Source organism: Melospiza melodia, unplaced genomic scaffold, assembly GCF_035770615.1.
Source record: "Melospiza melodia melodia isolate bMelMel2 unplaced genomic scaffold, bMelMel2.pri scaffold_18, whole genome shotgun sequence".
Lineage (NCBI taxonomy): Eukaryota > Metazoa > Chordata > Aves > Passeriformes > Passerellidae > Melospiza > Melospiza melodia.
In genome coordinates this window covers 10,422,897-10,494,275 of record NW_026948525.1, presented here as the reverse complement: position 1 = coordinate 10,494,275, position 71,379 = coordinate 10,422,897, and the positions used below count along the sequence as shown (strand labels likewise).

The 71,379-nt window shown below is 46.5% G+C and overlaps 2 protein-coding genes and 1 pseudogene across 2 annotated transcripts in view; all 3 read left to right on the top strand.

Annotated features, from left to right (window-relative positions):
• Positions 1–34,637: 34,637 nt before the first annotated feature.
• Positions 34,638–41,277, top strand: LOC134433368 (olfactory receptor 14J1-like). Its single transcript, XM_063182223.1, has 3 exons — positions 34,638–35,539; positions 40,832–40,907; positions 41,260–41,277. Exons 1-3 carry the CDS (start codon positions 34,638–34,640, stop codon positions 41,275–41,277), a joined length of 996 nt encoding a protein of 331 aa, XP_063038293.1.
• Positions 41,278–42,196: 919 nt separating this feature from the next.
• Positions 42,197–64,497, top strand: LOC134433367 (synaptonemal complex protein 1-like; annotated as a pseudogene).
• Positions 64,498–66,331: 1,834 nt separating this feature from the next.
• LOC134433464 (zinc finger protein 239-like) overlaps positions 66,332–71,379 on the top strand; it is a 5,190-nt gene continuing 142 nt past the window's right edge. The window contains exons 1-3 of the mRNA XM_063182320.1: positions 66,332–66,455; positions 69,823–69,898; positions 70,084–71,379. The exon at positions 70,084–71,379 is cut by the window's right edge and continues 142 nt beyond it. Of these exons, the coding sequence (XP_063038390.1) occupies positions 69,850–69,898; positions 70,084–71,198 (1,164 nt within the window). The 5' untranslated portion in view covers positions 66,332–66,455; positions 69,823–69,849 and the 3' untranslated portion in view covers positions 71,199–71,379. The remainder of the gene's footprint in view (positions 66,456–69,822; positions 69,899–70,083) is intronic.

The following is a 71,379-nucleotide window of genomic DNA, read 5'->3' as shown; positions in this document are numbered from 1 at the left end:
CGAAGGTCGTAACAGAGATGCATGCGCAATGGGGTATAGAATGTAAACTTAGGGATTTAACTCTCGCATTGATGAGATTAATTAAACTTGGGGCTATTGAAAGCCCCGTGGACGTCCTACATTCGGATGTGTGGGATAATTGTACAAAAGCCCTGGCGGAGGACACTATGTCCTTGGGCTCAGGGAAAGCCCTAAAATCGTGGGGCAGAGTTGTCCAGGCTCTGCAAAAAGCTCGACAAGAGCAAGAAACCTGGAAAGCCGCGCGAGCTTGTTTATTAGCTGTGCCCCAGTTGGGGGTGGGCATGGCGACACAAACCGCGGAGGTGCCTGACCCGGGCGGGCGTGTGGAGCCGCGAACGCCGGATCCCCCTCAGGGAGCGGACTCACCATCGGAGGGGGGGGAGCACACGCGGGTGTTCTGGCAGGGGCTTGCGGAGGAGGCGCGGAACACAGCCAGAATGTCGGACCCCATAGGGACCGATAGAAACGCCTCCCCACCATATGCGTTTGAAAATGGCACCGGACCGCATGGTCGGGGTGGAAAGGAGGAGGCGGGGGGCGGAAACGCAGTCAGCCTGCTGAACAACGCATGCGTGGGCAAGCGGGGAGACGGGGTGGCCCCCGCGGAGGCGCGTAAGACCAATCAGAGCGCTTTATTCAAATTAAGTCCTTGTAGGGCAAGGACCTCCCCCAGCCGGAGGCGGGGGGACCCCAGGGGGAGGGAACGGCCCGACCCCCGAAAGAAGGGGTGGGGTCGGAGCCCGAGGAAAAGGCAGAGCAGCCTGGAAGAGTTTCAACTTCCGGCTCGGACTGAGACTCGAGCTCGGAGCCCGAGACAGGGTCGGAGGTTTCCGACTCAGATTCTAGCTCTAACAGAGAGAGAGCAGCGGCATCTAAGGTCACTAGCCACAGCGCTCCTGCATGGGTGAAGGCGTTACCAGAGAAAAACGGAACCCCGCTTACAAACTGGCGGAAAATAAAAATGGCTTGCGTGGAATGGGCTCCGTCTGCCACCCTGGTGTTCCCGGTTCGGGTGGGGGGGGCAGGCGGAAACCAAAGGATTTATTCACCGGTCAATCTGAAAGATGTGCAGGCAATTGTTAAAGCGATTGCAGATAAGGGAATTAATTCTGCCATGGTTTGCACACTCATTGACGGCCTTTTTGGTGGGGACGATATGCTTCCCTTTGATATTAAGCAGACGTGTAGAATGATATTTGACAGTGCGGGGATGATCGTTTTTAAACAAGAATGGGAGGACAATTGCATCAAACAGCTAGCCTTGGTAACAGGGGCAGACCACCCACTGCACGGCTCCAGCATACAGAGGCTAATGGGCACAGACCCCACTATGATCACCCCCCAGCAACAGGCTGAGGGCTTGCGTGCCCATGAGGTTATGACAACAACCCGTGCTGCCCTAGAAGCCATCCGTGACGCTTCTAAAGTGGTAGCCAAACCATCCCCGTGGTCTCTCATAAAACAGGGTGAGAGTGAGAGCTTCACTCAGTTTGTGGACAAACTTCAGGCCGCATTAGATTCCTCTGCGTTACCCTCAGAGGCGAAGGGTCCCGTGCTGGCAGAGTGCCTACGCCAGCAATGCAATTCAGCCACCAAAGACATTTTAAGGTCACTGCCACAGGGGTCCAATATAGCTGCCATGATCGGACACGTTGCAAAGGAGGAACATCTAGTTCCCATTCAAGCAGCAGTTCACACCGCAATAACCAGTGTGATGGCGTGCCTTAAGTGCGGCCAGGCAGGCCACTTGGCAGTAAACTGCCCCCAGCCAAGGCGCCCATCAGCAGATGCTCCACCACAACAAGGGGGAGGTAGGGGGCCGTGCTGGGTGTGTGGAAGGAAGGGGCATTTAGCTAAGGAATGCAGATCCAGGTTTCAGGGAAACGGGAGAGGGAGGGGGCAGCCGGGCCGTGTTCAGCCCCCTCCCACCTGGAATATGCAGCGGCCCAGCTACAGCAACCCCCAGTGGGGCAGGGGATCCTCATACCCTATGCCCCCACAGGGAGCAGTCACCTTTGCATCCCCTCCAGCAATACAATGGCAGAGTTGCGCAGCACCGCCCTCAATACCTTCGCACCCCCCACGGCCACAAGCTGCGCCGGTGTCGCAGGAACAGCAGGGGACACCCCAGAGCGGGATCCCTGGGTGGCCTTGGTCATGAAAATAGGGAAGGAACCCCTGATGGTATGGGGGACATGCCGCCTTTACGGCAGCCAGGATCCCCACGTCATAGGGTTTCAGTTCTGGGCGGACACAGGATCAGACTGCACGATTTTTCCCCAAGCGCATTGGCCCGGGCATTGGCAAATCAAAGAAGTCCCCCCAGTGAACGGAGTTGGGGGGCAGTCCCAGGCATGGAAAAGCACCCAGCTGGTGGCTATAACACTTCACACGAAAGAGGGACCAGAACACACAGTAGCAATCTACCCCTACATTTTGCAAAATTCTCCACCCCTGTTAGGAAGGGACGTCCTTTCCATGCTCGGATTTCGGATTACAAATTTATCCTGAGGGCCACTGCCGTACACCCTCCGCTGCCAATCAAATTGACAGTCATCAGACCCCGTATGGGTCGAGCAGTGGCCCCTGACAGAGCCTCGAATGGCAGCCTTGCTGGAACTGGTCGACCACGAACTGCAAAAGGGTCACATAGAACCCTCCACCAGCCCATGGAACACCCCTGTATTCGTGATCCCCAAGAGGTCCGGACAAGGCTATCGTCTAGTCCACGACCTGAGAGAAGTGAACAAGACGATCCGACCCCTGGGTCCAGTCCAGACACTGCTACCCGCGAACTCAGCCATCCCCACAGGCCAGCCGTGCGCAGTACTGGATATCAAGGATTGCTTCTTTTCAATACCCCTGCACCCTGAGGACAGGGAACGATTCGCCTTTTCCGTGGCGTTTCGGAACGGCGAGCGGCCCAACCTTCGCTTCCAATGGAGAGTGCTTCCCCAAGGCCTGGTTGACAGCCCGACCATATGCCAAATCACCGTAGACAAAGCACTGACGCCAGTCAGACACTCCAATCCCACCGCAACCATCATCCAGTACATGGACGACATCCTGGTTGCAGCACCATCGACAAGCCAAGTGGATGACCTGGTGTCCACAATCACAGAGACCCTTCAGGCCAACAGCTTCGAGATCACGAGCGCAAAGATCAAGAGAGGACCCTGCGTGACCTTCCTGGGAGTAGGAATCACAAGCTCCTATGTGATACCCCCCGAGATGAAGATCAGCCGAGAAGTCGAGACGCTCCACGACGTGCAACGCCTGGTGGGATCGCTGCAGTGGCTTCGCAACATCATCCTGATTCCTCCCGAGGTCATGGACCCTCTGTACGACCTCCTGAAAGGGAAGAACCCCTGGGAACCCAAGGAGCTGACGCCGCAAGCAACGAGCTCCCTCGACTTCATCGAAAACCAGATGTCCACTGGCAAGCTTGCCAGGTGGAACCCAGCCATGCCACTGGACCTGTACGTCCACTTTACACCGAAGGGGGGAGTGGGAGCACTGGCTCAAGGACTCGCTGAAAAGGCCCGACCGATCCAATGTGTGGTCCTCGGAAGACCTGCTCGTGCATTTTCCCCAGGAATCGAATGCATCGCCAGCCTCATCATGAAAGGCAGGAGACTCGCCTTGAAACACCTAGGAACAGAGCCGACAAGCACCCACCTTCCGTTTCGCAAGCAGCCGACCTCGGAGTCAGCCACAATATTGGAGTACCTGGCCCTTGCTCTCTCCGGCTTCGGAGGAGAAATCTCCTACTCCTCCAAGCCACCCTGGACTAAGCTGCTGACCGTAGTCGACATGGACATGCCACCGAAGGTCAAGGACAGACCGCAGCCAGGACCAACGGTCCTCACAGACGCTTCCTCCACGACCTCAACCGCAGTAGCAGTGTGGCAGGCAGGAGAGCAATGGCACTGCGTCAAAGCGTGTGACCCCACACTGTCGGTGCAACAACTGGAGGCAGCAGCAGTGGTTTTGGCGTGCGGACTCTTCCAAGACGAACACCTCAACATCGTAACGGACTCTATATTCGTGGCAAGGCAGAGCCTTGCCATGGCAGGACCAGGAGTATCAACATCAGTAGCAGCCCTAATGCTGGAAGAAGCGCTTTCCTCACGACAGGGCACCGTGTCAGTCATCCACATCAACAGCCATGACCCAGTCAAGGGTTACTTTCAGATCGGCAACAACAAAGCGGACGCCGCAGCAAAAGGCGTTTGGACCTTGCAAAGAGCTCGTCAACTGCACGAATCGCTCCACATCGGAGTCAAAGCACTGGCAAAGGGATGTGAAATCTCAACGGCGGACGCGAAACATGTGGTAGCCACCTGCCCTTACTGCCAGAAGTCACCCCTTTGGACCTACGGGGTCAACCCAAGAGGTCTCAAGCCCTCAGAAATCTGGCAGTCGGACTTCACCTGGTGCGAACTGATGAAGCCCCGAGCATGGCTTGCAGTGACAGTGGACACTTATAGCGGGACGATCATAGCCACACAGCACCCCAAAACCAACTCCAAAAACACAATTCAGCACTGGCTGACAGCCATGGCTTGGCTTGGTATCCCCAGGCAGATCAAAATGGACAACGGCTCCAATTTCACCTCCAAACAAGTACAGGAATTCGCTGTGAAATGGGACATCACGTTAGTGCAAGGCATCCCACACAACAGTACCGGGCAGGCCATAGTTGAGAGAGCAAACCAGACCCTGAAAACCAAGATAGAAGTGTTGGCAAAAGCAGAGGGCTTTGCCAATGCCATTCCCCCAGGAGATCAGGCACGTATGCTGGCAACTGCTTTGCTGGCACTGAACCAATTCCCTAGGGGAGATGAAACAAACAGTCCCGTTCAAAAACACTGAGCCACTTGAACGCTAGAAGAGGGCCCACAGGTGGTAATCAGAAACGAGTCAGGTGAGTGGGAACGGGGTTGGAGGCTGATGCTCACAGGGAGAGGGTACGCGGCTGTCAAAAAGGACGGCAAAATCAGGTGGTGTCCACTTAAGTCAATTAAACCAGACCTTCATAGCGAGCAGAATGAGACTGACGAGAATTGCGAGTCTTTGTTTACAGGACCTGCTCGTGGGACGTCCTCGTGACGCGTACATCCCAGTTCCAGATGAAAGTGACAGACCGCCAAGCCGTCAGGCAGCACCTGAGAGACCCGCACGGGTGAGACCCAAGCACCAAGGGTGTTTCTGTGTGATTTTGCTGTTGGGGCTTGTCGCCAGAGGGCAAGCCAGCCCAGATCACTACCCCCATCAGCCCTTCAGGTGGGTCATGTGACACCTTAGTAGAGGCAAAGCACTCAGAGAAATCACCACACCGAACACTCCATCCTTCGTGCTCCGCATCACCAACCTGTTTCCAGGACAGCCAAGGGTAAACCCCTATTAACTACATGTCACACATTCGTACCTATCCAACTGGTGCCCAGCTTCAAACCCTGGGAAAAGCTACTGCAATCACCCAGGGTGGGGATATTGTGGGCACTGGGGCTGCGAAACCATAGTTACAGATGCCGGACCGTCGGGGCCTGGGTGGGATCCACAAGAGCCAGACAAATTCTTACAATTCACCTGGGCATCCATCGGCTGCAAAATACCCATCTTCTTTCGCGAAAACCCCCATCGAAACCAACATAAAATCCCTAGATTTCGGGCATGCACTGATTACAACATGACGGTCTTGCAGCCAGATCACCCTAGCTGGGCCACAGGCAGAACGTGGACAGTGGTCCTTCAAGGGTCAAAAGAGAGGGTGAACGTGCAAATTATCAGGCTCCAGCCGTCAGCACCCCGAGCAGTCGGACCCAACAAAGCGATTAAAAGCGTGCCGAAAGGGAGAAACATAACCTACACCAAAACCCTACCCACAGAGGTCAGCAATGTCCCGACTGGTCAAGCAGAAACCTTTCAGATGAGTCGCTTAACCGGGTCAGACGCAGACCCAATCCTTCATATGTTAGAAGCTACCTTTGTATCCCTGAACGAATCCAACCCTAACCTAACTGAATCCTGCTGGCTTTGTTACGATGTCAAACCCCCCTTTTACGAAGGAGTCGCTTTAAACACTCCCTTCAGTTATTCCTCAGCCGACGCCCCTCACCAGTGCAGATGGGATACCCCTCGCAAAGGAATCACCCTGAGTCAAGTCACAGGCCGAGGCAGATGCTTTGGCAATGCAGCCCTAGCTAGGCGGAAAGGCAACGTCTGCACCAAAATTGTCAAGCGTAACAGGAAAAACAATAACTGGACAGTCCCATCCGCATCGGGGATGTGGGTTTGCCAGCGATCCGGAGTGAGTCCTTGTGTGTTCCTTCCCAAATTCAATGACTCTAACGACTTCTGTGTCCAAGTTCTGATTGTTCCTAGGGTCCTGTACCACTCAGATGAAGAAATGTACCATCTTCTTGAGGGACCCAGCCGGATCCACAAAAGAGAAATAATAACAGGTCCATTGGCGATGCTGCTTCTAACAGTCACCTTCGGACCATGCCTGCTGAACAAGCTCGTCTCGTTCATTCAGAGCCGCCTGGAACGGGCCAACATCCTGTTCATAGGGCAACGACAATTGCTGTGAATTCAACCAGGGAATTCAACCAAAGAACACTGCCAGTCACAAGATTTTCCAAACTTGTCTGGCAAAAGCTTTCTTAGGTTTCCCAAAACCCCTTTCCCTTGTCAAGCTACAACCTTATACCTCATTTTAATACCTATGTACATGACTACCTCATTCATTTGTGAAAAGGGGGGGGAGATGTGGTAGTCAGGGAGAGGCACTGCAGAAGATTGCCGCGATATCACGGACAGCCAGGACCCTTTGTTCCTCTAAGATAAAAGATTACCCTAGGAATGTGGCCCCACTAACAGTAGGAATGTTGCCCCACTAACATTAATGCCAGTAACTTTCCATCCCTTACCCAGTAGTTTTCCATTCCCTACTAACCATAGATAAGAAAGACAAACCCCTTTTGATGTAGACTATAAGACCCCAGAAGAAGAAGTAATAAAAGCCTTTTGACCGTCCACCACATTGGTGTCTGCGTATGTCATTGGCCCGAACAGCCCTAGAGAGAGGGCTGTCGAGCTGTACCTCAGAACCAGGTCGCCTGCCTTGATCTAGAAGGCAACACCCAATAAATGGTTTGTATCCCAGCTTAGGATCTTTGCCTTTTGTGCTTTCCATGGGAGGCAGGAGGGCAGCGAGGACAGCACGGTTTTAGCGGGGGCAGGAAATTGGGGTATCCCATTCCTGAACCCCGGCCCATGGAAACCGAGCATCCCAGCTGGTCCCAGCCCTGGTGGCCATGGCAACAGCCTTGGGAGCGGGTCCCTGGCTGGGGCTGTGGGAACCTCTTCCCTCTGGTGCCCAGGGACAGGAGTGGAGGGAACGGCTGCAGCTGAGTCGGGGCAGGCTCCGGTTGGGTGTCAGGAAAAGGTTTTTGCCCAGAGGCTGCTGGGGCCCTGCCCAGGCTCCCCAGGGAAGGGTCCCAGCTCCAGGGCTCTCTGAGCTCCAGTAGCGTTTGGCCAGCGCTGCCAGGCCCAGGCTGGCATTGTTGGGGTGTCCTGTGCAGGGCCAGCAGTTGGACTGGAGGATCCTGATGGGTCCCTCCCAGCTCAGCCAATTCTGTGGTTCTGGGATCCCATGAGCCTGGGGATGGGGCTGCCAATGGTTGCCATGGCAACGGGCTGTGGCTGCAGGCCTGAGCTGGTGTCCATGGCAACCACCCCTGGCATGGGGTCTCCATGGAGCTGCCAAGGGACTGAGCATAGCAACAGGGGGCTGGTGATGGTTGCCATGGAAGCTGACCATAGCAACAGGGGGCTGGTGATGGTTGCCATGGAAACTGACCATAGCAACAGGGGGCTGCTGATGGTTGCCTGCTTAAGATCAGATTTGTCACAGGCCCTCTGAGGGGTTCCATAGGGACTTTCCAGGAGTCTCCAGGCTCTTCCAGAGCTGGAATGTCACAGGCACAGACAGGGGCTCCATGGAGACCTCCCAGGGCTTTCTGGGGATGGTAAAGAGCCCTGTGGTCAGAGGCAGTCACAGCCATGGTGACATCCCATGGGACTTTGGGCTGCAAAGGCACCAATCTGTCACAGGCACTCACGGGGGCTCCATGGTGACATCCCAGGAGTCTCCAGGCTGCCAAAGAGCCAGGATGTCCCAGACACTCACAGGGTTCCTGTCATGGGCACAGTGGGAACTTCAGGCAAAACCTTTATTTCTTTATTGGAGAAACTCCTGCTGAGACATGAGATGGAGAAATTACATCCTGCAGGCACCATGGATCCTCAAACCCCTGCAGGGCCCCTAGACTTCTAAAATTCCTTCAAAGAGAGGAGACTGGGAGCAGTTGGATCCAATCCCAGCCCCAGACTTTTTCAAAGGTGTTAAAGATTAGACACGTGGAATTGAACTTTAATGCAATTTTCCCCCCAGGATTAAAGATTGAATATCAGATAAATTTATATAAATACAGCTCTGATTTATTCTGATCATGATTAGACAGAATGGTTCATTCCCACCACAAAGTAAATGAAAAAAGGGAGTTATTGTTGCAGTCTGAGGTGGTCTGCACACAACCTTCCCCGAGAGTTTCTTGTGACAATGGGTAGGAACCATGAGAGCACCAGTACATAGACACAGACACAGACAAACACACACACACACACACACAAACACACAGACACACAGACACACACACAGACACACACACAGACACACAGAGAGAAATGCTGAACGTGTCCAGGGGCCAAAGACAAAGACAAAGGAGAGTCCAGGGTACAAATACAGGGAAAGAGGGTGCAGAGTAGAGCACCGGGGATCCAATGCTCTGAGGGCTCAGGGGCGGTACACATGGAAGGGATCAATAGTAAATACCAGTGTGGATGGGCAGGGTTACACACTAGTGGGAAAACTGGGAAGGGAGAACTCACCAGAACATGAACATATAAGAGTTAAATGGGTAGAGAAGGCCAAGGGAGAGTACAGAACTGGGACAAATTAACACAGTGCTGCAGAACACCATGGGGAAGCCTCTTTCCTCATCCTGAGCTGTGAGGAAGGCCCAGAGCCTACAGTGTGTCTCTCCAGGGCATTTCTGCTGGCTTTTCCCTGGTAGGCTAACAGGTTTCCACAGTTGTGCAGTGTCACAATGATCTCCTTGGTTCTGCAGCCGTGCTGTGGCTGCTGTAACAATGGACCTGTGATACCATGAGGCTCCATAGTGTCACCAGGATCCCTTTGGTTCCACAAGGCCCTGCTGGGACATGATGGACCCTTGGTTCCATGAGGGGCCTGGGCTCCCACAGCCCCTCACAGGGCCTTAAGGCATCTCCGAGTTCCCCATTGCCCCTCATGGCTTCTCAAGGCCCTTCATGGCCCCTCATGACGGATGGCTCCTCACAGCCCCTCACAGCCCCTCTCAGCCTCAGGCCTGGGGCTCCACCCAAGGCAGGAGAACAAGTTGGGCCCTACTTGTTCTGCTTTCATTTCAGTCCCTTCACAGCCGCGAGTGCAGAAAGGCTGAAATGGAGCCTTTCCCCAGCGTTTCCCTCAGGGTTAACTGCGGGCTGAAGCTCTGTGCTGGCGCTGGCCCCAGCACCACCATCCCTGCAGCCGCCAGGCCTTTGCTGTCCCCCGTGTCTGTTCCCTGTCCCCGAGTCCCGCCCGGCTCTGGCAGCAGCAGCAGCCGCAGCGCAGGGGGCGCCGGCCCGGCCCAGCTGGGGCTCCCGGCCAGGAGCAGCAGCAGCGCCGGCCCCTTCCCGCCTGCTCCTGCCTCGGCTCCCAAGGGCTTTTTCCAGCTCAATTCTGGAGCAGAGCAGGCAGCACCCACACACAGCCCTGACTGCTCAGGGCCCGCCTGTGCTGCCCTGAGCCAGCCCTCAGAGGAAGAAAGGATCGGATTCCAGCGCTGTTTACAGCTCTATTTGACTCACCCTGAGGTGACAGGAGGAGGCTGCTGGTGCCTTTGCCTTGGGAATTGTAGATCATGGCTGCTCTTGGCCCTCTTCTGCTTGCCACCTGAATTTTATCCATAAAAATGCAAGTGCCTCTTTCAGTTGGTGCTACCCACGGTGCTTTCATGACAGTGAAGTCAGTATTTTTGTCACAGGCATAAAGATCAGCAGATACTGGAATGCCCACCAGCCCCTGAACACTAAGATGAGGGGAATTAAAGCCACACAGGCCACATTTGCAGCACTCAAACACAGCCCTGTTGCTGGCGTTGTTGAAATAGAATAAGCTGACAGAGGCTGTCCCAGAATTTGCCTCCGCAATGTGGAATTAAATCAAAAAATCCACCAGGAGAAACAGAAACCAGAACTTCTTGACTTGCTTCATTGCTCCTTCCCAGCAGCAGGAAATGCAGATGCCCAGAGGTGTTTTGCACTGCTGCTCCCCCCAGTTTGAGCCCAGGCTCTGCCCAGTCCCAGCGGGAACCTGAGCCCAGCCCAGGGAGCTCAGCGCATGCGGGGCCAGGCCCAGAGCCCCGGGCACGGCCGCCCATTGCGGGGCAGCGGCGCAGACAGAATGTCCTGCGGCCCAAACCTCCTGCTTCTGCCACACAGCGCCAGCCTTCTCCCCCTCCTCCTCCTCTCCCAGCGCGGCACAAATTCCAGCTCAGAGGAGGCTTCCCCAGAGAGGGCTCCAGCTCCTGTTCCAGCCTGAGTGTCCCTGCAGAGGAACAGGGCATCTTTCAGCCACTTCCACAAGCTCACGCTTCTCATTTTATAGGGAATCTGGGATGCAAATGGTCTTGCTAAGAAAGCCAAAAGACGAGGGAATGGATTAGTAATTATTAGAAAAATTTACCCTTCTTCCAGGCAAGGTTCACCCGGTCATTCCCTGCATTTCTCCTTTTCAGATTGTTTCAGTCAGCTACTCTGAGAGGTCCATCTTGTTCTGGTGCTTATCATTAACTGATTGTGCTCTTGATTTATGCACCAAGGCACCAGATGTGGAATCATCCACACTGAATTCAGAAACAAACTCCCCCTGTCAGAGCATTTTCACATTCCAGATAATTTTCAAGATGTCCAGTAACAAGTTGGAATGATCATCACGCAACTCTGCACTTGTGGCTGCAGGCTCTGGAGATTCTTTCTCTGCAGTCAGCCAGGCTTGTATTCCCTAACAATTCTTTGTATCACCTCCTGTTTTCTTAGCCTGGAACAGGAACAATGAAAACCTTACCCATAGCACAACTCCCCAGTCCACCAGGAAAAGAAAGGACAAGTTGTCAAGTTCTCCAAACCTTTGTCTGCTTTGCTGCAAGAGTCCTGCTGCATGCACAGTGTGGAAAGCCAAGAGAAGCTGCAGTAGGTGGCACATCTTGTGACAGGAGCTCGACCTCGTTTTCCAGGAAAGGTTTTTGAGAAGAGCAGACAGGACTGTGGAGAAGATTCCTGGAAAATGGAACCAGCTTTCTAGAAGTGAAATGAAAATGGAAAGAAACCATCTGAAATGTTTTCCTCAGTTTATTTCTATGCTCCCCTTTTCAATCTTGCACTACTTCTCCATGCCATGAGTTCTAAATGCATCTCACCTCTAAGATCAATGACTTAGCGAGTTTTAGACACACTAAAATACCATGACCTGCACAGTTTGTCTTCCCCTGTTTTTGTTGGAAAGCAATGCTGGAGCCATCAGTGCAGCGCTTGTGTCGGGCACGAATCCTGCAGGCAGGGAATGTGCCCCAGCAGTGTGTGACCCTCAGCAGGGACAATGCTCAGCAATCCTGCAGGCAGGGAATGTGCCCCAGTGGTGTGTGACCCTCAGCAGGGACAATGCTCAGCAATCCTGCAGGCAGGGAATGTGCCCCAGTGGTGTGTGACCCTCAGCAGGGACAATGCTCAGCAATCCTGCAGGCAGGGAATGTGCCCCGGCAGTGTGTGACCCTCAGCAGGGACAATGCTCAGCAGCGTTGCTGTGCTCAGTCTCCATGGAACCATGCCAGGAGCAGCTGCTGAGCTCAGAAGCCATTGCAGCCCCCGCCCTGCCCCAGAGCCCCTTGGCAGGGTGGGCTCCTGCCCTGGCTCTGTGTGCCAGGAGCCGGCAGCGCTGGGTGCAGGGAGCCCAGGGAGGGCACAGAAACGCTGGGTGAGAAATGCTGGGGCAAAGCGAGATGGGCAAGTGCAGCCGGCCAGGGCAGAGGAGCAGCACGCCCAGGGGGCACAGCCTGCAGGACAGATGGCCAGGGGGAGAAAACAACAAACTGCTCAGGAGGGTGGAGAACAAACTTTTAGTTGCAGACTTAGTTGCAAAGAGAATAAGGTACTTGGGACATGTGAAACAATGCGGAATTACAGTACATCACTTCATAAAGCATTCACTGAGCAAATTCTAACCTGTCCAACTTGAAGTTATCCAGATTTTGAGAAGACGAAGTCAGGAGAAGAGAGAGAGGGAGACAGAGATCCACAGTCAGTCTTGGATCTCAGCTGCTGTGAGCTCCGGGGCCATGGGATGTGTCAGTGTCACACCCGTGTCACAGCCTGACCTGCTCTGGTCCCTCTCCCAGGTGGGGTTTGTGGGGTGCCAGGGGCTTGGCAGCCACTTTGGGGCTGGGCCAGAGGCTGCAGTGGCTGGGATGGGGCAGTGACCACCCCACCTATGCAGAACTCTCCCTGCCCCCAAACACACACTGGAGATGTCTGGGGCCGTTCATCATTTCTCTACTCTCCAGCACTGAGGCAACAGACTCTGGATACAGCTCTGAGATCATGCCCAAGGCAACCACCCCTGGCAATGGGGCTCCATGGAGCTGCTCTCAGGAACCTCCAAGAGCTGGGGAGTGCCCCAAAACTGCCTCAGAAACATGAGATGCCTCAAATTCTCTTCAGGAATGTGGATTCTTAAAAAATTCACTCAGTAATGGGCTCCCCCTCCCTTCATCATCCCCAAACTTTGGCTGTCTCATTCCAGACCCCAACCCATCTCCCCAGTCCCAACCTCAACTCATCCCACCCCTCCTGGACATCAAGACCCCCTTCCCAAGCCATATTTCCCCCATTTCCCACCTCCCAAACCCCATCCCACCCATCCTGCCCCACCTAATGCCCATCTCAACTCTCCTGATTTGAAGCCCACTTTGCTCAATCCCCTTCCAACACCATTCCACACCAAAGAGTTGTGGAATCGAGGAATTTTGGGGTGGGATTGAGTAGTTTTCAGTGGCATTAAGGTGACAGATTGAACCCTCTTGTCTCTTTCAGAGCCAAGAAAGGGAAACAAGTACACCAAATACCCCCAAAACCCCCAAATTCTCCCAATTATCTCCCTGAATCCCAGATTCCCCCAAAACAAAAGTAAAAAGTGAGGCTTTAGATGCCTTTGATGAATTTATTGATTTTTACCCCAATTTTGTCTGTTTTAAAGGGATGAAGATGAATCCAAAGAAAATTAGGGCCAAAACAAAAGAATAACCAGCCCAGTGTCTTCCCAACATGCATCACAGGGAAAGTGGATAGCCAGGGCTCTGACCAACGTGGGTCCTCCCATGGGGGATGAAGCTGGAGCAATGCACAAAGCTCCTCCTGCAGTTGGGGCACTCACAGGGCTGCCCTTACCGATGACTCCATTGGTGTCGGGTAAAGAACGAGCGGTCTGAGAAGCTCTTCCCACATTGGATGCACTGTAGGGCCTCTCCCCAGTGTGGATGCACCGGTGCCTGATGAGGGTAAAGTTGTGCTTGAAGCCCTTCCCACAGTCAGGACAGCAGAAGGGCCTCTCCTCTGTGTGAATGCGGTGGTGCAGGAGGTGATTGGAGCTGGTCTGAAACTTCTTCCCACATTGGGGACACTCGTAGAGCCTCTCCCCAGTGTGGATGCGCTGGTGCCTAACAAGGTTGGAGTTGCGCTTGAAACCCTTCCACTCAGGGCAGAGGAAGGGCCTCTCCTCAGTGTGAATCTGCTGGTGGCAGAGGAGATTGGAGCTGGTGTGAAACCTCTTCTGACACTGGGGACACTCGTAGGGCCTCTCCCCAGTGTGGATGCGTTGGTGGGTCACAAGGACAGATCTGTAGCTGAAGCCCTTCCCACACTCCCCACACTTGTAGGGCCATTCCCCGGTGTGGATGATCTGGTGGCTGATCAGGTGGGAGCTCCGCCTGAAGCTCTTCCCACACTCCAAGCACTTGTGGGGCTTCTCCCCATCATGAAGTTGCTCATGAGCCACCAGCTCCAAGCTCTGGCTGAAGCTCTGTCCACCTTCCTGGCTCAATGCGGTTCTTTCCTTCTCAGAGCAGCCTGGGCTGGGTTTGCAGCCCCTCCTCTTGTGGGATCTGTGGAACTTTCCCTCCCCATTGTAATTCTGCACTGTGGCACCACTAAAAACAGCCTCTTCCACGAGGTTCTGCTGCAGGGATTTGTCCTCCCTGGTCTCCATCCTCAGCTCCTTCTCTGGGGAAGGAAGGACAAGGAGAGGATGGGATTTGCCTCCGTGCCAGAGGGAAGGGGAAGGAGATCCCCCCAGTGCATCTCCAGCAGGACAGCGTTTGGCAGCAGGGTTGTCCTGCAGCTGGGGGCCATGCTGGGCTGGGAGATGGAGCAGGAGAAAGAGGGAAAGGGCCACTGACTTCCTCCTCACCTGCCTGGGTGTCCTGGGGCATCTTCCTCTTCCTCGCAGCCTTCTCCTCCATCAGGTGAAGGTTTGGGAATGGGAAATCCTGGTTTGGGGAAAAACAAGGTGTGATTAGGAATTCCTCCCAACCAAATCCATCTCCAGAAGTTATCTGGTGCCCACAAAAACTTCCAAAAATCAAGAGTGAATTAAAAAAAGCCACCAGGAGCATCCCATTTCCAGTCTCATCCCTCTGGGTTTCTGGTGGTTCCCCTCCTCAGGGATGCTGGGAATCCCATGGGTCCTGGGGATCCCTCTCTCCAGGGTCCTGCTTAGGGATGCTGGGGGATTTCAGGGTCCCCCACTCCAGCCTCCCCCCACTCTAGCCACTTGGGAGTCCTCTTTCTTCCCACAACCCTGTCCTGGATTAGGGCAAATTTGGGAGAAAACCTCCAAAAGGGTTTTCTCTAAAAAGCAAATTCAAGCAGCCACTCCCCCAACCAGATCAGGAAAAGACTTCCTCGGAGAAAAGGGGAAAAAACCTCTTTATTTAACAGGCAAAGCATTCATCAGCACAAAAAATGAACAACATTAAACAATAAAACCTCTTGCCGCTACAAAAGAGATGACAAACTCAGAAAGTCCTTCTGTGGGCTGTAGCTCAGCTCACTATGTCTCTTATCAGTCTCTTATCAGTCCCTCCACTGCTGGAAATGCTGCGGCCCAGGCTCAGCCTGGTGGGCCACAGGTGGGAGCTGCCGGTGGTGTTCTGGGTGTTCAGTCCAGAGCAAGTTTAAACAGCTCCAAAGAAAAAGAAAAACCACAGTCCAGGGAACTTCTCTGCCTCAGAGAGTTAAAAACTAACTAAAAGCAAAGGAGAGCTCTGTCCTGCTGTCTGTCAGCAGACAACTGATACCTTAGGTTTTAAGTTTTTCTGTTCTGTTTTGGTGTGCAGCTTTTAGCTTTATATTAAGTGTTACTGGGATCTTTTCACAGAGTGTTGAAGACAAAACAATCATCTTCTAGCTGGAGACTCAAGGACAATCTCTTCAAACTTCAGGCCCAAAGCATAAACAACGTGAAAAGAGGAGGGCAGGCAAGCCAGCAAGGAGAATTAAACTTCATAATTTGAAGCTATTAATTGGGCAGTTAACTCCTATATGCAAATAGACTAAAACTCATAAAAATGTGAGATCTCATGACCAAGCCCTCTTTTGCTCCCATCTTTGAGCCATCCAGGCAGAGCCACAGTTGTGGCTCCCATACTGCCAGGGTGTGGCCTTTGAAGGCATTTCAGTAAAAATCTACTTTATTCCTCTCAGCTCCATCTGGCCACTGTTCCAGCTCCTTAAGGCATCACAACAGTCCAGGAGCAGGAATGTGGAGGAGTGAGTGCAGTGTATGAAAACAAACTACTGCTTCTCCCTTCTCCCCTGCGCTCTCAGAATCAAACTTAAAGGTGCAGAACTCATTTCTGGGCTAAACAGACCGATGGGGTACGAGCATCATGAAGTCACCCCAGGACACCCCTGTCAGGGTCAGGGGGTCCCGTCCCCGCCTCATCTCCGGGCTGCCGGGGGTCCCCCAGCTCCGGTATCGCCTCTCCCCGCCCCGGGGGTCCCCCGTTCCACAGCCCCGGCTCTCACGGGGATCCCCAAAACCAATGTCCCGCCCCGTCGGTACCGGGCCATCCCCACGTGGAACCCCCGGGACCCTCCGAGGGGCGATCGCGGCTCCTCTGCCCGCGAAAAAGCTCCTCTTAGGGAGCTCGGGGATACCCGGGGCTCGAGTCCGGGATCTGCCGGCTCCGAACACTCTCCAAAAAATCTTCCCGGAGACCCCTGGCTGGAGCCGGGGCGAGCTCGGCCTCTGCCCTCCCCTGCGGCTCGGGGCTGGGGGCGATGCTCCCGGGGCAGGGGGTGCTGCAGGCTCGGCGTGCGAGCGCTGCGAGCGCCGCGATTCTCCCGCTCCTGCTCCTGCTCCTCCTCTCCCTCCTCTTGCTCCCGCATTTCCTCCGCTCCCAGCCCGGACCCCCTTTCCCACCGCTCTGCCCCGCGGCCCCGCAGCACCGGCTGCTGGCTGGGGGAGCCCCCGACCGGCCCCAGGGCTGGGCAGGGGCTCGGGGACCCCCCCGGGGCGGATCCGTCCCCCGATCCGAGCCCCAAATTCCGCTCCGGGGCCGCCGGGCTCTGCGGGCCCGCCTGGCAACCGGTGAGTCATCGGCGAGAAAAGCTCTGGTTGGCTGAAAATTGTTTAGCGCGTCCTCTGATTGGCTGGAATTCTGAAAGGCGCTGCGCCCTGCGGCTGTCCGCGGGAGCTGCAGAGTCCGGGCTGGAGCCTTTTATATTTTTTTCTCTCTCTCACTCCTTTCCATTTCTTGTTCAGTACAATCCAAGTTCGAGCAGATCCACAGGTTGCATTCCCATGGTCTCATTTGCACCTTCACTCAGGTGTGAGAAGGTCGGAGAGACCCCCCAGCCCCGAGCACCCTCAGCGGTGAGAGGGACACAGAGCCCCTGGTCCCCAGCCCTGCACAGGCATTGCCTGAGGCCAGAGGGATGGAGACCCCCCCGAGCATCCCCCAGGGTGAGGGGACAGAGACCCCCAGGCATCCCCTGGGCTGAGAGGGACAGAGACTGCCCCGAGCACCCCCTGGCACAGGAGTGAGAGGGAGGGAGACCCTCCAGGCATTCTCTGGGGTGAGAATGATGGAGACCCCCTGGGGAATGGCCTGGGGTGACAGGGACAGGAAAAATCCCCTCCAGCCCCTCCCAAGCATTCCCAAGGAAGGAGGCACAGAGACCCCTCGAGCATCCGCTGAGCACTCTGTTATAAATAAGAAGCTTGACTAGGCCAATATTCAAGCAGCAATCAATTTATTAATTAATATGGTAAAGCATGAGCAATACAGCACTGGAAACAGTGGGGGTTGTTTTCCCTCCAACTGCACACCAATAGTTGAGGCTTACAGGTATTTATAGGGGTACTCATCAGCTTTCTCAGCAGTTTCTATTCCAATTTTTACTCATCAGCAGTTTCTATTCCCAATTTTTACGTCACAATTCTATACCTATTGTGATTTAGGTTTTCTCTGGATGTATCCCAAAAGCAGTATCTCAGATGGTGGGGGTCCAGCTTCTGAAAGAAGGAAGAAGTCTCCCAGATGGTGAGGTCCAGATTCAAGATGTGGGTCCACCTTTTAATTGCAAAGACTATAAATCTCATAACAGTGATGTCCAGCTTCCCTTGGTCAAAACTATAAATCCTTGAATTGATGTTCATCTTCCTTTCTCAAGCTGCTTTTCACTGCTTTGTTAAGGTGTGAGATAAGCATGTTTCCTTTTATATATTCTAAAGCTTAGTTTCAAAGATACTCACTACAAGTAATATTCTAAAATTATACTTCAAAAGGTTCTTATTGCAAAACTCTTTAAGGCTTAGCTGCAAGTAGAAAGTTCCTGTCAAAAAGCAGCATCCTTAAAGCTTGTCCTGGTTTAGGGCAAATTTGTTAAAGAATCTCCAAAGGAGGGCCCCTCCAGAAAGCAAACCCACACAGCCCCTCCCCCACAACCGGTTCGGGAAAAAATTCCTCGGAGAGAAGTGGAAAGAACCTGTTTATTTGACAGGCACAGCACTCACCAGCACACAAAATGAACAATACCAGATGACACCACTCTGAGAAAGATGGCAAAGTCAGAAAGTCTCTTTCGGGGGTGGTTGCTCTGTTCTCAGTCCCTCTGGCGCTGGGGCAGCTGCTGCAGCCAAACGGTGCAAACCCTCGGTGTTCCCGGGTCCCAGTCCGGAGCAGGTTCGAGATGGTCACAGAAACAGAAGAGGAGAAACAGTCCAGGAAGGAATTTGGACTGTTTAGCTAAACTAGCTAATAAGCAGAAGCAAAAGCGAGAGCAGAGAGACAGCAAGCAAAGCAGAAAAGCAGCCCTATGTACTGCCCGTCTCTGTGTCCCTGATAAGAGAAACCCAAACAAAACTTTCACTCCTCAGAGACGGTCTTAAAGGCACAGAACAGATGAATGGGGATACAAACGTCATGACGTCACCCCAGGACATTCCACTCCTTATCCCCATATCATCAACATACTACCACACATCATGCATTATTCAGACAAAATTTCCATCTGTTCCCCCAAAATTTACAAGCAATACCCATCAAGCCTTCGTCACATCCCCACACTGGACCACTGAATCCAGGCCCTATATTACAGAGCTGCAGGATTCCCCCTTTTCACTTTACTCACTTAAAGCTCCATCTATCACTTGCTCAGGCCTTCAACACTTACACATTTCCTTCTATCTCATGTCTGTATGGTTTAATGTACAGACAATGGCAGTAACATCCAATGAACAGTGATATTGCACATCATTCTTACCCCACAATCAGATCTCCCTGAGGTACATATTGTGTCGTTCCATCTCTTTGCATTATCCACCATGTGCAACCTGGTCCCTGAGCAAAGACAAACCCACGAATGGGTTTGTCTGTACTCGAGGCAGAATTGATCCACACAGTCTTCCCTAACAAACCTCTGATATGTACCACTGGGACTTTGTCTCCTTCTATTACATTCAGGGACTCAGACTAGGCAGGACCTGCTCGGTTGGTGGAACCTTGGGTGTTAACTAACCAGGTGGCCTTTGCTAAATGCTGCTCCCAATTTTTGAAAAATCCCCCACCCAAAGCTTTCAACTGGGTTTTTAGTAGTCCATTGTACCTCTCCACTTTTCCTGCAGCTGGTGCATGGTAGGGGATATGGTACACCCACTCAATGCCATGTTCCCTAGCCCAGGTGTTGATAAGGCTATTCTTGAAATGAGTCCCGTTGTCAGACTCAGTCCTCTCAGGGGTGCCATGTCTCCACAGAACTTGCTTTTCAAGGCACAGGATAGTGTCCTGGGCCGTAGCATGAGACACAGGGTAGGTTTCCAACCATCCAGTGGTGGCTTCCACCATGGTCAGCACATAGCGTTTGCCCTGGCGTGTCTGGGACAGTGTGATGGAGTCAATCTGCCAGGCCTCCCCATACTTGTACTTGGACCACCGCCCACCGTACCACAGGGGCTTCACTCGCTTGGCCTGCTTGATGGCAGCACACGTCTCACAGTCATGGATAACCTGAGAAATACTGTCCATGGTTAGATCCACCCCTCGGTCTCGTGCCCACTGATAGGTGGCATCTCTGCCCTGATGGCCTGAGGCATCATGGGCCCATCTAGCAAGGAATAACTCTCCCTTATGTTCCCAATCTAGGTCTATTTTGGACACCCCTATCTTTGCAGCCTGGTCTACCTGCTCATTGTTCTGGTGCTCCTCATTGGCCCTACTCTTGGGTACATGGGCATCTACATGGCAGACTTTCCCAGGTAGCCTCCCTACCCTGGTAGCAATGTCTTTCCACTCTTCAGCAGCCCAAATTGGTTTTCCTCTACGTTGCCATTTAGCCTTTTTCCACCTCTCCAGCCATCCCCACAGAGCATTGGCTAGCATCTATGAATCAGTATAAAGGTAGAGCTTTGGCCACTTCTCTCTCTCAGCAATGTCCAGGGCCAGCTGAACAGCTTTGAGTTCAGCAAGTTGGCTTGATCCACCTTCTCCTTCGGTAGCTTGTGCAACCTGTCCTGTGGGGCTCCATACGGCTGCTTTCCACTTCCGGTTCATCCCTACGATGCGACAGGAACCGTCAGTGAAAAGAGCGTAGCGTGTTTCCTCTGGTGGCAGTTGGTTATAGGGGGGAGCCTCTACAGCACGTGTCACTGGTTCTTGTTCCTCTTCATCTGTGACCCCAAAATTCTCACCTTCGGGCCAATTTGTAATGACCTCCAAAATCCCAGGGTGATTCAGTTTACCTGTATGGGCAGGCTGAGTGATGAGAGCAATCCACTTGCTCCATGTAGCACTGGTGGCATGGTGAGTGGAAGGAACCTTGCCTTTGAACATCCACCCCAGCACCGGTAGTCGGGGTGCCAGGAGGAGTTGTGCTTCAGTGCCAAGGCAGCCTGGACTCCTTCATAGGCAGCCAAGATTTCCTTCTCTGTTGGAGTGTACTTGGCTTCAGACCCTCTGTAGCTTCAACTCCAAAATTCCAGTGGTTGGCCTCGAGTCTCCCCAGGCACCTTCTGCCAAAGGCTCCAGGACAAGCCATGGTTCCCAGCTGCAGAGTAGAGCACGTTCTTCACCTCTGGTCCTGTCCTGAGTGGGCCAAGAGCTATGGCATGAGTGACCTCCTGCTTGATCTGTGCAAAGGCTTGTTGCTGCCCAGGGCCCCAGTGGAACTTGTTCTTCTTGCGGGTGACCAGGTAAAGAGGCCTCACAATCTGACTGTATTTGGGAATATGCATCCTCCAAAAACCTATGGCACCCAGGAAAGCTTGTGTTTCTTTCTTATTGGTGGGTGGAGACATTGCTGTGATCTTGTTGATGACATCTTTAGGAATCTGACACCGTCCATCTTGCCACTTCACTCCCAGGAACTGAATCGCACGAGCTGGTCCCTTTACTTTGCTCTTTTTAATGGCGAAACCAGCTCGCAGGAGGATCTGGATGATTTCCTTCCCTTTCTCAAACACTTCCGCAGCTGTGTTCCCCCACACAAAGATGCCATCAATATACTGCAGATGTTCTGGAGCCTCACCCTTCTCCAGTGCAGCCTGGATCAGTCCATGGCAGATGGTGGGGCTGTGCTTCCATCCCTGGGGCAGTCGGTTCCAGGTGTACTGCACTCCCTTCCATGTGAAGGCAAACTGAGGCCTGCATTCTGCTGCCAGAGGAATGGAGAAAAATGCATTTGCAATGTCTATAGTGGCATACCACTTTGCTGCCTTGGACTCAAGCTCATACTGGAGCTCTAATATGTCTGGCATGGCAGCAGTCAGTGGTGGAGTCACTTCATTCAATGCATGGTAGTCCACAGTCAATCTCCATTCTCCTTCAGATTTTCGCACAGGCCAAATGGGGCTGTTGAAGGGTGAGTGGGTCTTGCTGACCACCCCTTGGCTTTCCAGCTCACGGATCATCTTATGGATGGGGATCACAGCATCTCGAGTGGTTCTATACTGCCGTCGATGCACTATGGAAGTGGCAATTGGCATTCGTTGCTCTTTTCCCCTCAGGAATCCTACTGCAGATGGATTCTCAGAACCCCCAAGCAAGGTGTTCAATTGCTGAATGCCCTCTGTCTCTACAGCAGCTATTTCAAATGCCCATCTGAGTCCTTTTGGGTCTTTGAAATAGCCACTTCGATAGTAGTCTATGCCCAAAATACATGGGGGCTCTGGGCCAGTCACAGTAGGATGCTTCTTCTACGCATTTCCCGTTAGGCTCACATCAGCTTCCACCAAAGTGAAATCCTGGGATCCCCCTGTCACACCAGCAATAGAAACGGATCTGTCCCCACATGTCTCGATAGGATTAATGTGCATTGCGCACCAGTATCAACCAAAGCTTTGTACTCTCTTGGCTCCGATGTGCCAGGCCAACGAATCCACACAGACCAGAAAACATGATTTTCCCCAGCCTCTACCTGGCTAGAGGCAGGGCCCCTCTAAGCCTGCTTATCCTTCTTTCCCTGGGCATATTTTTTGGATGTTCCTTCAAGGGGATCAGACATGTCATCATCATCATACCTGGCCGTTCGGCTACGGGCAGCTGGAGCTGCTTTCCTTCTGGTGGCTTCCTTCAGTTCACGCACCCGTTGTGCCAGAACAGCAGTAGGTTTTCTATCCCACCTTCTCATGTTTTCCCCACAATCACGCAGGTAAAACCACAGCTCAGCTCATGGGGTGTACTTTCTCTCACCATCTGGGAAACGTCTGCCTTGGATACCAGAACCTCTGATCTGTACTGCTGAAATTTGGAGAATGTCTTCTTTAATCTCCTCTCTGAGCTTCTTATGGTTCTCCTCTATCTTATCCTCTAATTTCTGCAGACGTCTTTCCACCGCTGCAATTCTGGCATGTGTCGGGCCATGCCCAGCATCTGCATATGCTCGGAGATTCCTTGCCATGTCAAGCACAGTCTCATCCCTCTCATCCCTCTTCATGATGGCTAAGGCAGAAGCATATTCTTGTGGCTCAAGTCGTACGAGTTTTTCGCCACATTACAGATGTGCATGGTACTAAGTCTGGGTTCCTAGTTGTTACATCATCTGAGAAGATAATCTCTGCCACTGCCATTTCTCTCAGGCATTGGATCCCTTGCTCTATTGTCTTCCACTGAGTTGTTGCATATAGAGATCATCTGCACACAGGCATCTTCGTTCAACACTGTCCAAGACCCGTGCCCAGAGGCTGTGAGCGTTAGCTCCGCTCATCATTCCTTGGTCAATGACAGGATCCTGTGACAGGGATCCCAAATGCCTCGCTTCAGTGCCATCCAGAATTGTAGCCTCGCCTGCAGCGTTCCAGAGACGGACCAGCCAACTAATTATGGATTCATCAGGTCGTCGAGTGTAATCCTTCCAAAAGCCACAAAGGTCCTTCAGGGAAAAGGACTCAATATTTGCTTCTGATCTTGCACCTGCTGCTTGGACTCCTGATTTTATGTCAGGAGGCATTGAGGTTCCTTCTTCTTCATCATCATCATCATCATCATCATCGTCCACCGGTTGATTGGTCTTGTCCGTGCATTTCCCACTTCTAGTGCTGGTAGCAACAGCCATGGGTTTAGCTGCTGGCTTAGGCTCACTGTCTGGTTTGGCTGCTGGCTTCGAGCCTGGGCTGTTGGCTGCAGCCTGAGTCACCGGGACAGTTGCTGATTTATCTCCCTGCCCCCCTGCCTCTGTCTGCTGCCCGATAGTATCTAGCAGTGTGCGATAAGCATAGGCCAGGGCCCAGCTCACTGCAATGACCTTCCTCTCCTTAGGCTCATCCTGGTACTTCTCTTTCAGATATTTCCCCACCTCAGCAGGGTTCTGAATTTGTTCATGGGGAAAATCCCAGACTATAGGGTCAGAGAATTCCTTCAGGATTTGGCCCATATCCTCTCATTTCCCACACCACTTAGGATTTTCCACAGCGGGGTCTACTCCTGAGTCAGGGGTCTCATCAGCCTGTCTAGAAATCTCAGCCCTCATTCTAGAGAAGCAGCAGGCTGTATAGAGGAATGTTACCAGATTGAATACCAGAAAGATGGTTTCTTTAACATTGAGGGGAAACTGAATATCCTTCACTAGTGATGCAACTGATTCATAGGAGAAGAAGGAAAGCAGAGGCTGAAAAACCTCATTCCCTCCTGCTCCTCCTCCAACAAACTGGATGCATAACCATAGCCATGAACCATTCATACCTGGAGCAGACCCCAGCATGTTTATAAACTTCTTGCACATCACTGCCACCAAGCCCAGCAGGATAGCTACTCTGGTCACTGCCCCTCGGATGTAAAAACTACGTATTAGGGACAATACTAAAGCAATTTTTGGGTAAGAAAATAAACCTAGGGACCATAGAGGTATTAAAATCTCAAAAAACCCTAGGGACCAGAAATGCACGCAAACCTTCATCTCAATAGACATTATGAATTCAAAAAACATGGAACACAGAGTAATAGCAACCAAAATGCAGTCAAAACAGGGTTTTTCCACTCTCTCGAGCCACCATGATGGACGCCAATATTTTGTCCTGGTTTAGGGCAAATTTGTTAAAGAATCTTCAAAGGAGGGCCCCCCCCCAGAATGCAAACCCACACGGCCCCTCCCCCTAACTGGTTCGGGAAGAATTCCTCAGAGAGAAGTGGAAAGAACCTGTATATTGACCGACACAGCACCCCCAGCGCACAAAATGAACAATACCAGCTGACACCGCTCTGAGAAAGATGACAAAATCAGAAAGTTTCTTTCGGGGGTGGTTGCTCTGTTCTCCGTCCCTCCGGTGCTGGGGCAGCTGCTGCAGCCAAACGGTGCTAACCCTCGGTGTTCCCAGGTCCCAGTCCGGAGCAGGTTCGAGATGGTCACAGAAACAGGAGAGGAGAAACAGTGCAGGAAGGAATTTGGACTGTTTAGCTAAACTAGATAATAAGCAGAAGCAAAAGCGAGAGCAGAGAGACAGCAAGCAAAGCAGAAAAACCAAAAGCAAAAAGCAAAAAGCGAAAGCAGCCCTATGTACTGCCCGTCTCTGTGTCCCTGATAAGAGAAACCCAAACAAAACTTTCACTCCTCAGAGACAGTCTTAAAGGTACAGAACAGATGAATGGGGATACAAGCATCATAACGTCACCCCAGGACAGTCAAGTGATTTCAGATTTCCCAAATACCTCATTCTCTGAAGTTTGCAACTAAAATGTTGTTCTCCACCCTCCTGAGCAGTTTTTTGTTTTCTCCCCCTGGCCATCTGTCCTGCAGGCTGTGCTCCCTGTGCATGCTGCTCCTCTGCCCTGGCCGGCTGCACTCGCCCATCTCGCTGTGCCCCAGCATTTCTCACCCAGCGTTTCTGTGCCCTCCCTGGGCTCTCTGCACCCAGCGCTGCCGGCTCCTGGCACACAGAGCCAGGGCAGGAGCCCACCCTGCCAAGGGGCTCTGGGGCAGGGCGGGGGCTGCGATGGCTTCTGAGCTCAGCAGCTGCTCCTGGCATGGTTCCATGGGGACTGAGCACAGCAACGCTGCTGAGCATTGTCCCTGCTGAGGGTCACACACTGCCGGGGCACATTCCCTGCCTGCAGGATTGCTGAGCATTGTCCCTGCTGAGGGTCACACACTGCCGGGGCACATTCCCTGCCTGCAGGATTGCTGAGCATTGTCCCTGCTGAGGGTCACACACTGCCAGGGCACATTCCCTGCCTGCAGGATTCGGGCCTGACCCAAGCACTGCACTGATGGCTCCAGCATTGCTTTCCAGTAAAAAGAGGGGAAGGCAAACTGTGTTCAGTTCATGGTATTTTAGAGTGTCTAAAACTCGCTAAGTCGTTGATCTTAAAGGTGAGATGCATTTAGAACTCATGGCATGGAGAAGTAGTGCAAGATTGAAAAGGGACACATAGAAATAAACTGAGGAAAACATTTCAGATGGTTTCTTTCCATTTTCATTTCACTTCTAGAAAGCTGGTTCCGTTTTCCAGGAATCTTCTCCACAGTCCTGTCTGCTCTTCTCAAAAACCTTTCCTGGAAAACGAGGTCGAGCTCCTGTCACAAGATGTGCTACCTACTGCAGCTTCTCTTGGCTTTCCACACTGTGCATGCAGCAGGACTCTTGCAGCAAAGCAGACAAAGGTTTGGAGAACTTGACAGCTTGTCCTTTCTTTTGCTGGTGGACTGGGGAGCTGTGCCATTGGTGATGTTTTCATTGTGGCTGTTCCAAACTTGGAAAACAGGAGGTGGTACCAGGACTTGTTGGAGAAGGCAACCCTGACTGAATTCAGAGAAAGAATTTCCAGAACCTGCAGTCAGAAATGGAGAGTTGTGTGATAATCATTCAGGTTGTCAGAGGCAGTTTCTTTCTGTTTTCACTTGAGATGATTCTACATCTTTCGTGCTTGTATAAATCAAGAGAGCAAACAGTTCATGATAAGCAGCAGAAGAAGCTGAACATCCCAGAGTAGAAGACTGAAAGAATCTGAAAAGGAGAAATGCAGGGAATTACTTGGTGAACCTTGTCTGTAACAGGGGTAATTTTTTCTAAGAATTTCTAATCCATTTCCTCTGCTTTTCTCCTTCTGAATACGGACATTTCCTTCCCAGGTTCCTCATTAAATGAGAAGCTGGAGCTTGTGGAAGTTCCTGAAAGATGCCCTGTTCCTCCTCAGGGACAGTCAGGGTGAAACAGGAAGCAGTTTTGAAATAATTGTGTGATAGATGAGTAAAGCCATGTTTGAGTCTCACAATTAAAAGGCAGATGTAATAGATATGTTAAGAGAAGTTTTATAGATTTATGGTTATGTTTTACGCCCCCTTGTGTTGTTATCACAGGGTTACCTGGTAGTTGGGATATTTGGGAGGGTTGGCTTGGTACTATAGCAACACCTGACCTCCAATCAAGATGTAAGGAAGTGACCTCCACCACTGGACAGCGAATAAAGAGTTGATTAACAAGATTTTTAGAGGGGCTAAAGCGTTAAAAGGTGAAACATCCATTGTGTGGATGCGCACATGGTGGGAAAAAATCCTTTGCTCCCGGTACCTTAATATTTTTTCTATTCAGTCTTCTGTTGTCTTTTTGATAAGGTTTTAATAATCCTTTTGAATTTTTGGAAGTGAGCATCATTTCTCACAAATGGAGACCAATACACCTGGTGACCTTAGGAGTTTTCAAAAGGGGTGCCCCCTGCCACAGATTTGGCAGAGTCTGTCGGACTCTCCCTGTTCCACCAGTGGTTGCAGGTTGGAAGCCCCAAGACACCAGGAGACTGGATAAAGAAAAGAGGGGAAGAGCGGTGAGTACCATCCACATAACTATTTCTGGCCAGATTGTGACTCTGTAATTCCGGTGTATGAAAGTGAGCTTCACATTAGTAATATACTGGTACCATCCTGGTCTCTTGAAGCGTCAGGATATTGGACGGTAGAAAGGAAAAAGGAACAGTGGGACACATGGGAGGGAGGAAAGTGAGGATCCTGTAGACAAGGACCCCATGACTGGAGGGACATGTAGGAATGAAGGGTTTGTGGGGACTTGGGAACTGGGTTCAGCCATCGGGGAAACCTTGTTTGTGCCGGGACGGGGACCCACAGCGGGATTCCCATCCAGCACACACCAAGGGAGCCAGTGAGCTCCAAATGGCACAGTGACTCGTGCAGTGCTCAGAGTGGGGGCAGTCTCTGGGGCACAGCCAGCGCTGTAATTTCCAGGGCCAGCCGAAGCCAGGCTGGAAGCGGGGTGACTGCCAATGTGTTTGCTGCAGGGAGTCACCCAGGAGCTGGTGCAGCAATTCATGTGCTGCCAAGCCAAGGGAGTCGGGACAGTCGGGCAGAGCCAAGGCAAGTCACCTCAGGGCGGGGCTGCCAAACTGAGGGGGTCAGGCTGGGCCGGCTGCTGAGCCGAGCTAAATTGGGGCAGGCAGAGCCGCTGAGGCTGAGCCAAGTCAGGCCACAGGCAGGACCGCAGCCATCGAGCCAAACAGGGACGAGCTGTGCCTCCAAGTTGAATTAGGGTGGACAGAGCACCAAAGCCAAACCAAGCTGGGTGAGAAGCAGGATGGAAGCTGCTGAGTCAAATCAAGGCAGGCAGAGCCATCAAAGCTGAGCCAGGAGTGGAACTGCAGCTGCCGAGGTGAATTGGGCCAGGGGCAGGCCATAGCTGAGCTGAGCCAGGCAGGACAGGGAGCAGAGTATGACCGTGGGACCAGAGCCTTGAACCAAGGAGGAGAGGAAGGGCAGGAACCAATCTGGTAATACGGAAGCCCCTGGATCGTAAGAATTGGGTTTTTTTTACTTGTAAAAAGAGAAGTACAGTTTTTTGGGTTTTCTCTCTCTCTTCTTTTTCCTTCTCTTTCCTCTTTTCCTTGTTTCTTTTCTTCCCACTCCCCCTTTCCTTTTCCCTTCTGAGAGAGGCAGGCTCTGTCCAGAGGGCCTGTGGCTGGAGAGGTGGGCTCTGACAGAGGAGGGCCTTTGATGGGCGGGTCAGGATGGGACTATGGGCAAATAGGGAATCCCTGAGGGGAGGAATAGAAATTGAAGAGGTAACAATAGGTATACTCCCAGATGGCCCACTGGGAAGGAAACTAGCCCAGTGGAAATATGACCCAAATACCACAGATAAGGATGAGCTAAAAATGAGCTCATTTTGAGCTCATCCTTATCTCTGGTATTGCATGGTAGAATGGACCAGAGGGAAATGTATACTGGCTGAGATATGGGTCAGACAAAGGATGGATGGGTCAGGCATTAAACATCCATGTAAGAGCTAAGAAACAATTCAATCAGGAAGAGAGTGACTACCCTGCCTGCTGGGAGGGGGACACCTCACCCGCAAAGGTGAGCATGTTTAAGGTATCAGAAAATAAAGAATGGGAGCCGTTAGAACACTTAGCCCCCCCACCTCCAATAGCCCCAGATGCATCTCCCCTAGCCCCTGATGGGCCTAGTCAAAACACCAGAAAGAGGGTGGCACAATGAGAGGAAAGCAGATCAGGGGATGGGAACCAAGCAGCGGGATTATATCCCCTGAGGGAATGTGTACCCCTGTGTGGGGTGCAGGGAGGAATTAGATTTGTAACTGTGCCTCTTGGTTCTTCTGACATGAGAATGTTCAAGAAATAATTGAAAAGATTACTAGAGGACCTCACTGGATTAGTGGAACAGTTAGACCAGTTTCTGGGGCCCAATATTTACACATGGGAAGAGATGCAATCAATAATGACCATGCTATTCACACCAGAAGAAAGACAGATGATCTGAGTGGCTGAGATATGGATATGGGAAAGGGAGCATATGCAAATACCTCCTGGGAATCTGAAAATGCCCATAATTCACTCCACCTGGGACCACAACAGCACCGGGAGTAGGCAAGACATGGAGGAATATGGAGCATTGATTATAAGAGGTAGCAAAGAGGCAGCTCCGTGTAATTAAAATGCTCATAAAGCTTACAATGTGCAGCAAAGTAAGGAAGAAACCATGACAGAGTGGCTAGAGAGACTGAGAAGGAATGCGAGGCAATATTCAGGAGTTGACCCTGATACAGTGGCTGGACAGATCTAACTAAAGATAAATTTCATCACTCATACCTAGCCAGATATATGAAGAAAGTTAGAAAAGTTAGATGGTTGTCAAGAAAGGAGATCAGAGGATCTTTTAAGAGAACCACAGAAGGTGTATGTAAAAAGGGACTAAAAGAAGACCAAGACAAAACCCAAGGTAATGGTAACTGCCATTAGGGAAGGAAACCAGCATGCAAAGAACAACCTGGTAAGGCAGGAGGATTCCGAGTGCAGGAAGATAGATGGAGGGGGGGTGCAGCTCCTTGGGACTGGGCACAAAAAGGAGAGTTTGGGAAACAGGGGAACCTATGACCAGTTTGCTTTTACTGTGAAGAGAGTGAGCATATCAGAAAGCATTTCTCCCATAGGGAGAAGGAGCTGAGGGTCTGTGAGACTGAGCCAAAAGGAGAAGTAGAAGAAGACTAGGGGCGTCAGGGGCTCTAGCTCCTGGGGACAGAATACCATCAGGAGCCCTTTATATCTTTAAAAATATATCCCCAGAAGGAAGAATTTGAGTTTTTAGTAGACAGGGGGGCTGAAAGAACTTGTGTTGGTAGAATCCCAAAGGGGTGCAAAAAGGGTCAAGATACTGTGCAAATAGTAGGTGCTAAAGGGGAAGGGTTCAAAGCCTCAGTTATAAAGCAAATAAAGTTTGAAGAAACAAATAAATAGGAATTAGGGATGTTCTATTAGTTCCAGAAGCAGAGTGAAATTTGTTACGATGGGATTTACAGATGCAGTTTGACACAGTTTGACATATGAGTGCTCCCAGAGGAAGGGAAAATGGTAGTTAAACTGCTCTAATTAAGGGCAGAGGATGAGGGCAAAATTCATGAGATGGTTTGGGCAAAACCAAAAAACCGAGGTAAACAGAACATGAAACCTAAGTAATAAAAATAGTTGATGAGAACCATCCTGTCTGGGTATATACAATACCCACTCTCCCTGGAGGGGAGACAAGGACTACTGCTGCTGATCTAGGACCTACTTGAGGACAGGACCTTAGGACCATGTATGTCCCCCCATAATACACCCATATTTCCAGTAAAGAAGTCAGATGGGACTTACAGGCTTGTCCAAGATTAAGAGAAGTGAACAAAAGAACAGTGAATTGATACCCAGTAGTGCCTAACCCCTAAACACTACTGAGTAATATCCCCCCAGCACACCAGTGGTTTAGCATGACAGACCTAAAAGATGCTTTTTGGGTGTGCCCACTGCCAGGGGAAAGCGGGATGTATTTGCATTTGAATGGGAGGACCCTGATTCTGGGAGGAAGGAACTTGGTGGACTAGGTTACCCCAAGGGTTTTCTGAATCCCCAAACCTGTTTGATCAAACCCTAGCAGAAGTAATACAGCTCTTCTCCATTAAACCTGAGATAAAGTTCATCAAATATGTAAAGTATTTGCTTCTTCATAGCAAGAAGAAAAAGAAGTTTGGAAATCCACCATAGTGTTGTTAAATTTTCTGGGGGACCAAGGACTTCTGGTATCAAAAGGGAAACTCAAATTTGTAGAGAGAGAAGTAAATTACCTAGAACATGTGATTTGTCAAGGGAGCCGGTGGCTGAACCCTGAGAGAATCACGGGAATAGTCTCACTCCCATGGCCAAAAACTAAGAGAGAACTCAGAAGGTTTTAGGTCTGTTGGGATATTGTAGGCTATGGATTGAAGGATACATGAAGGCCATCAAGTTCTTGTATGAAAAGTTAGTTGAAGAAGAGATTAGGTGGGAAAAAGACAATGAAAAATGTTTGAAGCTTTTAAAACAAAAATTAGTCAGTGCACCAGCACTGAGTCTTCCTGCCTTAGACAAACCCTTCTATGTGTTTGTGGATATAGAAAAAGAGGTAGCACATGGAGTACTAGCCAAAGACTGAAAGACAACCAGAAAAACACCAAGACACCCAAAAAGTGGATCAAGCTTCCACCAACCAGCTCAAGAACTGTCTTCCTGTTTTAATGGGTTAGAATTACCAGCATCTGTTGACGAGAAGTACACAAGGGACTGTAAAAGGTAATGGGACAGATTCTCTAAGAAAATAAGACAAAGGAAGGAGGGCAAGAGTGTGTTGGCCCCTTTGTTTGCTACCAAGAAGGCTCCATAGCCCTGCTGTGGGTAGCAACCCATAGCCATGGTAAGGTAGGGACAAAAGGCCATACCTGAACTCTATAATTCCTCAACTGTCTTTTAATTCAACAGGGACTGGAGGGCAGGACCGAGTTGGCCTCTGTATTCACCCCTAAGATACACTGACTATGGTAGCAGCCACATAGGCACAGTAGGTGGGAACCAAAACCATACTGGACCTCTGTGATGCCCTTTTGTCCATTCCAAATAAGTGTGTCTAAATAAAACCTGAGATTTTTTCTCCTGTTCCCACTGTTTCCTTGCCCACATCAACAGATGCTGGTATGACTCATTCAAGAGATGGATAAAATTTTTTACTTAATTGTTCAAGCAAAATTACTTCTAGAAAAAGAAAAGGGCAGCTTGTTATAGATGAGTAATCCTATGGCGGACTATCACAATTAAGGGGCGAACATTAAATATAAGTTAAGAAAAGTTTTGTAGATGTATAGTCATCCTTCCCCTCCCTTTTGCACTGTTATCACAGGATGGTCTCAGTAGTCGGGGCATTTGGGAGGGTTGGCTTTTTACTGTGGCAGCACCTGACCTCCAATCAAGGTGTTAGACAGTGATCTCCACCACTGGACAGTGAAGAAGGAGTGGATTGACAAGACTTTGGGAGGGGCTAGAGGTATAAAAGACACAGCCTCCATTTTGTAGATGAGCACATAGTGACTGAATCCTTTGCTCCTGGTGCTGCGTTCGTTTCTTTATTCAGTCTTCTGTTGTATTTTGATAAGGTCTTAATAAACCATTTACATTTTTGAAAGTAAAAATCATTTCTCACATGGGGTTAGGGAATGTGGGGCAAGGTTGTCCACACTGGGTCAGTGCTTGGGGTAAAACTTCACTGACCTGGCCAGACTTCCTTAGGAGAGACCCTGGACCAATATCAACCACAGAATGCTGCAATCACCTCTTGTACAATAGGAACAGCAATAAAGGCACCCTTTAAGACAGGAATACATATTGCTAAGAAGCTCTTTGAAATATTTTTCCATAACTGTAAAAGGAAATCTTCCTGATGAACTGCTCCAGACCAGAGGAAAATCAAGGCAGAGCCATGGTTTGTCAGGACTTGCTTGATCCTGATGAGCCCTGTGGTGCATTTAGAGCACAGCCCTGGAACCTCAGGGCCTGAGAGGAGATTGCACAAACCTTTCCAGGAGTCAAAGTCAGAGGAAACACCCAAAGTGTCTCGAAGCAGAAATGGGTTCAACTGTGGTCCATCTGCACCACAGACCCCACATGGATTCCTTGGAGGAGAGATTTGGAGGTCAGGATGGCACAAAAACCTCTCAGAGACTCAGTGTAGAATAGAAATTTCAAAGTACCTTAAAAACTTTGAGTACCACAAAGTAATAATGAGCCTCAAGTAGTGTCTGTACAAAGCTCTCAATGGACTTGTTAAAGCAGATAATTGGTGCCGTGATTGCACAAAGCTCTCACAGAGTCTGTATCAAAAGGGAAACACCAAGTACCTTAAAAAAACTGAAGTACCTTGAAGTATTAATGAGCCCCACAGAGTGTTGCTACAGACAAAGCCTCTCCAGGGACTGATTACAGCAGATAATTGGAGGCCATGATTGCACAAACCTCTCAGAGACTCCAAGGCAAAAGCAAAACCCAAAGTCTTTTGAAAAACTCTGTGAGCATTAAGGAGTCCCCAGGGCCATTCCTGAGCAAGGCTCACCAGAGACTCCTTCGAGCAGATCCTTGAGGCCACTGGGATGTGGGCTAGGGGGGGATGCTGAGGGCAGGACAAGGGGCTGACAGTGCCCAGTCTGGCTGGGGCTGTGCCAGAAGGCCCCAGGACCTCAGGACAAGGTGTCTCCTCCCAGCCCTTGGTGGCACAGACCCTGCTGTGCCCCAGGGCACCAACACTTGGCTTCTCTTTGTCCCCACCTGTCATCACTGCCTGCAGTTCTCTGCTCTGCCTGAGGCCTGGGGACACTTTCTCAGCTGTGTCCCTCAGTGGGACATATTAAAAATCCAAGAAACTTTGGAGTTGGATCCTGACTTGGAGTTCTGGAGAGGTTTCTTCAGCTCCCTCTCAGGGACTGATGTTCAGGGCCTGAGCACAAAGCCCCAGGGGCTCATTAATGTCCTTGTGCTGTGTCTGTGCTGCTGAGCTGGGCTGGGCTCCTGGCACAGAGGCAGCTCCTGGTAACCCAGAAGAGCTTCAAAAGCACATTTCTCTTGATGAGCAGCTCTTCTGCCAGCCCAGCAGGGCTGGGGCACTGCCTGCAGCCACCCCGGGCACAGCACAGGGGCACAGAGAGCTTCAATCAGCCAGGGCTGGGAAGGTGCTGAGAAGTGCCTGGGGCACAATCACTGCCAGCTCTTGGCACAGGAACCTCTGGCTGCAGGACAATGCAGCTGCAGCTCGTGGAGCCCTCTCCTAAAGCTGGAACATCCCAATGCCTACAGACCCTGTGAGTACATTCTCTGATTGTCTCTTGTGCAGAGCAGCCAGGGGTGCCCAGGGCTGTCCTGCAGAGCAGGGTCCTGCAGCCCAGGGCGCTGTGCTGGGGCAGGGACTCTGCTGCCTGCCAGGGACAGCTCTCAGCCAGCCCTGGCAGCTGCTCCCAGCACTGGGGGACAAGATCTGGGTGGGAGGAGACAGCTGGTAAGGCTTGGAAGTGTTCTCCTTGTGTGGGGATGATGCTGCATTGTTCAGGACTGCTCCCAGCATGGCATTTAACTGCAGAATGTTTCCAAGTAGATTATACAGGGAATAGAGCAAGGCAGGGGCTGCATAAAAGGGGAATTCTTGCTTTATTACTCTACTGCTCTGGGTTTCCTGGATGGGAAATTGCACATAGATAATCATCTCCCAGTCCAGGATGAGAAAAAAGAAATTTTTCTCAGATGTTACTAAATCAGGAAATTACAGATATCAGCACAGGGCCCTTAGAGGCAGCATCAGTGTCGCTTTGCCAACCTCCTTAGGGTTGCTCTGATGTTGCTATCAGAGCCTGCAGAGCCAGAGCTGCCCCTGGGGGCAGTGCCAGAGCTGGGAGGGGTCTGCAGGGCAGAGCTGAGCCCCCAGGGCTGGGCTGGGCTCTGGCAGCACTGGCAGGGCCCAGCCCTGGGCACAGGGAAGCAGCTGCTGGCAGAGACAGCTCCAGGCAGCAGAGCCCTGGGCAGGCAGTGGGGGGAAAGTGCCCACAGGCTGTGCTGGGATATTTAAAGTGCTATCCAAGCCCAACTATTCCATGATTAGTTTTTTCTCAGATCCCCATGCCAAGGCACCAGCAAATGTCCAACAGCAGCTCCATCAGCTACTTCTTCCTGCTGGCATTGGGAGACACGCGGCAGCTGCAGCTCCTGCACTTCTGCCTCTTGCTGGGCATCTCCCTGGCTGCCCTCCTGGGCAACGGCCTCATCATCAGCGCCATAGCCTGCGGCCACCACCTGCACACGCCCATGTTCTTCTTCCTGCTCAACCTGGCCCTCAGCGACCTGGGCTTCATCTGCACCACTGTCCCCAAAGCCATGCACAATTCCCTCTGGGACACCAGGAGAATCTCCTATACTGGATGTGCTACCCAAGTATTTCTGCTTATCTTCTTCATGGGAGCAGAACTTTCTCTCCTGACCGTCATGTGCTACGACCGCTATGTGTCCATCTGCAAACCCCTGCACTACGGGACCCTCCTGGGCAGCAGAGCTTGTGCCCACATGGCAGCAGCTGCCTGGGTCAGTGGCTTTCTCTATTCACTGCTGCACACAGCCAATACATTTTCCCTGCCCCTGTGCCATGGCAATGACCTGGGCCAGTTCTTCTGTGAAATCCCACAGATCCTCAAGCTCTCCTGCTCCACATCCCACCTCAGGGAACTGGGGCTTCTCAGTGTTAGTGCCTTTTTGGTGTTTGGTTGTTCTGTGTTCATTGTTTTCTCCTATGTGCAGATCTTCAGGGCAGTGCTGAGGATCCCTTCTGAGCAGGGACGGCACAAAGCCTTTTCCACCTGCCTCCCTCACCTGGCTGTGGTCTCCCTCTTTGTAAGCACCGCTTTGTTCGCCTACCTGAAGCCCCCCTCCATCTCGTCCCCATCCCTGGATCTGGTCCTGTCAGTTCTGTATTCAGTGGTGCCTCCAGCCCTGAACCCCCTCATCTACAGCCTGAGAAACCAGGAGCTCAAGGCTGCAGTGAGGAGACTGATGATTGGATGGTATCAGAAACATTAAACTGTTGGCCAGTTAAAATCAATCATTTGTAATAAAAGTAAACTTTGACACTTCTCATTGGTTTCATTTTGAAAGTTCTTTTAATTTGCTTTAGCTTTTTCATGTTGTCCAAAAAGAAATGTCAATATTAGTGCCATTTTTCATTTTGTTTCTCACCATCTTCTGTTTGGCCACAGATTGTGTCAATGAGTGGCTGCAATCTTGGTGGCTTTAAAGGAACAAAAGGAACACCCAGCAAAGTTCTCTGCAGGGATCCCCCTTTTGTTGCCTTCTCTGGAGCTGCAGGAGCAATGTCTGTGTGCCGAGCTGGGATGATCAGTGTTGACCCAGCAGCTGTGCCCAGCAGCAGCAGCATTTGGTGTTGCCAGTGCTGCTGCCTGTCCCGTTCTCGGCTGTTTTTGATGGCCTGGAAAGGCTCGGGATGGCCTTGGGCAGCCTGCGCTCCAAAGGACGAAAAGAGTCTTCAGGTTTTTTCTCGGTCTTCAGTGTTTATTAGTTTTTATCTACAAGATTTTCTCTTGGCCCGACAGAGGTCCGCACAGCACGCCGGCCATGAGCACACTGCGTGCCCTCGGGGCGGTCACTTATCTTTATACCCAAAACTACGTATAAGATATTTACCTCTTTTCCCCAGTGCCTTTTACCCTTATTGATAAGTGCACTTTTAGTAAGAACCAATCCCAAAGTGCCACCACCACCACAGAAGATGGAGGCCAGGAAGAAGGAGAAGAAGGACAGGACACACCCCAATTCCTCCATCTCACTTCTCTAGACCCCCCTGTACTGAAATCCTAAACCCTGTGTTTCACACTATAATTAACCGATCCCTTCACCATTTTTCCCAGTGAGATCCTCCCATCCTCATACAGGTGTCATCTCCTGTGCAGGATCAAAGTCCAGCCACCAGACGCTTCTGGCAACATTCCAGGACCTCCAAGCCCCCCAAGGGTGGTCTCGGCGACTCAGCACATCAGTCCTGAGGTGCTGAGATCCCACATGCTAGGAGACTTACAGTAGCTAAAACCCATTGTGGGAGTACCAAATCACTTGTTGGAGACCCTACGACCCTTGCTAAAGGGCACTGACCCCACTACCCCTGTATGCTTCACGAAGGAAAAACATATCGCCCTACAGCAAATCAGAAATTGTGTACAACAAGGATATGTGTCCCGTTGACAGCTAGATTGCCGTATTGACCTCACCGCTTGGAATAGTCCTTGTCACCTGCTTGGTGCTCTCTCCCAATATGAGAACAAAACGGGGGAGATACGGGTATTGGAATGGCTGTCGTCACCATTACAACATAAAAGAACAATATTTTCAAAAATTGAACAATTGGCTGGGTTGATTAAAAAAGGTCGTCTCAGAATTACTGAAGTGGACGGTCGAGAGCCTGCCACCATTAGGCTACCCATGGAACAAGAGATGCTGGACTGGTACCTGGTTAATTCAATGGACTTACAGGAAGCATTATTGACATCATCTGCAAAAGTGGAGACAAGCATGTTAGTGCCCAGGGTCCTGCAATGGATGACAGAATGGGACTGGATCACTCGGCCACTGAGAAGAGAGCGCCCCATAGAAGGAGCCACCAAAGCCTTCACAGACGCAGGGAAGAAATCGAGACCGAGACGTGCTGCTGTCACTTGGCAAGAAAAGGACAATGGAAGCATCAACTTCTTACAGCAGATCCTGCAGACAGCCTACAAACTCTAGAATTGTTAGCAGTAGTATGGGCAATGTCCAACCTGCATGAGCTCTTGAATGTGGTCACAGACTCCATGTATGTCGCTGGAGTAGCCAGATGTATAGAAGGAGCAGCAGTTAAGGAAGTGAATAACAAACAGCTATATGAGTTACTGGTTCAATTAAGGAGAGCACTCCGGGATAGAAGTGCAGTGTATTCTGTAATCCATATCAGGAGCCATAAGTGGTCCGAGGGCCTAGGGGAAGGGAATGAGCATGCAGATAAATTGGTTACCTTACCCATTGATAACTCTTGTCCTGTTGATAAGCATACATTGGCAAGAGAAGCACATAGTAGATATCATCAAAATGCAAAAGGGTTGGCAAGGAACTTTGATCTGGGCTTATCAGAAGCCAAGGCCATCGTCAGGGCTTGTCCAATATGCAGTTATCATAATGGGGGAATAGGTCTGGGCTGCGGAGTTAATCCTCGAGGTTTAGAAATGAATGAGAAATGGCAAATGGATGTCACACATGTAGCTAGGTTTGGTAGGCTCAAGTATGTGCATGTTACTATCAATACATATAGCCACTACATATGGGCTACAGCTCAGGGAGGAGAGAAAGCGATACATGTGATCAGGCACTTATTGAGCTGCTTTGCTGTTATGGGAGTCCCAAAAGGTATCAAAACGGATAATGGTCCGGCTTACACAAGTGCTAGGGTCCGAAATATTTTGGACCAATGGTCTGTCAAGCATGTGACAGGTATTCCACATTCCCCCATAGGACAGGCGATAGTAGAAAGAGCAAATGGTACCCTCAAACAATATATTGACAAACACCAGGATTTAAAGGACCCATAAGCATGCCTGACTAAGGTTTTGTATGTGATCAATCATTTATGTGTTTTTGGGGAGAACGATGCCCCCTCTGCAGTTAAACATCACCCAAGATCAAGTCAGGAAACTATTAAGGAAATGGAGGTCTGGGTGAAGTATAAGAACCCAAGCACAGGGATATGGGAAAAACCCACAAAAGTGCTATATTGGGGTCGGGGATATCTTTGTGTTTCCTCACCAACAGGGTCTTTGTGGGTGCCTGCCAAGTGGACTAAACCTGTCTTTGATGCAGCATCTGGTGGACAATCTTACGGAGGGGGACAAGGAGCGTCTGAAAAAGAAGCTGCCGCTGATCTTACAACCCTTATTGCTGCAACTGAGAGGACACTCAAAAGCGGTGGACAGAGCAGTGACACGCTGCTACCGGATGGCCAAGGAGCTGATTGACACTGTTGAAGCGCTATCAACCTTCCACATAAAAGGACCAGTGAGGGAGCGCTGCCTTGAGTGTCGCAGCCCCTATTGTGCTGCGTGGGTAGCTCTATATTGTGGGGGTTGCGGTAAAATCTTTTGGTTAGAACAGTCCGGGATCTGGGGTTTCTGGTGTAATACCTGTAAGCATGACTACACATGGGCGGAAGACTGGCAAAGGGAACTAAGGAGACAGACGGGGCTAGGTACGGCTCTGGCTTTAAATCTTTATGAGTCTCCTGAGCAGAAAATCTTGGCCTACTACCGGTGGGAGGTACAGTGTATTGTGAAAAGAGTTAAAGCTCAAAGTAAGTCATACATAGCTTCTGCTAGGTGTAGAAAATTGGTGCCTTTAACACAGCATTCTGTAGTAGGACCCATTAAAGGAGATCCTGATGAGGCATTGGACTCCTGCATTGAGATTCTACAGAGATTTAGATTGCAAAAGTTAGGATCGGTGAGGTTAAAGACAGATAACAAAAGGAAAGCGAGAAAGAAAACAGAAAAAATGAGGCTTATTTTTGTTATACTGCTCAGTGCTGTGACAGATGGGGCAGTAGGAGTAACGTGCTTTAATCAGCCAAGAGATAACATATGGATAAGGCTTGCTAATCAAACTAACCAATCATCGCTTTGTCTTAGCCTTGGGGGGGTTACTAACCCATTTCGAACATGCTTGGTGGGTCTTCCAGTGTGGTCTCCTCAGGAATTTTGAAGTCTGATCAATAATCAAACTCTATGCATGCATAATATGACAAACATTAAATTATCCACGCCAGGTTACACCGCAAGTCAAAGTGACGGTTACTGCCAATGCTTAATAATCTTATCACTTCATACTACCCTGCATTCTCCTCCAGAGCATCTAGATCTCTTTGGAAGTGCAAACGCCAGTATAACTAACACCTCAAATGGCGGATGGTTCAGTTTTGAGCCCTTAGATCCACAGAATTCACATCGGCCTAGAGACGCATGGGCAACCCTGGATTCATCCCTTAGTTTGGACACAGTGTCTAAACAGGTTTACAGCCAATGTAACGATACTAACATTACAGCACCGATGAAATTACCCACAGGGATATTTCTAATTTGTGAGAGACAGAGCTTGGAATGGTATACCAGTCAGGCCGCAGGGTGGACCTTGCTGTTTGGGGAAATTGTCATTGTTTCACCCCAATGTGTCTTCGTTAATGCAACTCAGTCAAAATTCAAGCAGGAGGAGACGCAGCCTGCATGACTTAGACTGCAGCCAGATAGGAGACCCACAGTTTTGGAGTGAGTTTAAACAAGTGGTAGTCTCAACTATCTTGCCAGGAGGAGCTGCAAATAAAGCTATGAACTTAGCAAAGCAATTGGGATGCTGGGCCAAGGATGAGCTAGACAAGACATCACAAATTTTAGATAAGCTAACTGCAGATGTGCAAAGTGTTAATCATGCTGTTTTGCAAAATAGAGCCGCTATAGATTTTTTGCTTTTAGCACAAGGTCATGGATGTGAAGAGTTTGAGGGAATGTGTTGCATGAATTTGTCTGATCACTCTGTATCTATTCATGCGAAGATAAAAGAATTACATCAGGGACTTCACAATCTTAAAGAAGAAGAGGGTTTAGGAATTTACGAATGGCTTAAAAGCTTAGGACTTGGACCGTGGCTGAGAAAGCTTGTGATATATGCTATAGGGTCACTGGGTGTGATTTTGCTGCTTTTGCTTATTTTGCCTTGTATTTTTAATTGTACTCAAAATATGGTTAGCCGAATGATAGAAAGAACCTGGCAGACTAGCCTCCTTGCCCAAGAACAAAATGGGGGAAGTGTGGAGAGTTTTGTCAAAGAGTGGCTTGAGGAGAGAGGATACAGCCGAATTAATTTGGTAAAGATGTCCTAACTAGGGCAGAGGCCTTTTTGCAGGCAGGGTGTCTGTTGAGAAAGTAGCAGACTAAAGAATGGAAAAGTACAAGACTGTGGTTAATTCCAAATCTTGCACCTAGAAAGATAACGTGTCCTTGGGCCTAACGGAGTATGATAAAGAAATAGACGGTGAGACGTGAGAAGTAGAGAACGTAGGCCCAAAGGAATGTGGATGAGTTAATGGTATAGTTTAACCAATAGATTGCTTGGCTTGCAGAATATTCATAAGCTTATTATTTGCTGTATAAGTGTTTGATGCTTTCTTTAATAAACTGCACCTGTGATGAGCCATCTGGTGTCCTGGTCTCCTTCCTACGACACGGCCTCTCCCCCCAGCCAGTTTGGGAAGGATTCCTTGGAGAGAAGTGGAAAGAACCTGTTTATTTAACAGGAAAAACATCCCCTAGAACACAAAATGAACAACACCAGGTGACAACACTCTTTCACCACTCTGAAAAAGATGACAAATTCAGAAAGTCTCTCTTGGGGGTGGTCGCTCTGTTATCAGTCCCTTTGGTGCTGGGGCAGCTGCTGCAGCCACAAGGTGCAAACTCTTGGTGTTTCCCAGGGCCCAGTTCGGAGCAGGTTTGAGTGGTTCCAAAAAAAGGGAGGGAAAAACATTCCAGGAAAAAGTCGGACTGCTTGCTAAACTAACTAATGAGCAGAAGCAAAAGCAAGAGCAAAGCTGGAGCAAAGCAGAAGCAAGAGCAAAAGCAAAGCAAAAAGCCAAGCAAAAAGCAAAAGCAGCACCATGTACTGCCCTGTCTCTGTGTCCTGCCAGGCCTGGGGGGGTGGCTGATAACAAAACCAAAACAAAACTTCACTCTTCAGAGCCAGTCTTGAAGGCACAGAACATAATATCCAGCATAAAGAGAACACATGAATGGGGATACAAGCATCATAACGTCACCCTAGGACAGCAAAGTTATTCCAAACTGCCACCCAGCAGCCCCTCCTCACAATGCCGTCTGCTGGGGCTGTGCCAGCTTCAGGAGATGCCTCCAGGGCCTGCATTACCTGTGTGAAAAATGCATATTGTATGACTGGCTTTTCACAAATATTAAAATGAATATTATATGTGTTGTGTTAGAAAGTTGTGTTGTACCAATTTTCTTAAGTAGTGTGTTAAATCTAGTTTTAGGTTATACCATAATTTTAAAATAGAAACTATGCTATGTAAGATACTTTTATAATTAGAGTATTAATAATTTGGACAATGTGGATTAGGATAATAGGAGATAATAGAAACAAAGTGTTATGGACGTCTGGGTAACTTCTTCTGGGCAGCATAAGCCTGAAAAAGGACACACTTTACAGAGGATTAACCCTTAAAAGCAATAGCCTGTTTTAGATGTCCTGTGGTGGCTATCTCGCTGCAAGTCCTTTCTTTTAAAAAAGTATCTCTAGTTTCGATTTTAACATTATGTTAGACCCTAAAACTAGATTTAACACACTACTTAAGAAAATTAATACAGCATAACTTTCTGACACAACACATATAATATTCATTTTAATATTTGCGAAAAGGCAATCACAAAACACGCATTTTTCCCACAGCAGGAGCGGGCTCCCCCAGTTATTCCCTGTGCAGGCGGGACCCCTCCCTTCCCCTCAGAGCTCTGCCGCGCTGAGGGGCCGCTGCCGCTTCCCGCCCTTCGCGCCCGCCCTCAGCGGCCGCCGGGCGCTGGGGCCGCCCCGCCCGCTCTTTTATCGGAGCCATGGAGAAGGAAAACCGCTTTAAATTGTTCAGGCCGCCGCGCCTGAGCGCTGGGCAGGTGTCTGCGGGCAGATCCCAGGTGAGCGCTCGGCCGCGGGGCCGCTGAGGGCGGTCCATACCACACACACCCCGGCCGCCCCCTCGGGCTGTGCTGCTCTGGAGGCCGCGGCTGAGGAGGGGACGGGGGGAAAGCGCAGGGGCCCTTCCCCGGGGACACGGGGACAGTGCTGGGCCCGGGGAGTGCCCCGGCAGAGCCCCGGGCTGGAGCACACACACACCTGCCCCTTGCATGGGCACAGCCCCGAGCTGGAGCACAAACACACACCTGCCCCTTGTCCCGGCACAGCCCCGGGCTGGAGCACGCACACACCTGCCCCTTGCCCCCAAAGAGCCCCGGGCTGGAGCACACACACACACACCTGTCCCCTTGTCCCGAGCTGGAGCAGACACACACCTGCCCCTGCATGGGTTGGGACGGCTCCTGCACTGGACTCATTTCTCTGCGTGTGCCTAGAGTGGCACATGCACAGACATCTTCGGTTTGAATTTTAAAGACTTTTGTTGTTGTTTTCTATCAAAACTGAAAGGAATAATCTTCTGGAGCATCCGCTCTGTGCTGTAAGTCTACGTTTGCTGTGGGTAATTCAGCCCAGAGAGCGAGCAGGGCTCTATCGCTGGCCGGGGTCTCTTATCAAATCACCAACGGGACAGGACTGCTGAGGAACTGCCTTGAGCTGTTTTATTTTCCAGCATCAGTCTCATTACATGGTTATGACAATGGGAAGATGCCAGCAGCTCACATCCCAGGCAGCCGACCAAGAACTTAATGGTACAACTTACTTGAAAAGTTTTTTGACCAATCACACAAAGCAAAAGCACACTGACAGTAGTTCTATCCAACCACAATAAGCACACATACCTTTGGTTAAAACAATGCTTGCTTATTTTGAATACAATACCTGCTTGTAAGCCTTAAAACACAATGCACAGAGCTCCATTATTAAGCTTAAAACTTCCTAATACCTTGCTAGATGAACTTTTCCGTAACTTAGGGAGTTGTTCTAGCCAAGCGTTAATACACAGACCATTGTTCTATTTGTCCTTGCTTTTCTACTTTTTACATAATTTTTCTGCTGACCTATCTCATGGCTGCTGCTTGGCTCTAATCACAGTTCTGCTCTCTCTGAGGCCTGCCTTTTGCAGCTTTCCCAAACCCTTCTGATTTTATGGATTCCCACAGGCCCCACTCAGATGCTCGCACTGGCATTGGTGTCTTGGTCTCATCGGATCAGGTGTGCAGTGAAAATGTTCTGTCCCCATGCTGAGTTATGGGAATTCAACAAGTTATTTTTTCATGTGGAAGCTCCTAATGAAATATTTTGAGATTAGGGATGAGATATTCTGACAGCAGATGAGTTAGCTGTTTACAGGATGAACTTCTGTGACTTAAAAACCTTGTAAAAGGGTATTTTCATGCTGAAACATAATCAGATATGGTTTAGAAGTGCCCTTGGAAGTAAAGCAAAGAAATATCAACTACTGGTCTTCAAAAAAGTAATTTGTCTCCTTGAGTCCTTTGCCATGCAGCAATGCCCAGACAGGCAGGAGCTGCTGAGTTCCCTGCATTGAAAGCTCCCCTTTGGCCACAGTCTGTAAATCAAACTGCAGGACACCAACAGTTTGATCAACCACTGGGAAGTAAGAAGTGAGTTCCAAAGCCATTACCAATCCCCTCGGCTTTGAAAATTGTAGGCAGCTGTTTTATTAATGACAATTCTATTTTCACATCATCTGTAGGGATTTTTTTCCCCAGGATTTTATAATTCCTCTTTACAAATTTACCCATAAGAAACTAAGAAACTAAAAATTCTTAAATTTGTGCAGAGTTTTAACAGGCGCTCAGATGATGACTTTAAATTGCCATTCGATGTGTTGAGCTGTGGCGAAATCACTGATTCAGGTACGATTGGAATATTTGCCATGCACCTTCTTTAGATTTGTATATATTGTCAAGTTTTAATTTTCATGAGTAGTCCCACAGTTTCATATCTGTAACTGTTAAATACAGTTTCACTGTTACTTTTTTTAGAAATAAATTGATCAAAATCTCTTCATGTTTCAGATACAATTTGACAGCAAGTGAAACTTTGCTCTGAAGTAGATGAAGAGGTCAGCTAAGTATCAGCTCTGCACATCTCATTCCTTGGGGTCTTTTGAATTTGTTCCCAAACAGTGCCTAAAGCATTATTCAGTAGATATTTGAGGGCTAAAGGAAGTAGTCAGAAGGGAATAATGTTTTCTGTCTCCTGTTTAAAGCTGAATCACTTAGAGGAGATACTTGTGATTTAGTGATCATGCCTGGAAATTAATCTTTAAAAATTAAGGTGATTGCAATATTGTTGTTGTTTTTTTCTTTGTTTGAAGTGTCTGCAAAGCCTATGAGCTTTAATTAGAGTAAGATTTAAACACTTAAGTATCCTTGTGGAACTGGTTCTGAATATTCTGTTGAGGGGCAGAAGGGTTGAAGTCAGAGTATTCTTTGGAAAACTGAAGTGGATTATCCCAATTGCCTTTATTCTGGCTTTATTTTATCTGTAAAACAATGAATTCAGTGGTTTCCTCAAATACTGGATTCTTTTCACAGTGTCTTTACCAGCAGATCTCTGCTGTAACACAATTCAGTACAGCTCATTTTTTTTGCAATAGCTTCTGTACTTTGCAGCTACAGAACACTGTTTGCTACCACAAAATAAAGCACATTTCTTGTGCTCTCCCTGCTGATTTTCATATCCCTGTCAACTTTTTAGACTTTTTTAATCCTAAGCTATTAAAGTACCATCAGGACTGTAACAAAACTGTGATGCAGCCAAAACAAAGATGTTGTTTGGGGCTGTTGTAAGTGAACCAAAGGGCCCTTGGGGCTCCTGTGTTGCTCTCCCTGCCTCGACCACTGGCCCAGCACTGCTTGTAGGGCACTTTCAAGGTGTTCTAAGGGCACAGGGGTGGTGGTTTTCCTTCCTGCTCCGTGTGTGAGCAGAGCACTGCTGGGACACTTGGATATTTATAAATCCCTGGGTCCAGATGGGATCCATGCCAGGGTGATGAGGGAGCTGGCAGATGAGCTTGCCAAGCCTCTCTCCATCATTTATCAGGAGTTGTGGCTCACTGTGAGGTTCCAGATGATTGGACACTGGCCAGTGTGACACCCATGTACAGAAAAGGTAGGAAGGAGGATCCTGGTAATTCCAGGCCAATCAGCCTGGCCTCAGTGCCAGGTGAGATAATGGAGCAGTTCCTACTGAGTGCTATCACACAGCACTCCCAGCATGGCCGGGCTATCAGACCCAGCCAGCAGGGCTTTACCAAGGGTGGGTCATGTCTGACCAACCTGGGCTCCTTCTGTGAACAGGTGACCGCCTGTTGCATGCAGGAAAGGCTGTGGGTGTTGTGTACCTGGGCTCCAGCAAGGCCTTTGGCACTCTCTCCCACAGCACACTCCTGGAGAAGCTGCAGCCATGGCTGGGACAGGAGCACTCTGTGCTGGGCTCAGAACTGGCTGCATGGCCAGGCCAGAGAGTGATGGTGAATGGTGCTGCATCCAGCTGGCAGCCAGGCACCAGTGCTGTCCCTCCGGGCTGTACTGGGACCAGTTCTGTTCAATATTTTTACAGACGACATGGATGAGGGCATCGAGTCCTTCATCAGTAAATTTGCAGAGGACACTAAGCTGGGAGCTTGTGTTGATCTCTTGGAAGGAAGGAGGGCTCTGCAGAGAGACTTAGATCAGTGGGATGGATGGGCAGAGTCCAGCAGCATGAAGTTTAATCAGTCCAAGTGCTGAGTTCCACATTTTGGCCACAGAAGTCCCCTACAACGTTCCAAGCTGGGGACAGTGTGGCTGGACAGTGCTCAGGCAGAAAGGGCCCTGGGAGTGCTGGTGACAGCTGGTTGAACATGAGCCAGCAGTGTGCCCTGGTGGGCAAGAAGGCCAATGGCTCCTGGCCTGGGTCAGGAATGGTGTGGCCAGCAGGAGCAGGGAGCTCATTCTGCCCCTGTATGGGCACTGCTGAGGCTGCACCTTGAGTGCTGTGTCCAGTTCTGGGCCCTCAGCTTAGGAAGGACATTGATATGCTTGAGCACATCCAGAGGAGGGCAGCAAGGCTGGTGAGGGGTTTGGAACACAAGCCCTGTGAGGAACGTCTGAAGGAGCTGGGGCTGTTTAGCCTGGAGAAGAGGAGACTCAGGGGTGACCTTATTGCTCTCTACAGCTTCCTGCAGGGAGGTTGGAGCCAGGTGGGGTTGGTCTCTTCCACTGGGCAGCACTGACAGAACCAGAGGACACAGTCTCAAGCTACAGCAGGGAAGGGATAGGTTGGATATTAGGAAAAAATTTTCACCAAAAGAATAATGAAGCACTGGAATGCTCTTCCCAGGGAGGTGGTAGAATCACCATCTCTGGATGTGTTTAAAAAAAGCCTGGACATGGCACTTGGTGCTGTAGTTGAGGTGTCAGGGCATAGGTTGGACTCAGTGAACTGAGAGGTCTCTTCCAGCCTCATTATTCTGTGATTCTGTGATTCTGTGATTCTGTGTGTGTTCATGGCAATATCACAAGTACTCCTGGGCAAAGTCTCTGAAGCTGCTTTTACTTAACTCAGCAGTGTCTGTCAGAAGGAGAGGACAGAAATGTGTGAAGAGCCTGCTAGAAGGAATTCTGGCTTCACTGATAATTCTGGCAAAACATTTATTGATTTTGGTGGACTGCAGTTATCTGTGTCTTTAAGCCCATATATTTGGTGATGTCTGAAGGGGGTTTGGGATATTTCATTGTTTCTCCTATGTGCTCTGTAATGCCTTTTGATACATACACAGAGGAGGCACAAAGATTTAAACTTGGGCTCCTGATCATATCTAAGCTTATATCACCATCTGTAGAAAAATATTACTCTTGTGATGTTTCTAAGAGATAAATACATTATCTACAACAGTATTAATTACATATTATATCTTATTAATTAGATAGTATTCGAGATTAAATTGTGGAACCTGTTTTATTAGAATCCAGAAACAATGAATGAATTGTTCTCAAAACTCTACAAAGAGGCTGAGAAGATCAAGCAGTGGAAACTGACTGTGGAAACGGAACTAAACCAGAAAGAAAGAAAACTCCAAGAGAACAGAAAGATTATTGAAGCACAGAATAAAGCCATTCAAGGACTGCAGGCCAGTATTGTATAGTGTACATTGAACAGATGAAGTTCAGTGCTTCCTGATTCAGTATGACACTATTATTGATACAATTAAATATTAAAGACTGTTGCAGTTTGGTTTGTGCCTTGAGAAAATGATTATTTTGAGAAGTTGCAAGCACCTGTCCTGTGTGAGGGTGTGTATGAAGAATATACCTGTCAGTGTCTCATTTGCTGGTAAATTATTGTTCATTAATTATTACATCTTTCATGCAAAAGATGACTCAGCATGTAATACCAGATAAAACAGATTTCTGTCTACGGATGCCCCAAATGACTTTTTCATGAGGGATTTGAGAAGTCAAAGTGCATTTCTAATATATTTTTCAATAACGTCTTTTTGCATTTGTTCCCTATGAAATCAGTTTGAAAATGAAAAACTCCATTTGAAACTGGAAGATGAGATATGTGACAATAAAGATCTTGAAAGAGTAAGTAATAGAACCAAGGATATATTTTTGTGGTGGAAATAATCAGTTTCCATGTGGGCAGTTTTATGCAGCTGTTAAAGTTTGAAGGTCATTTCCATTGTTACTCCTTAGGTACACAAAGCACTGTGCACTCCTGTGCAAACATGATATTTTTCCCTCCTTTAGAGCTGCTGCTTCGAGGCATCTGTGTAATCTGCTCAAGGAAACCTGTACTCACTTCACAGAGAAGACCAGCAAATGTAAATGCTTTTTTAGTTTTTATTTATCAGAGTAAATGTGCTTCTAGCTTGCTCTAAATTCACAAACAGAAGAAAGAAGAAGAAATTTCTCGTGCTGTTCAGAAAAGTTCTCCAGCTGAGATTGACTGGATGTGGCTCTCAGAGTGAAAAGTGAATTTTAAGTGGCTCACAAAATTGGAAATGAAGCCCCAGGTCTAACAGACTTGTGGTTTGTAGTGCTAAATGCAGAGGGCTTTTGAAGGCAGTGAGATTGTTTGCTGCAAGGTTGCCAGCCTGGGAGCTCTTTGGGTGCCCAAACAGTGCTCCAGGTTTGAGGCAGTGCCCACAGCCCCGACTGGCACTGGCAGCCACTGCAGGGCAGGGCAGGGCTCCCCAAGGCTGCCCAGCCCATTGAAGCTTTGCAGTCCCAGCCACACTCTGGGAATATATTCAGACATGAGAAGTGACACTTCATGCCTGGTTTTAGGCAGTAGAATCTACTCTGAATTCCCAGCACTCTGGGATTTCCAGAGCTGACATTTCCTGTTTTCAGCCATCACACATTTGTGGGGAAAAAGGGTCTGAACCCCAAGGTGTAATGAGTAACTGGAATTCTTCTCATGAAACTCAACAAGCCAAGTCAGTTGGATAACTTATTGAAGTTTAAATTCTTGAGGTTTTAAATATGTTCTTGATTGGAAATTCTACTTTATATGCAATTTTGAATTGTTATTATGATAATTAGAATTTTACTAACTTGATCCTGGATACTAAGAAATGTCTATTCTTTTTAGCCTTAATTCTAGAAACAATTGTATATAGATGTACTGTTCTTTTTTGATAGCTGTTTCTTTTACTGTTCTCTTTTAAATTGTTTTCTTAGGAAAAAAGAGTATCAATTACAAAAGTGAAAGGAAAGAAGGAAAATATGGATGTGGAGTGTTGCAATTTTATAATGACAGCTCTGTGGTTAGAGGTATCTGCAGATAGGAAGAAATTCAGTGCTAAACCCTAGATTACAGTTTATCAATACTAACAGTTATGATACATTATTATTAAACAGCATTAATACTATAATAATTAATATGGTCACGTAAACTGATCTAGAATTACACTTTTCACAGAAAAAAATATCTTAGGAAGGAAATTTAAAAGCTGAGCTTGCTCAGTGTTTCAATGAAATACACATTTTCCCTAGATTCTGTAACTTCTGGCACCATGTTTCATAATGACTTATTTAATAAGAATGGAGCTGATAATTCCTTTTTTATCTCATTATGCTGATTATGACTTGGGAAACTGGCATTCTTGTTCAAAAGAAAAACTGTCTCATATGTTCTGGCTTTGATAGATGAACAGGAAAAGGAAGCAACAATACAATTGTATGAGGAACTTCGAGCAACGTAGAAGTAAGTGAGCAAGCTTGATGAAAGGAATGTGAGTTATGTGAGCTGAGCTGAGTTCCATGTTTATGTTGGGATACTGTTTTTATCCATCCTGTGTGGGTATCATGTCATGTGTGATGCAGGAAGTTGGGTTTTCAATCCCTTTTCAAGAATTATTTTTGTGTTTTATCAAACACATTCAATGGAGAAGGTGCAGCAGTGTGTGGGATGTAGATCCTGTGATCTGTGGGATGTGTGCTTAGTGCTGGGTCACTGCCACAACTTCTGGCTTCTTTTTGGGCTCTGTTTTACCTCCCTGCTGGTTCCTCAGAATGGCTGAGGTGGGCAGCAGCCCCTGGAGAAGTTCCAGGGTTTCCAGTATTGAACTTCAAATATAAAATTTTGTTTTTAGAGAATGACAGTGGCATTTGAAGAGCTTCGTGTGCAAGCAGAGAACAACAGATTGGAAATGAGTTTCAAATGTGAGAATTCTGTTTATTGTGTTTATGCAGCTGGCTCAGTTTTGTACTTCATAGCTTGTGTTACACATGCAGTGTGAGGGCAGAGAAATGTGAAGGATTGGAATGGTGAGCAGCTCACACTGAGACACTGGGACCCTTCTTTTATTCATGCTGCCTTTGGTCACTGCCTGGCCCCTTCTGTTGCTGTTCCAATGGGCCAAAGCTGGAACTTTATTTCTCAAACAGTCACTCAAAATTGAAGTTTTGTCTGTGAAGTGCAGTCTAGAGATCAATACTTACTTCCCATAGTTTGTTTATTTAAATGACAATGCACTAGTGTATAGCTACAGAAACTTTAGCTAAATGCTCTCTCTCTGTATGTATAGCCTGCTATGTTCCTGTTTCATTTTCACATGCTCTTTTCTGTTTGTATTTTGATTATAAAATCAAGCATTGCCTCAACAATTACTCTTGGGAAACAAATGGTACAGCTGTACAATTCCAGGCAATCTTAAACTGGAACTTGGAGTACATTTCAGCTAGAATGTTAACTATGGATGTTACTGTATCTCTAAAGTAAAGGAAGAAGCAGAAAAAGTGGACAAGTTTGAGAAAGAATGCAAACTGGAAGTCAGTCAAAAGGAAAAGCAGGTTTGCTCATTTTACCATCTAACATGTAGAGCTTTATTTGTGCCTAAAGGGGCAATGCAAGAGCCAAGAAATCTTTCTGGGTATTACTAAAAAAGACAAAATAACATCTGAAGCTGCATTTAAGTCAAATTCTGCTAAGTTTAGTGATGTTTCAGTACCTTTAGTCTACTGGAATTTATGGTTTGATTTTGAATTGGAGAACTTTTTTGTTTAGAGTAATGTGACTTGATCAATATTTGGCTAAGATTATATCTAGACAAATATTATCTATCTATCTATCTATCTATCTATCTATCTATCTATCTATCTATCTATCTATCTATCTATCTATCTCATCTTATCTATCTCATCTTATCTATCTCATCTTATCTATCTATCTATCTATCTATCTAATCTAATCTAATCTATCTATCTAATCTAACTTGAATGACAGCAAAATGGCTGCTTACCATACCTAGAGTACAAATGAAAATTAATATCTGTCAATTTTCCAGACTTCATTATGATATTTCTTGCATTTTTCTAGATTTCAGCTCTTGCCATACAGAGAGATGAAAAAGATGATGTCATAAAAGACATCAAAGCTCAGCTGCAGACGTCACAAAATAAGATTGCTGACTTAATGGAAGCAAAATGTAAGAGTTCTGCCTGCTGTGTTTAAATGGAATTGTTTCTAGAATTGAAATGTAATTGTTTATGATTGTTTATTTATTATATGTAATTGTTTATAGAAGCATAGGAAACAGGGCCATGATAGTCTTATTCTGTTGCTGATTGGCAGCAGAATTTTGGGGCCTTGAAGGCCTTATTTTTGTTTGGAACAGGAGCTGCTCATGTGGGAGCAGGACTGGCAGGGCAGTTTTTAGGGTGAGTCAAGCAGTGAGAGCTTTTGAAAATTGCAAGGGGAAAATATGTTGCTTCAGTTTTGCAAATGTACAGTCGGGCAGATGTCACTGAGGACACTTTTCAGAACTTGATTTTCAATATTTTTAAGCCATCCATATTCAAATTTGATATATTACTTCATAGTATATGATGTCAGTACCATTGGTCTCTGTTAAATTCTTTAAATGTATGTAATTTTCCATTTTTAGCAGCATTTTTTAGTAAATATCCTATTTTAAAAATATAAACATCTTTTTTTGTTTAGTACATAATGAAGAAATGTTAAAGGAGTCCCAAGTCAGTAAAGAACATTTGAGGGCAGAGCTGGAAGAGGCTAAAATTTCATTGCAAAAGGCAGAGGTACCCCTTGCTTATAGTTTTACAGTAGAAATAGATTGGATGAGTATTTGCATAAATAATTATGGATACTTTAGACATGAAACAGCTGTAGCTGTTTGTTGCAAAGCATGTTTAGAAATGATATCATGTCTTGAAGGTTGCTCAGAAGAACTTGGAAACTGAATTCCAGACTACAGTGAAAACATTAATTCAGGTCACTGGAGAAAAGGAAGAGCAGGAGGAAGAATGTAAAAAAATGAAGGCTTTGCTTGCAGCCCTGACAGAGGAGTTTGAGACTTCTGTTGCCAATTTGAAAAGCTTGCTGCAAGAAGAGCAAAATAGGTAAATGAATGAGTTTAAATTCCAAGAGCGATCTTACAGGTTGCAGTCTATGACAAAACCAAGAACAATTGGAAATGAAGCTAAAATTTGGAGGTTTTTTCCCCACAGTGGTCTAAATGCAGAGAGCTTAATGTAATTTTTTTTTGTTTGTGATAGTTGATACTGTATAAAAAGTAAATTTTTGCCCCCTCCAATTTTCACAATTCTCTCTTTAAGAAATACAGATTTCTGTACGTATATATTTGTTTACTTTTATGTCTACTGTTCTGAGGTTGTACAAGTGAAATTTGATATGTGTTGCAGGCAGATATATTATCTGCCTGTTGAAAGGTAAATGTTCTTAAAGTGCTTGTGCTAAGACTTTGTCTTATTGTCCTTGAAGTTTCAAATGCAGTGCTTTGTACTCTACATTTGGGGTTTTTAATTTACCATTTTCTTAGATTAAAGAAATCTGAAGATGATTCAAAGCTACTTACCTTGGAGCTCCAGAATAAATCTGCTGAACTGGGTAAGGCTTGTAGAAAGCCAGAAAATGAGCTGGGCAGTAATAAAAATGTTTTCTGCTGTTGTCTGGAAATTGACTGTCTCTGGTAGTTGGGAAGTGATTTTACAGTACCTGTACCTGTCAGGAATGCCTGGATTTATTTTTACTCAGCTGATCCCTTTTCTTTGGGGGTCGTTGGTGCTGGCAGCAGCCAAAGGGCAGTGCTGTGCACAGCTCCAATAGTCAGACCATTCATGCATGAATTCCTCTGGAGGTAATTTTGGTTTGCAGCTCAGAGCAGCAGCACTGCAGGTGCCAAGAGTGACTTCTGCAGCAGAGATAAAACCCTCCCATGGAGGTTTCTGTGACCCTCCCCATGCTGGAAGTGGAATGATGCTGGCAGGGATTGTCTTTAAATATCATCAATTTGATACCCTGTGGTTTCTAGGGATGTGCTCCTTAGTCCCCAGAGTAAGCGCTCTGTCTTGCCGTTGAGAACTTGTAAAAAATCCCAGAATTGTGGATGTGCACATAGAAACCATCTCGAAGTTAGTAACAACTGGTTTCCTTTCTCAGCATATCCATCTGATACCTTCAGCAGTTCAGATTTTTTTTCTGGAACAATGCAGGTGCATCAATACTTGGAGAATACTCTAGTCTTACAGTCCATGGTTTATTTGAAGCTATATTTGTGGAAAACATAATGGGCTCTAAATTTTATTTAGGGTAAATATTTAGTTTCTCTTCAGATATAGATTTGCTAATGTCTGAATCATTTCCTCAAGTCTACATTTAGATTAAGTCATAAATTAGCTTTTCAGTTTCTTAACTTAATCCAACAAGTTTTGAGAACTGGGTATTGCAAAAGGGTAAATGTTTTATACTGCCTGCTAAATATGAAAAATCATTTATGTTCCATTCATTTTACATTCCTTGTGCTGTAGAAGAGATGACTAAAGTGAAATGTGATAAAGAAGTGCAACTTGAAGAGCTGTCAGAAACTCTGGTAAATGTTCATTTTATTAATCTCATGGCATTTGCTCTTCATATGAAATTCCTCTTGCTTTTTAAGTATCTTAAATGCCTTAAATAAACTCCATCTAGTCAACCTTAACATTTCTACTAAACTTTCTCACATACAATTTCAGTGTTTTCTTTGAAGAACTTCTTTATTGCCTCTGTTTTTCTTGTCTCCTGTGCTTTTGGTTTTTCTTGTCTCCCATGTTTTTGGTTTTCCTTATCAATTTTTTTGGTTATTTCCTTCTTTGTTCATGCCCATTCAAAGGCCACTCCCTCTGGATAAAAAGTTTTCTCATTTTTTCTTCCTTCCAGGAAGGTAATTAACTCTGGCCTCTGTGAACCCTGCTGTGCTGTGACACAGGCCCATTTTCTGTCACAGCAGTCTAAGCTATATGAAATACACTCTTAACAGAGGTTTATTTTCATTATGATTTTATATTTACAAGTCTAACAAGAATCCATATCAACTAAAGTTAAGATAGTCTGAAATCATGTGTGCATTTTACTGTGTCTGCTTGTTGTTATAATCTGTGCATTGAATGTTCTGAACTGAGTTTCACTCATTTTCTAAAATGGGTAAATTGGAGGACTTTTATTGAAGAAGAATCTTGAGGCTACTGTAGAAAATATGCAGAGAGAGAAAAATGTGGAGAGATAAATGAAAATGCTCTCCAGATGAGAGAGGTCTGAAGCAGGGCAACAGTAACATGTTTTTAGAAATAGTGAAGTTACACATCATGACTTGGATTCAAGTTTATACATAAGAAACAGCACCCAGAGCAGGGTCCCACCCTAATTGTGCAGCCCAGGTAATGAAACTCACAGCAGGGGACAGACATGAACAGCACCGGTGTCACAGTCCACTGTCTCACACCACTTCCAGATCCCAGCAGAGACTGGAAAGATTCAATCTGGATAATCCATGGCATGGATGTTGTTGGGTTCTTCTGAAAGCCTTGTGCTCTTAGCTCACGTCTAAAAACCTCCAGCAGTTGGAGTTTGCACATGGATACTGAAAACTCTTCCTTTCCATTTTGCAGAAAGAATTGCAGGATTTGAAAGCACAGCTGACATTTACAGCTGAGAAGGAACAAGATTATTTAAAGCAGCTTGTGACTCTGAAAACAGATCTTGAACAAGAGGCGTATGACCATTTTGAAAATATAATATTGGATTAGTTTTGGTGTAATATAGAAGTTGCTTTAATCCACAGTGAAATGAACTATGATTGTTTTCTAATGGAAGTTTTGAACCACATATGTGCCATTAATTATATACTTACATTTCTAAATTCCACTTTCTCTATTTGTATGTATTCTATGGCATATGTAGTTGTTCCGTATCTCTCTGACTTATTTAACAAGAAGAGCAAGTTTCTGAATTCATTGCTAATCTTGCTTTGAACTACATCACCTTCACTAACCATTATATTTATATAAAAGTTGACTCTGAGTTTCTTTCCTTCTTCTGTCCCCTTTTTACATCTCTTTGACTCTGCTGCAAAGCTTATATTTGTAGATAAAGGCCTGGACTTTTTTTCAGCATGGAATAACACTTGATAATGGGTAAGTTTAATTTAAAAGGAGATTCAAAATGCATCTTCTTATTCCTCTTGGCCATTTGGTTTAAATTAGGTTAAAGAATGAACAGCTAACAGTGTATCTCAGTAAGCTTTCACTAGAGAAAGAACAAACAGCACAAGAGAAAAATGCTGTGGCTGCAGAACTCCAGAAGCTGCAAGAACAACAAGAGGCAAGTTGTAAACTTCCAGCTTTCTTGAAAGGACAACACTCAATTTGACAAATGACTCAGTTTCACAAATTAGATGATGAGCTGCAACATGACTTGGGTCTGTAGAGTACCTGAGCTATTTTTTGTATTTGAATTGGAAAGGAAGTATATTACACTTCTGAACAAGGCAGGTCAGTGTGCTCTGGATGTATTTGAATTTTTTAAGAAGTCACTTTGAATTTTATTTCTTTGCTGACACGTGGGTCTTTATTTAGGATAGTAAGAAAGAAGAAGAAAATACAAAGCAGTTAGTTGAAAACCTAGAAGAGGCAAATAGCCAGCTAAGGCAAGTAAAAACAAATAATAATAACTGATATTGTTCAAGGAAGTAGACTCAGTTTGTTCTGTTCAAATGCTGCTTTCTGGGATTTTTTGATTAATGTTTTTCTAGATTACATAGTTAAACAGAAACTATTCAGAATTGCTGTTGGCCAAGTACAAATTGTCTCAGATTAGAAATACCAATGGCTGCAGGAACAATGTTTGCCATCATTTTGTATTACACGGTAGGAGCTGTCTTGTTTTGCATTAGACATCTCAGGTGTGAAAGAAATTAAAATGGAAACTGAAGGTTATGGATTAAATGTGACAAGGCAAAACTGGATCAGAGTTACTCTCTGTATCCTCCCCAGTTCAACAGACAGGCAGCTCCCATGTTTCACAGCTGCATTGCAATAGTCCAGGTCAGGATGTATTTTCCTTGGGTTCCTGGAACATCTTTTCCTACTTAAAAGAAGTATGGACAGTTCACATATTGACTTACAGGGCATGTTGCTGCATTTTAAGAACATTTTCGTTGAGCAGGTTATGAAGTTCCCATCAACATTAGCAGCTCTTTTCAGAAAATAAAATATGGGTTTATTAGAAGTACTGAAAATAAGTTAAAGGCAATAAGGAAATATTTACTAATGCTTGTTAATTTGGCACTTAGAAATGAACTGGAGTCTTTGAAGGAGAAAATGGCAAAGCCAGGTGAAGAGATGAAAAGTACACTGGATGAAAGAGAAGAAAATGTATGTCCTGTGTCATGAAAATATCTTACAGAACCTGCAGGGCAGCATTCAATGTAAAATCTTTGTTGGGGTTTTTTCTGCAAAGCTCTGCCTGGGGGATGTGATCTCTGCCAGAGGTTTCTTCTTTCCCAGCTGCTGCCAGCTGTGCCCTTGTGTGTCCACATGTGAGCCCTGGTATTTCAAAAGACAAGCACAGTCACTGGGATGTTCACTCTGTGCTGGAAGTTTAATATTAAAGATTTGTTTGTTTTCAGGCAAACAGATAACCTGCTTTTGTTTTTTCATATACCCACTCAGTGATGGATGGGCTCTGGATTAGCTTTTTTTATGTAGTGTGAGTTTGAGCTTAAATAGATTCAAACACTTTACTTTTCTTTCTATTGGTTCAAAGCAACCTGGGGTTTTTAGCAAATTTCAAAATTTCATTGTAAAAGTCAAAGATTTGCAATTTAATTTCAGGTTAAGAGAACTGAAAATGAAATTTCAAGAAAGGAAAAGCCATTGAAGATTCTAGAAAATAATTGGGAAAATTCATTTTTTCATGGATGTAGGGAACTTCATACAAGTGCATTTTTTAAATTGTGAAGATCTTGGGGTTTTTTTCTTCTTCTTTCTTAACTCCATAACCACTAAAGAACTGGTTCACTGCTATTAATTAACATCTTATGGTACTTTATGGCTAAAACTCTGATTATTCTAACATGTCAGCTGGTGTTTGAGTCCCATTGGAACAAACCAGACTGGTGCAAGGGCAGGTTTGAGAACATCTACAGGAATTGCTCACATAGGGAGCCATTTGTAGAACTTACTAATTCATGTCTGAAATATCTCTTTCAGATTAATAATTTAAAGAAACAGATGGAAAATAAAACCAAATGCATTGAAGAGTTGCAGCAGGAGGTGTGTTGAGATTTTAAATGTCACAAATACATAAACACATTATAGTTTGGGTTGCTTTTCAGCAGGTTTGTGTCTGCTGTGATGTCTTTAGATACACCTATGTAATTTAAAAATTCTCCTTTCTTATCCCAACCCTGAGCAAACTAGGGAGTCATCTTAGGGATCACTTAATTTGTTAAATGAGCCTTAATTTGAAAAAAACAATTACAAAAATAGTATCTTTAATAAACTTCTACTCTTTTTCATTTAGTGCATAGTGTTATTTATGTACTTGTAATGAGTATCTCAGTTACCACTAGTAGAAAAGAATTCTGCATGGCACAAACTGTAGTAACTTCACTGTAAAAATAAATAACTTGTGGTTTTGGTCATGAACATCTTCACACCTTCTGTCAGCAGCGTCTTAGTTTTAATTCCCATTCTGCACCTCATTTGTTATTCCCTGCTGCTGCTCAGGAGGAGCCTTTCTGAAGGTCATAAAGAAACAGTAATTATCACAGAAATTAGCTGAACATTCATTTGTTTGAAGAATTGTTCTGGAACCTGAGCTGCACAACAGCTGAGAGGTATTTGCCCGATGAAAGCTGGAATTTCTTGATGCAGTTAAACCATGACATAATTCTATTAATTTATTAAGGTACAGTGCTTGTTTTGTTTAATTTCAACAGAATAAGGTGCTGAAAAAGAAAATTACTGCAGAAAGCAAGAAAAGCAATACTTATGAAGGGAAGATAGGTTTAAATAACATCATGTAGAAGATGAGGTGAGTGTTTTTAAGTCCCACTGTAAATAATGATAATACTTATTAAATACATTCTGAACTGGTTTTTGGATCTGGGATACAGACTTTTCAGGAATGATCTCATAGTTTTTAGAAGATGCTTCCATTTTTAATCATTGGGCACTGACTATTGGACATTTAAGAGATGGATTCACATTGCAATTGATTGTGTTTTTAATCTGTTCCTTACTTTTTTTTTCTTTTGTTGATAGTGGACTGAACAGGATTCAGCAACCTCATTGTAACAGAAAAGCATTTAAAAGACATATATATATATATATATCTATCTATATATATATATATATATATATATATATATATATATATCTAACTCTTTTTAGTCTGTTCTTTAAATGTGTTCTGCAGTGGCAATCCCTCTGATGGGAATATTGTGTCCAGCTTTGGGTACTGCACATGAAGAAAAGTGAAGTTTTTGAGGATGTTCATATGATAAACTTAAAAGGAAAAACTGTAAGGATAAACTTAAAAGGAAAAAATCAAAATGAACAGCTGGGAGGAAAATGTACCATAAAACCTGTGAAAATCTGATACAGATTTACAAGAGAGGGAATAAAATCTCCATCTGTATTTGTTTTTTCCAAGGCATTCACAGCATTTAGGGTGACTGCTTAGGGCAGTCTTCCCCATTGTGCTGTTGCCATTGCTCCTTTGAGTATTTTCTAACTCACTTCAGGCCAAAGTTCAACTCTTTATTAAAAAAAGCTGAACTTTAAATAGGAAACACTTGAATCATTAACCTGAAAAGTAACAATGTGTTGTGTGTTTGTGCTCAAAAATAAGAGGTAAGAAAAAAATCATCAACATAGTAATTCCTAAACAAATAACAGCAGCAATTCTACTTTCTCCAAAGGTGAATAAATTGCAGTTAGAGATGGAAAATATGAACAAGCAACATAAGGAAGAAGTTGACATCTATCAAAAAGACATAGAAACAAGAAAAGTGAATGAAAATAAACTTCGTGAAGAGGTGAGAGGTGTTAAATTTTACTGCAATTTAATTTTTTTTAATTTAAAATGTTTTTATGAAACTTTATTGGCCAGAGTTCTTGCTCTTACTTTTCAGATATAAATGGAACTTGTTGTGAATCCCTTTGAGCAAAGCTTTAGTACATTAGATGTTTAGGTTGAAGTATTTGAATATGTCTTTGAAAATGAGAACTCCATTAAAAATTCTTTCTTTCAAGATATAGTTCAAAGAAATTCCACCCTTGGTATAAAGTCAGCCCAGTTAAATTAGATTATAACGTCTCCCACATTAGGATTTTTCCGCCCACACTTTTTTTAAGGCAATGCTAAGAAATATTAGGGCAGAGGGCTTGAAATGGCCTTTTGGTTTGCAGTGAGCTTGCCTGCCATGGATGTACCTTTGATCTTGCCCATGTTAACAATCTGCAGAAAAGATGAGGGATTGGAAAGGGATCTTAAAAGCAAATGAAGCTCAAGTGGGACTGCAAACTTTGCACCCACAGGGAGAAGAAGAAATTAAGATTTAAAAGAAATATATTATTGTGTTGATGAATTAAATGCAATTTATTACTGACAGGTAGAAAAGATGAGGTTGCTTTGTGAGGAAACTGCAATGATACAGAGAGAAACTGATGCCAGATGTCAGCACAAGATAACTGAGATGGTGGCACTGATGGAAAAGCACAAGGTCAGAGATTTTCCTGCTTGCTGTGGTTTGCAAAGTGTGATACCATGTCAATACCATGTTTATAACTTGTGACACCACGTTAATGACCTTTCAAAAGCAGAAACAGGCCTGAGTCTGGGAAAAGGAAGCTGAACACATGCTGTACTTTGCATCATCTAAAATCAAATTCATTTGAAGATTATGAACACATTCCTATGGGCAGATAAATTCCATTCATCTAAACTTCTGGGATTTTTATATTTTTTTTCAATTCAGGCTTCCTTTGATACCATGTGAATGCAATATATTTCAGTATCAGTTTGGCTCTTTCTCAGAGGTTACCTAGTGACTGTCAGCAGTTTAGCCTGACACATTTTAGTTTACCTTTCTATTCCTCATTTTGCAATATCTTTAGCAGATGCATTAATAAAGATAGCACAGCTGGCTCTTAGCGCTGAGCAGATATTGCTGCACAGAAATAAAGCACTCTCTGCCAGTCCACAAAATAATACTTGAATTGAGCATTTCCTGTTTTACAGTTTCTGCAGAAGCATCAATGAATCTTTTCTTTCTGAATCTTAAGGGCCTGGTTTGAAAAAAATGTTTTAAGGCTGGATAACTCTATAATTGCAACATTTAGTCACATGTTTCGAGTTTGTTGTTGGTTTGGTTTTTTTAACACAGAATGAATATGATAAAATGGTTGAAGAAAAAGATGCAGAGTTAAAAGTATATAAAATGAAACAGCAAAAGCAGTTCTCATCAGAAAGAGCCCTGGTAAGGAGCACTTTGCAATGGTCAATAATTCAGTGAAGGGGCTGATGTCCCTGTGTAGGGGTTTTATACTGGCTAAGTGCCAGGCACACACACAAAAAAACATTCAGTCATTTTTCTCTGCTGTAGTTGAGCAGAGGAGGGGAAAGAAAAATTCAAGGACTGAGTTCAGATAAGGATTAGGGGAAAACACTTTGAGGGTAAAGCACATTGAAACTTAAATAGTATAAAATAATAATTATTAATAGAATTAAAAGTGAGTAATGAGAATTAAAATAAACCTTTAAAACATCTTTTTTCCCAGTCCCTCTCTCTTGCCCACAGACAGCACAGAGAGACAAAAGATGTGATCTTCAGTCACTCTGTGACTTCTAAAATCTTTTTTGAGTTTGCTTAGAGAGTTCCTTTTCCTGCTGTGCTCTGGGGTCTTTCCCACCAAGACAGTTCTCTGGGAACTTTTCCAGTGTGGTTTGAATTTTTACCAGTAGCAGTGCCACCCAACCTGCTGCAACAGATCTTATTCTGGGCACTAAAAACTCAAAATGTTTCTGAAAATAAATTGCAGTAGCAGTGTGTTTGTGTCTGCTCTTCCAGATAGTGTGTCATGTTCTGACTTCCCATTTTGATTAGGAAACTTCTGTTTTAAATATTTAGACTGTGCCCTCTCACCCCTGCTCTCCCAAGGGTTATAAGGTATTACCTTGAACACTTCTGATCAAGTACCTGTTTCTTACAGTGCTTCAGTCTTTGTTAAACAAGCTAAAGCAAAGCTTCAAGTATCAGGCTGAAAAGCACATAGAATTATCTTGTGTATCTAATGAGTGTCCCTGTTAATTACTGCCTCACTTGGGACTGTTTTCCTTTTTCTGGGCTGTGCATAGTTAACCCTGTCCTTTATTTAATTGTTTTTTAGGAAAATGAGCTGTCATGTTTGAAAAGGGAACTGTCCTCCCTTAAGGAACAACTGAAAGCAGAAATGGAAGAAAAGGTGGAGTTTTTTATTCCCTGAGCACTGGGGGTGACAGGTGTGGCCTGGGCTTGTGCTGTGGGAGGAGTTGGGTAAGAAATGAAACTGAACAGAAAAACAGTGACTTTGGAATGCTGGGCTTGTGCTAAATCTGGTCATAGATTTGTGTGAACTTTGTAACAGTCTGTGATTATAGATTATATATAAATAAACAAACAACAAAACAAAACTCTCCCTTATTTTTGGTAATTTTAACTAGCTAAAGCAAAAAAGTTCCCTAAACTGCAGAGTTTTTTTTCAGTGACTTTTGAATGCTGAGGTTGTACCAAACCTGGTCATATTTTTGTGTGAACTTTGTAACAGTCTGTGATTATAGACTGTGCTCTGTCATTACATCAAGAAGATTTTTAACAACTGAATTCAAATCAATATTTCCTTGCTGTCACATAACTCTTTGTAGGAGAATCTTGTAAAAGAGCACTCTGGCAGTATGATTGCTGAAAGTGAAAAGAAACACAAGGTAACTTTAACTTTTTAATTGCTTTTAGAATTTGGGAGTGTTTTTATGTGTAGAATCAATTGAAGTGCCATGAGAATTTATTTGCATTCAACAAAAGACATTGGAATGCTTTTGACTTCAAACTTTTTAAATTATAGAAAATACAAACTTATGTTCCTGGGACTCCTAAACCTTTTTTAGATCTATACAGTGAATCTATTCATGTAAAAAATAGAAAGTCTCCAAATTATATTCCTAAAATTAAAAAAAATAAAAGTAAAAATAAAAAATGTGTTCTTCAGAACAGGAAGTCCCTTGGACAGTCCAAAATTGAAGTTTTGTAACTCCTAACAGTGAATTTTTCTTGTTGCATTTTTCTGCCTGTGTTTCTTACTTCTCTGTAGATGATTTATTTTTTTTTCACCCCGGGATAAGAAGGGATTTTAAAGGGTCACACCATTCCATGGAGATATTAGACAGCAGTTTCTGGAAGGGCTCCCAGTGTGTAATTTTTCTTGCTCAGTTGCTGATTTTTTATGTCTCTAGAATTGTTTTACTTAGGCTTACAAGTGTCCATTTGTAAAGGCACATTTCCTCTATGGTCGAGAAAAAAGCTGATATAGCTGTAAAAATGGTCAAAGTAGTCCTGACTGCAGAACTCACCCTTCTTCCTGTCAGGAGTTCACTTGTGGTTTTCACATTGGAACAATGGAATCCAGCACCATTTTGATGTTATCTGTCTAAAAAAGGACTGCACTAGACCATTCAATGCTTCTCTGTTTAACTTCTAATGAAAAAACTATTTTAAGTAACACCAATCTTGATATAGCTATCAATCTTTCTCTGAAAGCCTTTTCCTGCAGTTTTGTTTGTTCCCATTTTCTTTGATGTTTGATAGAGTCCAATGTAGTGGCTACAGTTCAGAATAATCTGAATTTCTGCAGATAAGCATGGAGAACTTAAATACAATATGCCACGAAACTCAGCTCTTCCATAGCTTCCCCTTCATTCTCCTCATTTGGCAACAAAAATAGAATAAAACATGATATTTCCATCCCACCCCACTTTGTTTGGGTCTTTACTCCTTGTTTGGATGGAAAGAGAAGAGTTCCACCATTTCTCTCAGGTGAATTCTTGGACATTCAGACTGTAAACTGGGTCCTGATTTTGGCTTTAGATTCCATATTTACCCTATAAAATATGATCTAAAAATAGAAACATTTTCTTTCCTAGACATGTGTTATAAAGACTCCTCCAGTGGATAAAATGCAGAGTGGAAGAAGCACAAACCTGCCTGCAGAGCAGAGCAGCAGGAAAAAGCAGAAAGTGCTTGTGCAGCTGGACACTGAGTCGGACAGCTCTGAGCACACTGACCTCCTGGTAAGAGTCAGAGAACAAATCATGTGCTGAGCAGCTCTTTGTGCTCACTGCTGGGGCTGAGAATGGAAATAAAGACTTTGGGCTTCCACATTCCAGCCAATATTTATCTGTATATTTTAATTTATTGGTTCTTTCTGGAATCGTAGTTGTATGTACATAATTAACATTCTTTTTATTGAACTGTTATGCCTCATAATGACAACTTTTCTTTTTCATAATTTAATATCTTTAGGCGGAAAGAAAAAGTAATTTTAATATAGTGTGACTACGTAACTTTTAATTTAAATTTCAACTTTTAATCATATAGAGCATAGTCTCGGAAGAAGAAACATTTAAAAATTTGTACAAAGATTATCCACAAGCTTCACAGTTACATTCCACAGCACCAAAAAAGGTATGTTAGCCTTTCCTAAGATTAAAGCAAGCAGTTAATCAGATTGTTTACAGAAACAAAAGGATGGCTTTATTTTCCTTCCCAGAGCCCAGCTCCATGCAGTGTGAAATCTCCAGGCTCTGCTCTGAAACTCAAAACCATGAGGAGAATGTGCGAGGCAGGCTGGACTGCGCTCTCCAAAATGGACAGGAAAAGGAAAATTAAAGATGCTGTAAAGCTCTTTGACTTAAGTGCAGAAATGCCCAGTGCTGTGGCCTTGCTTGCACGGTTGTTCTTCTCTCAGAGTTAGGAATTTGTTGCTTTTTTCTGTCATATTCAGTGTGTTTAATAATTCAAAATGTTGGGACAAAAATGAGCCAATTTTAAATTTTGAAATAAATAGAACTACATAAAAAGTTGTTTCAAAGCTGTTTCTGGCATTATAAACTCTGGTTTTAAAAACTTCTGTTCTTTTACATTTGCTCTGTTTTTCTTAACACATAAATACTTAGTGGAAGAAATGTAGCTGTTAAATGAATGTTCTTTTACATGAAGTCCTCTTGCTTTTTCCTGCATTTTAATGGCTGTTAGACCTGTCTTTTTAGACTGTTTTGTTTTCAGTATGTTAAAATGGTTTTGAAACTTCTAAAATTTCAGTAGAATTATTTGTATTTAAAAAGATTTCAGCTTCACAAGGAGTAAAATATGCACATTATAAGATTGTGAAAACAATGTTAAGATGCCATTAAATTCTTTATCTGAAATATAAAGTGTGGAACTATTTGTTGTTGCTTTAAATATTTGAACACAGACAGAAATCATCCACCAGCCTTCCTAGGACCTGCAGAAGTGCAAGGATAGATTAGAACATCTATTTCTGTATTAATACTTGATTAATCTGTGTCAGGGTCTCTGGCTGGTCAGAGTGACCCTGAGAAAAGTTCCAAAGTCTCTTTTCCCAGCCCGGCGCTTGAAGAAGGAGTCAGGGCTCTTCATTTCTCAGTCTCAAGGTTGTTTCATTTATCTTATCTGTAAAAAATTTTCTCCTGCCCTGCTAAGGTCAGCTCAGCAGGACAGTCTGAGGCATTCTGCCTCCCCCAGGGCAGTGTTATGTCTTTATACTACAAACTACGTGTACAATGATTACAATTACTTTCCAATATCTATCATCTATGTTAGACAGTGAGCTTCTACTCTAAACCAATCTGTAAGTGCCACCATCACAGCAGAAGAAGAAGGAGAAAGCTGGACACACACAGTTCCCTCCATCTTGCCCCGTGAACCCCCATACCAGAAACCCCAAAATCTACTTTTTCACCCCGTAATAGCTTCACTAATATGCTACCTAAACTGTTGTGGCTTGCTGATCTTCATAGAAGGTTGGTAACTTGCTCCATGGGTCATAATCAAAACCACAGGGGCATTCTGGGGTCTGTGCCAGGGTCTCTGAGCCCCCTGGCAGGGGTCTGGGCTGCTCAGGACAGCCAGAGGGATGTCCTGGGTCCTGACAAATCTTGGTTTCACAACAATGACAAACCCTGCTTCAGAGCCTAGACATAACAAGAAAACTACAAGTACATCTTAATCCCCGAGCCCTGAGCCCCCTGCCCATCGCTGGGGGCTGTGGGGGTTTCTCCCCCTGTCCCAGTGTAGGATTGATGGGGGTAGCAGGGTCGGGACACATGGAGATGAGAGATCACTGCAGCCAGGTCGTGGAACTTGGGGTTTATTGCAAAGGGCCTGGGTGCAGGGACATTTTGGGATTTGGGGTTTATTGCAAAGGGCCTGGGTGCAGGGACATTTTGGGATTTGGGGTTGTATTGCAAAGGGCCTGGGTGCAGGGCCCTACTGGGAGCTGCAGCCACAGCTCGGAGCAGGCCTAAGAGAAGAGAGGGGGAGAGAGGATGAGAGTGTAAGAGAGTAAAAGCATGAGAGAGTAAAAGGGGTAAGAGCATCAAAGGCAAGAGCTAAGATGTTATGAACAAAAATTCGGTTAATATTTTTTTGTGAGAAAAAGTTACAAAGAGGCAGCCAGATCACTGGCCCTGCCCAAGTTCTGTGTGTTTGGTTATTGTAATCACAGGTCGTTGTGGCTAATTGCTCCTTTTGTATTAGCAGAGCCTTGCCCGAGGCTAAGTTGTACTTTTCTCAGAATAGGGAAGACATCTGAGAAGGGGGGGGGGGGGGGGGGGGGTTATGCAAAGTGACTCCCAAGACCAGAATGCTTTGTGGGACCCCCGACTCCAAACTCACGGAGAAACCCCAAAAACAACGAGCCACCTAAGAGTTGAGAGACTGGAGCGATGTCTGGATGTTAGGAACGGAGTGCTGGGCCTGCAAGAGATGCTGGAAACCTTCATCGTTCCTCACCCTGTCTTCGAGATCCCCCGGGCCAGGTCTGGGAGGGAGCGGGACGTGGACTGAATTGACATCTGACAGGGACACCATGCTCTAAAAGCTCCCACGAGGACCGGATCCCCCAGCTCTGCCCCTTGTGGATAGAGCTGTGCTTATCCTCCTCCTCCTCCTCTGAGTCACCCTGGGAGAGACGACGGACGCTGCAGACCTGTCGAGCCACCCAATCCTGAGCTGATCACTTCTAATAAAGGCATTGAAAAGGAGAAGAAGTCTCCTGGCCCTGTTTATTTCATAAGAGACAAGAGGTAAGAGCAAGAGTAAGAGAGGTAAGAGCTAAGACAGTGAAGTTCCCGTTACAATACAATAAATCTTCTTCTATGTTGAATATTCTGATTCTCACTAACTAATCTAGTACAATATAGAAATCCTACAGCATTTCCATACCGTCTGTAAGAATCACTACATTACCATACAGTGCTACATTTTAAACCCTAAAAACTCCTCTGTGGACCCCTTCTGTAGGGGCTGCTCTGACCCTGGGACCTGCCTGCAAGCAGAGGGAATTGTTTCATCAAAAGGGGATTACTTTCAGCGGCCTCACCATTATTTTCCCATTGTTCAGTAACTGAGGGATCTCAAAGTTTGCTTTCATTTCAATCTCGCTTATAGTTTCCATATTCTCAAAATCTTTTGCCAGACAATCATATTTGTAAGGCTTTCCTGTTTCATCTTCCCCTACACCCCAGAGCCGGCGCTGCTGTGGCCGTGGGGCAGAGGGGGTGCGAAAGGGGGATCCGGGCTTGGAGCGGGAGGAAGGGCAGGGAGAGGGGAAGGGGAGGAGCAGGTACAGGAGCAGCACGAAGGGGAGCAGCCCGAGGAGGAGCAGCAGCAGGGCAAGGAGCATTGCGGGGTTCCACGGCGAGCCCGCAGCTCGGCTGGGCCCGGCAGCGTCGCATTGCCCCGCGTCCCGCAGGTGAGCGCCGAGGGGAAGCGGCAGCTCCGGGAGGGTTTTCTGGGGGAAGAGGAGGATTCTGCTGGGGTTTGGACCTTGCTGATTCCAGAGTTGGGAAAAGTGCATATTGTAGGGCTCTATGCAGATATTTACTGTGGGAATCCATAGAATCAGAGGCTTTTGGGAAAGCTGCAAAAGGCAGGCCTCAGAGACAGCAGAACTGTGAGTAGAGCGCAGCCATGAGATAGGTCAGCAGAAAAATTGTTTAAACTGTAGAAAAAGCAAGGGCAAATAGAACAATGGCCTGTGTGAATAGCTGAATAGCTATTGTGAATTGTCTGAATAGCTCTCTAAGCTGCAGAAAGTTTATCTAGCAAGATATTAGGAAGGTTAAAGCTTAAGAATAGAGCTCTGTGCGTTGTGTTTTAAGGCTTACAAGCAGGTATTGTATTCGAAATAAGCAAGCATTGTTTTAAGCAAAGGTACGTGTGCTTATGGTGTGTGAAAAACGCCAGTCACTTATTTTTAAAATTTTAAAAGTTTAATAGTAATAAAATGGTTCTAAAAATAGTAATACAATTAGAGTAATAATAATTTGGACAATTTGAATTAGGACAATACGAGACAACAAGTACTAAGAGTTACGGACGTCTGGGTACCTTTTTCTGGGCAGCATGAGCCCAAAAAGGACCCCCGCTAACAAAGATTAACCCTTAAAAACAATAGCCCATTGCATATTCATGCACTTCATACATGATGCATAAATTCCATTCAAACACAGGATTCTGTGGTTCTGGTCAGTGTCAGCTTCTTCCTCTGAATCCTAACAGCGCCTTCGAGGCAGGAAGAAGTTCGTTTCTTCTGATAAGACAGCAATAAATTCTTTTTCTCTGAAAGATTTAGGTGTCCTGTGGCTGCTATCTCGCTGCAAGTCCTTTCTTTAAAAAAGTATCTTACATGGCATCATTTTTATTTTAACAATTTTTATAACCTAAAACTATATTTAACATGGTACTTAAGAGAAGTAATGCAGCATTACTTTCTAACACAACACATATAATATTCATTTTAATATTTGTGAAAAGCCAATCATTAAATACAGGCATTTTCACATTTACCATATGTATTTTGATGTATTGATTTGTAGTGCTGTATTAACAGTTTAATAATAAATGTAGTCTTGTAATTAAAAGGTTACTTTTGCAGTTTAAAGAAGAACTATGTTAGTGGGGTTTTTTTAAAGAAAGGAACGAGGCACTCGCACCAGATAGCAGCCAGAGGACACCTGAATCTTTCAGAGAAAAGAATTTATTGCTGTCTTATCAGAAGAAACGAACTTCTTCCCACCTCAAAGGGGCTGTTAGGATTAGAGGGAAGAGGTTAATGATGGCCAGACAGAATCTTGTGTTTGAATGGAATTTATGCATCATGTATGAGGTGTATGAATATGCAACAGGTTATTGTTTTTAAGGGTTAATCCTTTGCTAACGGGGGTCCTTTTTCGGGCTTGTGCTGCCCAGAAAAAGGTACCCAGACGTCCGTAACTCTTTATATTTGTTGTCTCGTATTGTCCTAATTCAAATTGTCCAAATTATTATTACTCTAATTGTATTAGTATTTGTAGAACTATTTTATTACTACTAAACTTTTAAAATTTTAAAAACAAGTGATTGGCGTTTTTCACAGGAGTTGAGTCCCAAATATATTTTGGTGTCGCTGAGAGAGGTATTTTTAATTCATTTGATGAGGGGATATTTTTGGATCTCTTAGGAGTGCAAAGGGGAGCAGGGGAAGCGCTGAGTGCCTAGAGTGGAGGGATGCTGGGGAAGGGGGACCCTGGAACACCTGATATAAAATTTCAATGGTCAATCCAAATTTTACTTCTTTACCTTTTATTTTAAAGCAAGCAAGCAGCGCTGGGTGGCTGGGGAGTCACTGCTCCATTCACAACACACACAGTTCAGTAAAGTAAATATACTGTTTTTAAGCCTACAAAGCAGTTTCTAATGTGCTTGGTTAGTCCAAATTAGCAAATATCAATAAGCTGGGAGCAGTAATTTCATAATATTTCTAGGTGGTCATTGATTGCTATCCTTGTGGTTGTCTGGAGGGAGGCCTTACACTGGTGTCTGCTACATGATTTTGTCAAGCGCATCAAGCTTTTTATTATACATAAGCTTTTAATTGCTTTGTTGCAATATCTCAGCTTTACCCCAACTTCCTCTAATTTATTCTAAGCATCAGTCATCTTGTTACCTCATCTCTTTTGCTCTACTATACTTCTTTGATTTTGATGCTTTTTTTGGCTGTTTGGTCAAAAAGTTTCAAAGCCTTTCTTTGTGTCTATTTTGGACACATCAGATAGAAGCATTTTGCTGATTCCATTGCCAATTGGCACGAATCACAAAAACAATTTCCACAGAATCAGGGGAGGGTGAGCCCTGGGACCCCCCAAAACCCCCTCATCATGTCTGAGCAGGACCTGGGAGAAGGGGGGGATGCCCAGGACCCACGGGCCCCCCAGCAGCTCTGAGAAGAGGGACCCCCATAACCCCAAAGTGAGGACACTGGAAACAGGGAACTCCTGGGAGAGGTTTTTGGACTCCTTGATTTTTGGAGGTATTTCTGGCCACCAGACACACGGTGACTTCTAGAGATGGACTTGGCTAGTGAGACCATCAAAAGCAATGCACTCACATCTTGTTTTTTCCCCAAACCAGGATTTCCCATTCCCAAACCTCATCTGGATGGAGAAGGCTGTGAAGAAGAGGAAGATGCCCCAGGGCACTGAGGCAGGTGAGGAGGAAGTCAGTGCCCCTTTCCCCCTCTCTCCTGCTCCATCTCCCAGCCCAGCATGGCCCCCGGCTGCAGCACAGCCCCACTGCTGATGCTGTCCAGCCAGGGATGCACTGGGGGATCTCCTTCCCCTTCCCTCTGGCACGGAGGCAAATCCCATCCTTTTCTTGTCCTTCCTCCCCCAGGGAAGGAGCTGAGGATGGAGACCAGGGAGGACAAATCCCCATGGCAGAACCTTGTGGCAGAGGCTGTTTTGAGCAGCTCCAGGGCACAGGAATCCAACGGGGAGGAAAAGCCACAGAGATCCCTCAGGAGGAGAGGCTGCAAACCCAGCCCAGGGTGCTCTGAGGAGGAAAGACTCAGCCTGTGCCAGGAAGGCAGCCAGAGATCTGGCCAGATCTCTGAAGTGGTGGTCCATGAGCAGCTTGACAATGGCAAGAAGCCCCACCAGTGCTTGGAATGTGGGAAGAGTTTCGGCAGGAGCGACCACCTGCTCATCCACCAGAGGACCCACACTGGGGAACGGCCCTATGAGTGTGGGGAATGTGGGAAGAGCTTCAGGATCAGCTCCCACCTCATCGTCCACCAGAGGATCCACACCAATGAATGGCCTTATAAATGTGGAGAATGTGGGAAGGGCTTCAGGAGGAGCTCCAGCCTGAAACTCCACCAGATGATCCACATTGGGATACGACTCTTTGTATGTGGGGAATGTGGGAAGGACTTCCGTGACAGCTCCCGCCTGATCATCCACCAGACAATGCACACTGGGGAGTGCCCCTACACGTGCTCAGAGTGTGGGAAGAGCTTTATTGAGAACTCCAGCCTGATTCTGCACCAGAGGATCCACACTGGGGAGAGGCCCTACAAGTGCAGGGAATGTGGGAAAAGCTTTAGGCAGAGCTGCCATCTGAATGCCCACCAGAGGATCCACACTGGGGAGAGGCCCTACAAGTGCAGGGAATGTGGGAAAAGCTTCATCGACCCCTCCAGCCTGAGTGTCCACCAGAGGATCCACACTGGGGAGAGGCCCTACAAGTGCAGGGAATGTGGGAAAAGCTTCATCGACCCCTCCAGCCTGAGTGTCCACCAGAGGATCCACACTGGGGAGAGGCCCTACAAGTGCAGGGAATGTGGGAAAAGCTTCATCGACCCCTCCAGCCTGAGTGTCCACCAGAGGATCCACACTGGGGAGAGGCCCTACAAGTGCGGGGAATGTGGGAAAAGCTTCAGGCAGACCTCCAGGCTGATTGCCCACCAGAGGATCCACACTGGGGAGAGACCCTATGAGTGTTCTTAGTGTGGGGAGAGGTTTCAGAGCTGATACCGTCTCCTCAAGCATCAGCAGATTCACACAGAATAGAGGCCGTTCTGCTGCCCTGACTGCAGGAAGGGCTTTAAGAAAAACTCCACCCTCGTCACCCACCAGCGGATCCACACTGGGGAGAGGCCCTGACAGTGTTCCAAGTGTGGGAAGAGCT

Excerpts from the sequence above, each read along its gene's own strand:
- LOC134433368 (XM_063182223.1), top strand. The coding sequence starts at position 34,638 with ATGTCCAACAGCAGCTCCATCAGCTACTTCTTCCTGCTGGCATTGGGA. Across the intron at positions 35,540-40,831 it reads CTCAAGGCTGCAGTGAGGAG|CCTTGGAGAGAAGTGGAAAG; the intron begins ACTGATGATTGG and ends TTGGGAAGGATT.